Source organism: Apium graveolens, chromosome 8 (genome assembly GCF_009905375.1).
Source record: "Apium graveolens cultivar Ventura chromosome 8, ASM990537v1, whole genome shotgun sequence".
Classification (NCBI taxonomy): domain Eukaryota; kingdom Viridiplantae; phylum Streptophyta; class Magnoliopsida; order Apiales; family Apiaceae; genus Apium; species Apium graveolens.
The window spans coordinates 129,864,073-129,936,161 of record NC_133654.1 but is presented as its reverse complement, the minus strand read 5'-3'; the positions used below and the strand labels follow the sequence as shown (position 1 = coordinate 129,936,161).

Genomic DNA, 72,089 nt, shown 5'->3' with positions numbered 1-72,089 from the left:
GACAATCTGAATGAACTAGAATGACAATCAGAATGAACTAGCAAGACAATCATCCTCCTAGAGTGACTTTCGGTGAGACAATTGATAATGGCCTAGCATGACAATCGGTATGACAATCCTGATTGTCATGCTAGTTCATTTTCAATTGTCTTGCTGATTTAATGCTTAAATTTAATCCAATTAAACTTCTGAAAATTCCTAGAATTAATTCAGAATTAATCCAATTAAACTTCTGAAAATTCCTAGAATTAATTCAGAATTAATTAATCAATTAATTCAATTAATAAATAAATTATTCTTCGCAGATATAATTTATTTTCTTAATTAAATTAGATGACTTAATTAATTAATAGAGAATTAATTCTAGTCTTGAGCAGCAACCATTCTTCTGCAAATCTTCTGAAAATCACTGAAAATTATGAATCAATTCCACCACTTCAACGTTGACACTCGATGTACTGTCTGGTTCATGAGTGACTAACTTCCGTGACGTTTCTTCATGTCTTGACTCTGACACTTTGATTTTCTTCAGATTAAAACCTTGTAATTAATGATACTCTGACGAGATCTCTGTCACTTGATTAAATCCACGATCTTGATTTATATCACTGAGGCATGATCAACTTCTTGAACTTCTTCCAGTGAATTAACTCCTCAAGTCTGTAGATGAACCTTGTCTCTGAATCCTTTGACAGATATTACTTTGCGAGATCTCTCTGACGGTCGATCCACTATTTACTTATTACATTCTTATTTGAGTTGAGTTGAATCCTCGAATATACAAATAGGCTATGACATATGACTTACAATCTCCCCCTATTTGTTTGTTAGACAATAACACACAAATACCTAGAGGATAACTCAACTAACAAATAAGAAAAAGATATAAACATACATGCAAAGTAAATAGCAGAAAAGTTCTGGATGAGATTTAACATTTTCCAGATTCCAAGTAGATGTTCCTCTAGACTGAACATATCTTCAAGTAGTTCCATCTTCATTTGTACAACCACATTTCCTGTTGAGAAGCCCATATCTCTTGCTTCTCCCCCTATGAGAATCAACTGATTAAAGAAGATCACCTTCGTTTTACCACCTCTCCCGTACAATAGGATCCGCAGATAAAAACCAATGGTACTCCCCTAACAGCTTCTTCCCTTACTAGGAAATCACCTTGTGTTTCCCACCTCTCCCGTACAATAGGATCCGTAGTTACAAACAACAATGGTCTGGTGTAGTGTACATGTAGGATCTTTTTCTTCCTCCCTGCTATTTCTCCCCCTTAGTTGAGGAATCCTCCAAACTATTACTTAAGCTTTTATCTCCCCCTTAAAGAAGGAATGTATGCCGTCGTCTGAAGGAGTTCTCATATTTCACTTGGATGGAAAAGAAATAACAAGTAGTTTCTCTTTCTTCCTCACTGTGAGTGTGTGATTGTGTTTTAGTGTACCTCACATGTGTTTCACTCTTCTCTCCACTCGTGTTTACACTCAATCTCACAAGTGTATCACTCTTCTCTCATAGCTCCATAATCCAGCTGTATCTGCAAGGAAAATCACCTTAGCCATCCTTTAAGGAGGTCACAGGTGGTGCAATGGGAGTTCACAAATCCCCATCCTTGTTAAACTCGTCAGATAAATCTGAGTCATAATCTACAAGTTGCTAGTTTCCCTTTTAGGGTTCCAGATTTGAATTCTGGGAAGGTAAACAATGATCCAACGATTTTAGCATAAAGATCAAAGTTCCCTTCTAATGTCTGTGAAGACACTTCCTTGTGACTCATCAGGTAATATCTGAATCATTGTCAACAAGTTGCCGATCTGCACCTATGTCAGATCCACTATCCGCAGATGCATCCAGGGGATTTAAGCCTGGGGAGGTAGACACTGACCACTGACATATGGCTTTTGGATCAGTATCCTCTCCTAACACCTGTAAAGGCAATTGGTCCACTAACGAACCTTGAACAATCGAATCTGACCTTAAAATGGTCGAAACTCTTGTTTCCGTCAACTCATCCTTTGTGTGTGTAACCTCTCCTTGTGCATCAAGAATTGATTATGTTTGAAGTGGTGACACTACATCGGATACCTTGGCCGACAGGCAAAATTCAATAGACTCACCCTGTTGAGAGAATGAATCTAGTAACTGTTTTTGTGCCTTTTCAGCCATTACATCTTTTTGAGAAGATGTATGGGGGCTAGCAGTTGTCTCGGTTTAAATACTACTCATCTATGTATGAGACAGAGCTACTGGGTTGACTACAGAACCTTCCTTATGTGGTGCACTAGGCACTATCTCCCTCACGCTCATTCATACTACATTTAGTGGTAAGAGAGTGTTGGTTGGTTCTGTTTTTGTGTTTGTCTTTACAGTCTGGGATAGACGTTGTGGGTTTTCAACCTCATGACTGTCAATGAAAGAAAGTCATTGGAGACTGAACCTGTAACACAGAACATATGGTAATAGAGAGAAAATGATTTACATTAGTGATTTCAAAAGATTTTACATGACATAAGAAATCACTAATGTAGAAAGAAGTTTGATTTTGTTTTTCAATATGAATGAGTTTTTGATAAAACATTGATCACTTAGGGTAAAGTCTAAGTAATTCTCATTCATGTCAAAAGCTTACAAATATCTGCAACATAATGTTAACAACATATCATTGACCGATACTTGTCAAGTACTTTAGATACTAAATGTTATGTTGCATAATCAATATACCACTGCACATATAAAACAATATGATTGTGCTTAGTGATAAAATAGTTATAAATATGACGACTCTACTAGTTCATATAAAATTATAACTTCTGTTAGAGTGCCATACCATGTCCTTGACGATTGCTTGAGCAGTATACTAGTTCATACCATCCTGAAGTGAGATTGTGAAGAAGAAATTGCATAGTCCAATAGATCTGCAACTGCAAAGTCCATGAACTGTGGTGCACTGACTTCCTCTTTTGACTCACCAATCAGGAGTACACTTGTACACATCTTACTAGAGTACAATTCCAAGTGTAATGTGCAGCAGGTGCTTGATATGTCGTAATATTCTCAAGTCTCGTCACTGGTGCTATATGTTAGATACTGCTTCCTGATAATAACCTAGCACAATATACAAAATTACAATGATAAATTTCCCAGCTTGCAAACAGCCATATCCCTCAGATACACCTTTGCTGTTATCTCCAAAGGCAACCAGGGGGCCAGCTTTCTCAATCCACATTTGATAGCAGGGCTCTATCTCCGGTCATATGTCTTGATGATCCACTTGTCAAGAATCCACACTACCGGTTACACCTGTTTAATGCCCTGCACTACAAATGGATTAGACCTTCTTCGGAACCCAAACTTGGTTGGGCCCGGCATACTTGTAGAACTGACCTTTGTCAGACAAAACAACATTTTTAATTTTAATGGTCTCAACATTCTCAATGACTGAACATTTGACCTTGTAAACAGCCTTAACAAATTTCTGTTTAAGCTTAGGCACAAATGTCTCCTTTCTAGCCTTAGAAGGACTAGCAGTCTTAGACCTATCATGCTTCTTGTTATTCACATGCTGACGAGGAGTAGTCTTATCAGTAGACACATGCTTACCATTAAAATAAGCATACATCATATTAAAAGCACAAGACATACAATTAGCAACACCACATGCTTTATGAGAGTGATTAATAGCAGGCAATTTATGCATGGTAGACATGGCATTATTGTTATCCAACTCATGTGTGTCTGAGTTAGTCTCAGTTGCTTTCACAACTTTGACTGGAACTTTCGACTCACTTGACTTGGAAACAATCTTCTCATTAGCATGATCCTCAGCACGAATTTCTTCTTGAATAACAGAAGAGGTCGCATCAAATGGTTCAGCAATTGATGCTTTATAGAGGGGTTCATCAACACCCTTAAGCACATGTGGTACTTCCCTCCCTTTAGCACAGACATGAGGAGGGGAGTTTATGCCTAATTCTCCAATAGCAGCATTGTAATCATAACCTATTCCAGATGTTTGATTAACAGCTTGCTTACTGTAGAACTCTTTAGCCTTCGAACAAGAATTGAAGTAGGCTCTAACCTTAGTCTCAAGACCGGTGATCTTGTCTTTGAGAATAGTTTCGAGTTTTCTATAACAGTCAACTCTATTCTCTAGAAAAGATACCTGTTCTTTTAATTTGTCTTGATTAATGTGCACAAGTCTTAATTCATTGACCTCTTTCTCAAGGTCTGTGATCTGTAAACTTAACAGTTCATTATCACGACGTGCACAATCTAAGTTACCTCTTAGATGATAAACCATTTCAGCATCAGAAAGTTTTACCTCTATTCTTGACGATGAAGCTTTTCCATCAATAGCCATAAGAGCAAGATTTCCTTCATCTTCATCTTCACTGTCAGTATCATCCCAGCTTCTTCCCTTTGCCAGATAAGCCCTTTCAAAGTTCTTTCTTACTTGCTTTGGCTTCCTACATTCTGTGGCAAAGTGTCCCAACTCATTGCAGTTATAGCATCTAATGGTGCTTCGATCAACCATCCCTGTTTTGTACCCACCACTGCTGGTGTTAGAGGATGAAGATCCACCTTTCTGGAATTTGTTGTAGTTGGACTTATACTTAAGCTTGGGATTCCTCCTGAATCTGACATGGGAGAATCTCTTGACAATTTGGGCCATTGATTCATCTTCCAATTGCTCCAGCTCTTCCAAGGAATAAAAATCATCACTTGATTGATTTGTAGTAGGAGGATCATATTCTGCTACTAACTCATTTTCCTCACCCTTGGAAAACTGTACCATTCTTTCTAACTGTTGAGATTGTTGTTGTTGTTGACCTTCAGCTACAAGTGCAGTAGATGTGCTGACCATTCTATCCTTCCCGTAGACTTCCTTCTGTTAAATCTGCTCCAACTCATAGGTTTTTAACACTCCATAGAGCCTGTCCAAAGAAATCTCACTCAGATCTCTAGCTTCTCTAATGGCAGTGATTCTATGTTCAAGATGAGCTGGCAGTGTTAAAAGGAACTTTTTGTTGACCTCCCTGATTGAATAATACTTTCCATTGATGTTCAGGTTGTTGATCAACGCATTGTACCTCTCAAACACTTCAGTAATTCCTTCTCCTGGATTTGATTTGAAATGTTCATATTCAGAGGTTAGGATTTCCAACTTGTTCTCCCTAACTTCCTCTGTGCCTTCATTAATCACCTCAATAGTTTCCCACATGTGTTTGGAATTTTTACAGTTCATCACATGTCTGTTCATCAAGGGATCAAGGGAATCAATTAATATTAATTGAAGGCTGGCATCCAAGGAGGCTTCTTCCTTCTCAGCAGGAGTAAAATCTTCAGGCTCTTTTGGATAGGTTCTAGCTTCAGTAGTCACCACACCATCTATTATTACCTCCGGTTCAATAACCATCGGAGTATTTATACCCTTCTTTAACAAGTTTGAATATTTGGGATTTGCAACTTGTAAAAATAATAGCATCTTCTTCTTCCACATGATATAATTCTCTTTATCAAATTGTGGAATTTTAACGGTTCCAACTTTATGTGAAGTCATTATGAATTTTTGAATAAATAAAAATTCAAGGAGTTGAAAAATCACAAAAGTCTAGGATCTTGATTTGTTCGTTAATCAGAAGGCTCTGATACCAATTGTTGGGTCCCAATGATGTTTGTAGAAGGGGGGGTTGAATACAAACGTTACCAAATAATCGAATAAAATGCGGAATAAAAAATGTGAAACAAAATTCAAGTTAAATAAAAATATTATTAAACTTGAAATGTGTTACAACAACTGTATCGATTACAAGGTATTAATCTCAAATCAATTATCACAAATCTAGAATAAATTCGACATGAACTTTTTCTATTTTTGCAATAATTAGAATCAAATGCTAAAAGCGATTTGAGATTAAGTTCTAGGGATTTTAATCCGCTAGATTGATACACAAGAACAAGATAAATAATTCTAGTGGTTTGGATTTAACATTAACAAACTAGAAATTGATCTTGAAATAAGCAGATGAAAAATGAAATATTTCAAGGCGGCTGCTGTGTTCTTCTTCTTTGACTTGTGTGTTCTTGATAATTAAGTTGCTGCTTCTCTGCTTCTTTTTAAATCAACAAACGAATAGAATTGACTTGGCATGACAATCCTATAGCTGGCAAGACTTTCGGTGAGACAATTGAATGAACTAGCAAGACAATCTGAATGAACTAGAATGACAATCAGAATGAACTAGCAAGACAATCATCCTCCTAGAGTGACTTTCGGTGAGACAATTGATAATGGCCTAGCATGACAATCGGTATGACAATCCTGATTGTCATGCTAGTTCATTTTCAATTGTCTTGCTGATTTAATGCTTAAATTTAATCCAATTAAACTTCTGAAAATTCCTAGAATTAATTCAGAATTAATCCAATTAAACTTCTGAAAATTCCTAGAATTAATTCAGAATTAATTAATCAATTAATTCAATTAATAAATAAATTATTCTTCGCAGATATAATTTATTTTCTTAATTAAATTAGATGACTTAATTAATTAATAGAGAATTAATTCTAGTCTTGAGCAGCAACCATTCTTCTGCAAATCTTCTGAAAATCACTGAAAATTATGAATCAATTCCACCACTTCAACGTTGACACTCGATGTACTGTCTGGTTCATGAGTGACTAACTTCCGTGACGTTTCTTCATGTCTTGACTCTGACACTTTGATTTTCTTCAGATTAAAACCTTGTAATTAATGATACTCTGACGAGATCTCTGTCACTTGATTAAATCCACGATCTTGATTTATATCACTGAGGCATGATCAACTTCTTGAACTTCTTCCAGTGAATTAACTCCTCAAGTCTGTAGATGAACCTTGTCTCTGAATCCTTTGACAGATATTACTTTGCGAGATCTCTCTGACGGTCGATCCACTATTTACTTATTACATTCTTATTTGAGTTGAGTTGAATCCTCGAATATACAAATAGGCTATGACATATGACTTACACCATAGTTCAAGGTATTCCATTCACCCGGGAAGCACCAAGATGTATAGGGATTTGAAGGAATATTACTGGTGGCCCAACATGAAGAGGGATGTAGCAGAATGGGTAAGCAAATGTTTGACTTGCCAAAGAGTAAAGGCAGAGCACCAGAGACCCAGTGGACTTTTACGACCCCTGGAGATTCCCGAATGGAAATGGGAAGGCTTGCCAAGGACGAAAGCCAACCATGACGCCATATGGGTAATTATAGACCGACTGACAAAGTCAGCTCATTTCATTCCTATCAATGAGAGATACACAGTCGATAGACTGGTGGACATTTACCTTAAGGAAATAGTGACGTGACATGGAGTCCCAGCGTCCATTGTCTCAGACCGAGACCCCAGATTCAACTCCAGGTTTTGGAGGAGCTTTCAAGAATGTGCGGAGACCCAGTTAAATATGAGTACCGCGTACCATCCCCAGACGGATGGGCAGAGTGAAAGGACCATCCAGACACTAGAGGATATGTTGAGAGTCTGTGCAATAGACTTTAAAGGAAGTTGGGATGATCACTTGCCGTTGATCGAGTTTTCTTATAACAATAGCTTTCATACTAGCATCGGAATGCCGCCTTATGAGGCCCTGTACGAAAGAAGGTGTCGATCTCCCTTATACTGGGATGAAGTAGGGGGGCGGAAGATGCTCGGACCCGAAGTGGTCCAAAGGACCAAAGACATAGTGGATCTTATCAGAGGGCGGCTTGTAGCAGCCCAAGACAGGCAGAAGAAATATGCAGACCTAGCCCGAAAGGAAAAGGAATATGAAGTAGGGGACTTAGTACTGCTGAAGGTATCCCCTTGGAAGGGGTTAATGAGATTTGGAAAGAAAGGAAATTAAGCCCAAGATACATTGGACCTTTTGAGATATTAAGACGGATTGGAAAGTTAGCTTACGAGCTAGCCTTACCCCCTAACTTGCAACAAGTTCATAATGTGTTCCATGTGTCAATGCTAAGGAAGTATCATCGGGATGCCAGGCACATAGTGGAGTACGAGCAGGTGGATATGCAACCAGATCTGACGTACGTGGAGAAGCCAGTAAGGATTATAGATAAGAAGGAGCAGGTGCTTCGGAACAAAGTGATCAAGCTAGTCAGAGTGCTATGGCAGAATCATAATATGGAAGAATCAACTTGGGAACTAGAGAGCGCAATGCTAGAAAAGTACCCCCATTTGTTTTCTATTTGATTCCGGGATGGAATCCTTTTAAGGAGGGGAGACTGTAATAACCCCCAAAATTTTGAACTTTTTGTAACCCTTGTGAATAGTGTTTTTGCTGAATGAGAAAACTTTTCATGCCACACTATGTAGGGGTTCTATTATGGATATTCTGAGATTTTATTAGTACTCTATATGGTATATAAGTGTATGTAAAGATCGTCAGAATCCAATTCCGAACACTTTGATTTTTCCAGGAATTCCACTAGATACGGAAAGAATTAAGTATAAGGTAACAGGATAAAAAGGATTTAAATTAAAGGATTATAAGAGAGGATCATAAAAGTAATATAATATATTGAGAAAGGTTAAGGGAACCTAAGTAATAAGATCCCGGGTATGATCCCTCAAACGATAAACGAAAATGAAAGTTAAGCGAACCGTATAACAGATCAGCGGTCATTAGGCAAACAATTAGGAAGTTAATCAAAGGGATTAGAGAGGATGATGTCACCCAACCAATGAGAACAGGACAAAGAGGAGAGGATGACATCATGAGCATGACATGAGCATGATATAAGGGAAGGAGATGTGGTTGAATTAAAACCACACAAAGTTCAAGGTTAATAAGGTAATTAACTAAAACAAAAACAAAACTACATCCACCAAGCCAAACAAATCATTTCATCAAAACAAAAGAAAATTCTATTTCTCTTCACCAAGGGTTTGCTCTCGTCTTTTCCTAGTTTTCAAAGAGAAGAATTTCAAAAAACCAAGATCCAAGCTTCCTAAATTGGTAAGATAATTCTCTAGTATTCCTTATGCATAGTTATGGCTATCTTATGAGTTTAAGCCTCTAATTCATTCTCAATCTTCTCCAAGAAATTAATGAAGAAAACAATGAATAGTGATTTCAAGGTTTTTAACTTGATTTTTCTTATTTTTCCTTTAAGATCCAAGCATCCCTAAGACTCCTCAAGGATTCTTAAGGCTTCCTAGCTACTCGCACCACTTCAAGGAAGGTATATCATCTCCAAACCCTAGCTTTACTTGGTATATTAGGATTATTTTGGTTGTTATGATAATAGAGTAGCTAAATGATGGTTGGTTTAGAGTTGGGTTGGAATGGTGGTGAATGAGATGTTGAAATCTTATGGTTTGGTTAAAGGATTTAGTATAGTTTAAATTCAAGTTTTAGGAACAAGTATAAGTGTTAATAATGAGTTGATTGGGGCTGTTGTAATTTGATATGGATGGACTTTGATTGTATGAATGGATTGCGGTTGTTTGATGATTGAATTGGAATGGTATAAAATTGGGAAATCGCGTAAACATAGCCGTTGTAATGTCCGATTTACTTTAGACTGCTTTTGTACATAACATTAGGATCCGAGAACTCCCTGCTAGGTTTTGACCATTGCCATGTTTAGATAGTTCGTGTTACGAGCTTCATTTTGATATGTGGTTCGTTTGATTCCGATGTACAGTTTAGGAGAAACGGCCGTTTTAAGTAACGACGTTTCACGAACGAACCATTACCCCTCGCCTTACTTTGAAACATATGTTAAAGACCTTAAAGGGTTAATTAATGTATGAAACAATTATGTTAAGTGTGTTAGGCAGTTGGTAAGACACTCGCGAAGGAATCGCCTTAAAACCCATAATGGTTAAATTTTTCAAAATGGTGGAGCCGAGGGTACTCGAGTGTCTTAAGAGAATCAGTAAGCGCAAAGCGACCGTTAGAGTCTAATTTGGTTAAAGTATAGATTTGCAAGTGACTTTGGTTTAATTCCAACTCACATGTTGTTTATATGTTACCAGACTCGTCCCAAGCCATTAATCACCCTCATTCGCTCAGGCAAGTTTTCTATCCGTTATACTGTTGTTGTGATGTATACACTTGTATATGCATGATCTTGTGATAGATGCATGATGGTTAAATTAGCAAATTCTTGCGATATATTGTAGCATGTGATATGGTACATATGCATGCCTATTTCGTATTCTTGCCATTTATATCTATTGGTTCAGTTGATAATACCTATGCTAGAGAATAACGGTAATTTGCATATACCCTTAGTATAGGGACCCAAAGGTGAAAACATTTTCTAAAACCGGGAGTCGAGGATCCCGAGTAGATTTTATATATGTATATATTTATATATATATGGTTATAGTTTTCAAAACTATTAATCGAATAAGGTTTATTCGATAACTTTATATTATTTAATGAATATTATTTCGAATATTCATTCGAGGGCTTATGACTCAGCTTATTTTATTTATTGAATATTATTTGAATATTCATTTGAGGATCTATGACTCCGATTATTTGCTGAGATATATTCTTTATTTTAATAAAGAATAAGGTGTCGATAATCCAACTTACTTTTGATTATTCAAATAAAGATAGTACTTTCGTATAAGTATATCTTTGGTTATTTAATATTCATTTCAAGTATAAGTTTTAAAACTTCTACTTCAATTATTTTTATAAAGATTATTCTTTGTGGGAATATTATTTAAATAATAATATTCAGATATTTTCTAATATATTGGGACTGATTTATTTTGTTAAATCAGCATCACTCCGAACATTCTCAAAAATGTTTTGTGAGTCTTCAAAATGATTTTTAAAAGTTAGAGCGGATCCCAAAACTCATTTTTATATTTAAGATCCTCCTTTCGAAGGGGATTTAAATACTCGCTCAAAACCTGAGGGATCCGGCTCTGTGGTGTGTTTTATATTCGCAACAAGGTTGCTGTCTTGATAAATGAATTTTGATTACTTACCCAACACTCGGGAAGTAAAATTCTTGGAACAAGTTAATCCATTAACAGGCATCGCCTGGGAAATATCGGTGAGTTTTCCTTTCCAACTAGATACGACTTCTTGGTGGAGCCATATCAACAAGTTTCTACTTGGGGAAAGGGGGGCGAGCTTTACGTTTCAGAGTCATGGATTTCATCTGAACTAGGAGTGGCGTAAGTGGTCGAGTGGCGTCGACCCAGCCTTATTATATTGGCCCAAAATGGCCTGGAAGTTCCGCTAAGACGGTCCATTCCTTAGGAGTCCAGTATTCGGTTGACAAGTACATCCGACAGGTTCTCCTCTACATGTAGAAAATGGTGGGGTTGTACTACTACGACTGATCATCGTAAGTGGTCTTCCTGGCGCGGCAAACTCTCGTAATGAGTTCATCATCCAGTTGGATAATTCTGCAACACTACCCGTAGCATTTCGATCGAAAGGCTACGAATGGGTGGTTGCCGAAGCATTGACAGGGTCAAACAGTTTTATTGGTGTTTCCATTGAATGAAGTATCTCGTAACTTCATTTCTTTTAAAAATATTTCAAAGATTGAATATATTCAAGTTTTAATTTATGGTCTCATCTATGGGATGACCTCTTGAATCTTATTATACTTTGAGCAGTAGTAGTTCAAGTAGATTTCTAAAAATGGTATAAGTATAGTGAAGTAATTGGTAACTTCATCTTCTTTCAAACTTATATCCAGTAAGTAATTACCTTACATATGATAAAGGATTCTAGTAAGTATCCATTCAGATGCTTGTATTATTGTTACCACTATATATTATCTCGCGAGCTGTAATGCTCACTCTTGCTTCATTTCTTCATCACACAACAACAGTTAGGAAAGATGGCCAGGCTCAAGCAGACCCAGCGCAAGAGCGTGGGAAGCACCCTGTGCCTTCCCGTTGAGATCGTAGCTGCTATAGCTGCAGAGGTAGATCTACCTTTAGATCAGACATTCTACTTTTGGGAACCAAATATTGTATAACTATAACTTGTGGCAGATAATGGCAATTAACTGTAAATTTATCAAGTAATCATTTTGGGTTGTAATAACTTTTAATTGTGGATTCAAGGACTTGTACTTATTTCAATTTCATCTCTGAGACTATGACGTGTGGTGGTGTGTGTTAGTGTGGGGTCACAGCTTGAGGTTGTTTATTATTAATTAAGTTAAGTGATAATTGTGGAAAGAAAGACCGTGATGACCCGGATCCCTGACCCCGGATCTGGGGGTGTTACAAAAGGTTTCAAGAAGGGTTACGACCATGGATTCGTGGCCAAGTTGCAGTTTTCGAATTGACAACGTATACCGCCGTAGTTCAGAAAGCTCTGATTATAGAAGGGGAAAGTGAAAGATTTCAGCAAGACAAAGGACAGGGAAGTTTCCAAGATCGCTCCAGCAGAAAGCCGGGATTCCAAGTCCGGGCAAATTTGAACTTTAAAAGGATAGGACAAGGTCCACATAAAGCAGGTAATCGTTTCCAAACCTCCAGTCACCAGGGAATGGTCAGAGTTCCAGTGTCGTACTGCAAGACATGTAATCGGAAGCATACTTGTGTATGTATAAAAAGGGATGTAACGTGTTATCGGTGTAAACAGAGAGGGCATTATTCTAACGAATGTCCAACAGGTAGAACAGCAGAAATGACTTGTTTCCAGTGTGGAAAGAAAGGACACATCGCCAGAAATTGCAAAGGACCAGCTATGGCAGCCAGTATTCCAAGAGTGTTGGTATTACCTCCGCCGCCGCCTAATCAACCCAAAGCAAGGACTTTTAACATGACAATGAAAGAAGTGGTGCAGAGTCCAAGTGTGATTGCAGGTACGCTTTTGGTGAACTCCGTAAGTTCAAAAGTATTAATTGATTCCGGAGCTACTCGTTCATTTATTTCTGAAGAATTTCTTGATAAGTTACATTATGGAATCGAATGGTTGGGCGAGACGTTAATTATAAATTTAGCGAATGACGACCAAGTTCCGGTGGATCGAGTATGTCCTCCATGTGATATAGAAATAGCCGGACATCATTTTTCGGTAGATTTAATTCCTTTTAAGTTAGGAGAATTTGATGTTATTTTGGGAATGGATTGGTTAGCTTGTCATAATGCTCAGATAGATTGCGCGAATAAGAAAGTCAAATTGTGAACTGCGGAAAATGCAACGGTAATATTCAAAGGCAAAAAATAGCGGAAGAAATTTCTCACTGTGATGCAGACTAAATGATTGCTTCGACATGGATGTGAGGCGTACATAACTTACATATTAGATACTGAAAAAGGAAGTCCTAGAATAGAAGACATTCCAGTGGTATGCGAGTTTCCAGACGTCTTTCAAGACGAGCTTCCAGAGTTACCGCCAGATCGAGAAATTGAGTTCGCGATTGATCTAGCACCAGGCACAGAACCAGTTTCAAAAGCTCCATATCGAATGGCTCCAGTCGAAATGAAGGAATTATCAACGCAACTACAATATCTTCTAGACCGAGGCATCATACGACCTAGTATATCCCCATGGGGTGCACCAGTATTATTCGTAAAGAAGAAGGATGGCAGCATGCGATTGTGCATCGACTATCGGGAATTGAATAAACTCACTATTAAGAACAAGTATCCTTTACCGAGAATCGACGATTTGTTCGATCAGCTAAAGGGAACAGCATAGTTTTCTAAGATAGATTTGCGATCAGGCTATCATCAATTGAAGATTAAAGCTGAAGATATTCCCAAGACTGCGTTTCGCACGCGATATGGACATTATGAGTTGTTGGTAATGGCATTCGGTTTGACAAATGCGCCAGCAGCATTCATTGATCTAATGAATAGAGTATTCAAGAGATACTTGGACAAATTCGTGATTGTATTCATTGATGACTTCTTGATTTACTCAAGGACAGAGAAGAGCATGCGGAACACTTGAGGATAGCTTTGGAAATTCTAAGGAAAGAACAACTATACGCGAAATTTTTGAAATGTGAATTATGGTTAAGAGAAGTAAAATTTCTAGGGCATATCATCAGTAGAGAAGGCATCCAAGTTGATCCCGCAAAGATTGAAGCTGTGTTAAATTGGGAAAGACCAAAGACGCCGACAGAAGTTCGAAGTTTCTTGGGATTGGCAGGATACTATCGAAGGTTTGTCAAAGATTTTGTGAAAATAGCAACGCCACTGACCAAGTTAACTCGAAAAAGTGAAAAGTTTGAATGGAATGATAAATATGAGGAAAGTTTTCAAGAGCTGAAGAATCGGTTAGTAACCACACCGGTACTTGTATTACCAGACGAATATGGAAATTTCATTATTTACAGCGACGCTTCGTCTTGCGGGCTAGGATGTGTATTGATGCAACATGGTAACGTTATCGCATATGCTTCGAGACAACTTAAACCTCATGAATAGAAATATCCTACTCATGACCTAGAATTGGCAGCGATCATATTTTCGTTGAAGCTTTGGAGATATTATCTCTACGGTGAAAAATGTGAAATCTACACAGATCATAAAAGTCTGAAGTATATCTTTACGCAAAAGGAGCTGAACATGCGACAACGTCGATGGCTGGAATTGATAAAGGATTACGATGTCACGATCAATTATCATCCAGGGAAAGCAAATGTTGTAGTAGATGTGCTGAGTAGGAAAGAAAGATTGAATCGGTTAACTTCATGTGAATAATTAACCAAGGAATTCGACAAATTAGAAATCGAGATTCGTATTCCCAATGAATCTGCAGAAGCTATCTACGCTATGACTTTCCAACCAGAGTTGCTCGAGAAGATTCGCTGCTGTCAGGAAGAAGTAATGAGTCAAGACGATGACCTAACGGGAGAAGAGATCACCACTCAGAAAGATAACGAAGGAATTTTACGCTTTGCGTCGAGAATCTGTGTAATAACTCGAATTTTTGAGACCCTGTAAAACGTTTAATGAATAGTAACCCTGACAGACGGGAAAAACTTTTGAGCCCACACTATATAGTGCATAAGAAAATGAGTTTCGAAATCGATATTACGACAATGCGCACCAAATGAGTGTATGTAAACGCTATTAGTTTTCGAAGAAAAAGAACTTTGAAAAATGACCGTAATTACGACTTATCAAGGACTACGAGAATCACAATATAATTACGAGATTAAAATCCTACGGATTTATATCCAATTAGGATAAATAAAAATATAAGGAATAGAAACGAAAAGAATTACATTGCAAACCATTTACGAATAAGTATTGCGGAGAACGTTTAAGTAACCGAGCGAACGCGTAAACGATTAATTAAACGTAACGCACTAACTAAACCATGGTAAGGAAGTAACCATGGTTACTTCATCAAATAGTGAGCTAACCCTAGGATGACCAAGCTAGCTAGCAAATAGTATGCTAAGGAGCTAACCTTGTAGTTTAGCTTGTAAGCTAGCAAGCTACAAAGATTTGTCCATGGATTTGGAGACAAGGAATAAACCTAAGCTATCCTAGGAAGAATAAAGATCAACTCGCAAAGATATCAAGTCACCTTCCAAGAAGCAACCTAGAAATCATCCAAGAGAAGCAACCAAGTGCTACAAATACCCCCCCCCCCACAAAGCTCCCATTCGGCTATTTTGAAGAAAAAAGGGGAATTGCAATTCAAAACTCCAAGCTCTAGTTCTTGTCAAATCACACAATTATTTCCCAAGCCTCCTAGCAACTAAACTAAGGTAAGAAAAATCTTTCATCTCTTTTTATCAAGGTTTGATGGGTGGAATAAATTCAAGAAACTCACTAGTGAATAGTGTGAATAGTAACATCTCTTTGGTTTCTTGATTTTAATGGTGGTTTTAGGTTCCAAATATCATACCAAGCACTTCCAAGCCTCCACCATCCTCAATAACACATCTCAAGCTTTCAAGAAAGGTAAAAATATTTGGCCTAACTTTATTTAAGGTTCATGTTTAAGATCCATTTAGTGGGTGTTAGTAAACCTAGCTTACTAAGTGTTGTTGATGAAATCTTGATGATTAAGTTAAGTAGATTTAAGGTTGGTTGTTTTTGCCTCAATAACATGATCTTATTGAGAGGAGTTTGTGTGTTGATGATGATATGATGATTGTTGGTGGTTGTGTTGATAGTTAAGGCGTAAACGAAACCCCGATCGTAAACGTAACTTCGTTAAAACAAACAAACCGTAACTTTAAGTTTCTGCAGAAAGTCTCGAAGTTGTAAACTGTAGATTCTTGAGAAATAACCTTTGTTTAAGATATAAAATGATATAAGGATCGTTTAGGCGCTTGAATCGCTTAATTCCGATTTACGGATCAAAAGTTATGATCGTTTTAGTAAAAGTGTTTTATGTGACAAAAACTGCTACGAATCACGAATTTTGAAAATATAAAGGATAGACTTAAAAGTATTCATAAATCATGAAATTTTTACAGAGAGTAACATGTGGAGTTTCCTAACTGTCATAAAATTTCAAGTGAAAATGATGATTTCTCAATTTTATAAAAATGTCGGAGCCGAGACCGCGCGAGTAGAAACCGTAAGAATCCTTAAGCGGAGCCGACAACGATAATGAGAATGAACTCAAGATACTTAGGAAAATGAAGTGACCATAAAGTGTTTATGACTTAAAAGAAATGTTAAGGGAGTATGAGTTGAGAGGGTGTATAATGAGTAGCGCATGAGTGCGAGTTACCGTGAATTAGGACGGAACCTAACGAAATGAAATGTGTTTATGGTTATAGATTTCCGAGCAGAACCTAGAGCATCCTCCACCTCGAGATACCCAGGCAAGTTTACAAACCCAACTTCATTTTACTGTTGTGTTGTGAAAGGATTGTTTTACTATCATCGCATAATACCATGTTTGCCATGATACGTAGTTGTTGAATTTTCGCATAATATAGCGATGTTGTACGATAAGTATATATCGTGAAATGATTATTTCGCTTTAAGCGTGACGTATTATATAAGACCGAGGGTCGGTCGGGGATTAAGATAAAACCCGGGAATCGTTCCGGAGATATTATAGGACGGTTATACGTCCATACCGGTACGTTTTAAAGGGACTCATCGTCCACTTACGAAACATTAAAACACCTCGAACTTTTAAAATGATTTCCCAATGAGCATATTCCCTCAACTATATTTTATTGATTCGAATATTAAATATTATATACGTATTCCTTTATTATAGGAGTAGTATACTTCAACGTTATTGATTTCAAACCCGATTAATCATTATAGATTATTAATTATGTAAACACAAACTAGTTGAGGAATACTATTTAAATAAATCTTTTAAAGAATAACTCATTCGAGGTATGATTAATATTGATTGTCATTTAAATTATTTATAGACTACTATTTAAGTAATGATTATTTATTAAGGATTGTTATTGGTTGAAAGATCATAGATCCTGATATACCTTCTGATTTAGAAGTATTATTCGAATAATTTCAGATCGTCGGTGGATATTATTCCGACTTATTGTTATATTAAATATAGTTTCAAGAAGAAACTTTTCCCCTTATTAATTATCTGTTGACAACGGTCAACTCACATCCCTAGTACTTCCTCCGAAATTCTTGGAAGTACGTATATACATATATGTACACTTATATTTAAAAAGATAAACTATCTCTATCAACAAGCAAAACGCTTGGGGAACTTCGATGTGGTTCAAGTTCCCGAGATTGATAGAATTCTGTTGACGGACAATGGAGGGGTAGACTCTGGTACTACGTGTGCTGGATGGGCTACCAAAGGTACCGCAGGCGAAGGTACTTTGTGTACTCAGGAACTTGTGAAGTATGTGTATACCCGAAAATGGGACACGTAGCTCGAATGCGGTCAGGGTGATACCCGAGAGATGACGGTATTCGTCCTTTTACTAGTAAAGAAGGTTACTTTTCGTAGGACGACTGAGCATCGTATACGGCGGCTCCTGTGAGATGTCCAAAATCTTCTAATTGGAATTGATATGCAATACCGTAACCTAAGCCTAGGTGCTGGGATTACTATTAAGGTATTCGCTGGTTATAAAACCCCCTTAAAAGAATTGTTTTCATAAGAAGGTGTGGGACACCAAGAAATCTACTCTTAAATAAAACATATATATAATATATGATGTTATTATACAGTCATTTTCATACTGTACATTATTATGCTGAGCATCTTAGCTCACATTTGTTTTCTTAAATTGACACAACACAACAGTGAATCAAGATGCCTGCCATGAGAACCACAACCAGGAAACGGGTAGGAAATGGCCAGCTGTTCCGTAGATTGTTTGGTGCAGTACCTCAGGTAGTCGGAAGAAGCTGGATTAGTTTTCAGTTGTTTATAGTTCAGCTTATTTATAAGTATGGGTTATGTAAAATAAGAAATAAGAAACGTATATTCGGCCGGCGGATTAACCTTACTTAAAGGTCACTCCCGGTAAGACTAATTACATTTGGGTTGTAATAAAATTTCTCTAGTAATGATGGTTCGTTTCCAAGACAATAACATGTAGTGTGTGTGTGTGTTAAGGGTGGGGTCGTGAAGCGTGAGTATTTACATATTGTAGTGTGAGTTGTATGAGTTTAGATAGCGTGACTTCCGAGACACCTGACCCCGGGTTTTGGGGCGCCACAATCTGGATCCCTAATGTGGCAGAATTAAAAGAAGAAATAATGCAAGATGCGCACAATTCAAAGTATTCCATTCATCCAGGAAGCACAAAAATGTATCGCGGTCTGAAGGAAAACTTCTGATGGCCAAACATGAAGAAGGAAATAGCAGAATGGGTAAGTAAATGCTACACATGCCAGCGAGTTAAAGCGGAACATCAACATCCGAGTGGATTATTACAACCGTTAGACATTCCAGAATGGAAATGGGAACATCTAGCAATGGATTTTGTAGTAGGACTACCGAGGACTAGGGCAAATCATGATGTGATATGGGTAATCATTGACAGACTCACAAAGTCAGCACATATATCTCAAGGAAGTTGTGATGCGACATGGAGTTCCAATATCTATCGTGTCTGATCGAGATCCTCGTTTTAACTCAAGATTTTGGAGACAATTTCAAGAATGTCTTGGAACTAAATTGAACATGAGTACCGCTTATCATCCGCAAACCGATGGGCAAAGTGAAAGAACTATCCAAACGATTGAAGACATGTTACGAGTTTGTGCGATCGATTTTGAAGGAAATTGGGATGAACATCTGCCTCTAGTAGAATTTTCTTATAATAACAGCTATCACGCCAGCATTGGAATGCCACCGTATGAAGCACTATACGGGAGAAAATGCAGATCACCAGTACATTGGGATGAAGTTGAAGAACGTAAAATTTTGGGTCCAGAATTAATTCAACAGACGAAAGAAAAGATTGAACTCATTCGAAAACGACTCAATGCAGCACAAGACATGCAGCGCAAATATGCAGATCAAGCCAGGAAAGATATGGACTATCAGGAAGGAGAAAATGTACTACTCAAAATATCGCCATGGAAAGGATTGACCAGATTTGGCAATAAGGGTAAATTGAAACCACGATACGTCGGACCATTTGAAATTTTGAAGAAAGTGGGAAAAGTTGCGTACGAATTAGCTTTACCGCCTCATATGAAACATATTCATAAGGTGTTTCACGTGTCAATGCTTAAGCGATATAATCCTGATTTTAGGCATGTAATAGAGTATGAGCCGATAGAAATCCAACCTGATTTGTTCTTTGTAGAGCAGCCGGTAAGAATTTTAGATCGGCGAGAGAAAGTGTTGAGAAATAAGTCTGTATATTTAGTGCGAGTGTTGTGGAGAAATCCTATGGTTTTCATAAGAAGATTCTTGAGAGCGAGATGTTAGAAAAATACCCTCATTTGTTTTAATAAGAAGATTCTGAGGACAGAATGCTATTAAGGGGGAAAGGATGTAACGACTGGGAAATTTACGTTTATATTATATCAGAATCATAATAAATAAGGTGTGTTAATGTATCATTTATGTGTGATTATCTGTTAAACCCTGTTTGTTATGTGTTACGTGCAATTCGTGTCATTTCTGTATTTTTAAGGTATTTTTCAGATATTTTATTATGCATTCATCATTTTCATTTCAAACGTTTTACGACCCAAACAATGATTTTAAAGCCAGTATTTCAAATAAAATAATGGGCCTTATTTTTCATCAAATGGCTTTTACAATCGCATTATTCTGAACATCTAGATATTTTATAAATTTTCTCGTTTTACGAAAAATAACTTTTCCGGCCCCATTGGGTGTTAAAAACCCCCATAAAAATCACATTTTTATTTTTATAAAATTATAGGACTTTCTTCATATTATTTCTTTGCATTTTTGCATTATTAACAATTTTTGGGAAATTTTGGCATATATATTGTATATATAAAATATTTATAAATTATATTTTAATACTCAAAAATTATAAAATTAGGGGCCTATTAATTTTAAAAAGTGTAACATTAGGGCCTTAATTTTAATTAGGAGTATTATTTTACTACTATAAATAGCCTAATTTTTATTTAATTAATTATAATTAATCATTAAAATCTGCAAAATTAACAAAATTCTCTGAAATCGGGTCGGGAAGAACCAAGTCGGGTCGAAGAATCAAACCGTGATTTCCAGCTGATTTCTGCATCAAATCGTGTGATTCGAGTATCCAAATTGAAGGTTTTGATATGTTCTTTCTGTTTTTAGCATCAATTTCATGTTTTAATGCATCATTTTTTATTTTCGATTTCTAGGGTTTATGCTCGAATTAGGACTTTTTGATTCTGGGGTTATTATGATGTTTTGATAATTGATATAGCTTTGTTAGATGATTTACAGTCGATTCATGGTATTTAATTGATCAGACGATACTCAGATAGAAAAGTACGATTTCTAGGGTTTATACCGAAGTTTCAAAACACAACTCGATGATTTATGTGAATCTTTGGTTCCTGAAAGTTTAGGGCTTTGATTGTATGTATTCATAGCTTTAATTTGCACTATTGAACGTTAAGTTTCATGTACAAATGAATGATTTCATATTTTGGCCGGAGTTAAGTCGGTTTTGACCGGAGATGGTGATTCCGTGATGTTTGTGGTTTGTTTAGGCCTGAGTCAGATTGGGGAAGTTGTTTTGAGTTGAAACCCTGTAAAAACCAGTACAAACGGTACTGATTTTGGCCTGAATCGTGGTTGCCCGAGTCCGGGGAATCCACCGGAATCTGGAAAATTTCCGGTGTGTTCATCCCGACCCGGATTGTTCTTGGCAACCCTATTTCTGACCCAATTTCAACCCGCCTTTGATCCGTTTCTAACAGATTATGGTTTCTGACAAATGTTTCTGTAATTTATTTTATTTTTTTATATTTTAATTATAAAATCAGTTTTATTTATTTTATAAATAATTCTGAATTATTTTCTAAAAAACAGATTAAATTATTTTCTTAGTTATTTATTATTTATTTATTAATTATTTAAAAATGATTAATTATTTTGATAATTAATCAAATAATTTTCAATAAATCATAATAAATTCATTTTAATTCCAAAAATTATGGAAAAATCATTTTAAATTCTGATCTTTCTTAAATAATTATTTAAAAATTATTTTTGAGTTTTAAAAATTAGTAATAATTATTTATAGTGAATAATAAATGGAATTATCAGTGTTTAATTGATAATAATTCAACCGTTAGTCCGATTCGAGTGAAACGAAAGCTTGTTGACTAAGAAGAATGAATTCTCTTCATTAAAAATATTATCAAAGCTTAATTTCTTCTAAAAATTAGTTGATTTTGTGACTTGTTTGATTATCAGTCGTAATGCGTGCCGAGACGAGTCTGAAAAATTCCGAAAAAATGAGAAATGAGTCAGATAACGATCAGTTGGGCGATCAACGAGTCGATGTTGGTTCCAAAAATTATTTTAACTATAAAAATGATTATGTGCCTATGTGCTTATGTGTATTACGTGGTTAATTGAGTCTTAATTGCTAGTAATATATGAGTCAGTCATAAGCGCATGGGTAGATGTTAGGAATGGTGTGAAGTCGATTCAAGATACAAATGAAGTACGACGTGACTTAACCAGTCTGTTTTGCCAACAGAAGCTAAGCCAGCCAGGCAAGTTGAGTCGATATTAGTCCAAGCTGATAGACGAAAGTGATCTAATTGGAGTGAGTCGCGCAGAAGGCAAGTTTTTCCCCAATTCTACTTTCAGAATATTGATATTGATTCAAATGCTTATCAGATTTGTACTCTTTTGATTATTGTTCTTAATCACTGATACACACTTGCTATTCCTTTGTTTATATTTCATTTCGATTCTTGATTTCACCGTTTCTTTGGATACTTGGTTCATATTCCATTGATGATACATTGGGATTGATATATTTTGGTGAATAGAATATGTCAAAGCATACCGATTGATCCGGTTGCTAAGCGATGGACTGGATAATGATATTTTGGGATTGAGTGTGTCTTAATCCTGAGGACCGGGATGACTGGTGCCTCGACGTGGGCCGTAGTGCCTGGGTACCCGACTGGATCTATATATTGAGATATGGATCTGCATTATATTCTGACTGATCTGCAGAATATAGATGCGAACTTGTATCCAGTTTAGTTCATTTGTACTCGCCAGTAATGGCCTTCTTTCTATTCTCGTGGGGTTATATCTTTGCAGATATACCTGGGATGACGGATTCATTTAAAATGCTTTAACACTGTTTATATTTTGTCGACTTGTTGAGCAAATTTTTGGCTCACCCCTTTTTGTTGTTATTCACCTTATTGTTTTCAGTTAAGAAGGAATATGAAACCCATCAGGACTTGAGTGGTAAAGAAGTGGGTCAAGCCTCGGGATCCTCTCATACCCAAGGTGTTGATCCCAATCCAGGAAGAAAGCTTTGAGTTGTCCGAGCAGGTGGAGTGTTGATAGATAGTATGTGTGTTTGAATAAAAGTTGAACTTAGTTTAAAATGAATTAGACAATGGTTTGTAATAAAGAGAGTTTGTGAGATTTTCAATGTTAGTTTCTAATAAAAGTAATTAGTGGTTCTTGTTTTCATACTTCAACCTAAAAAGATCCTTGTTAGTGTTAAAGGGGTTTAATTTCATTTCATTATTAATTGTTAATCAGATTGTACAGGTTTGGTGATTAGCTAGTAACCCCCAGACTTATACCCCGGGTCTGGAGGGCGTTACAGTAAATATGTGGAAGGGAAGACCCAAGTGCATTGCTGGTATTAAGTTATATTCATTAGAAAAGCAAATAAATTTTTCTTGGTGACTTTTCACATTCTCTGATTACTGGAGAAATACTCTGATAATAGCATAAATTCTGATAGGAGTTGTGACTCACTTACACTGAGAAGCCACTGTGAAAAAGAATGTTAAAAGATGCATAAACTGAGCACAAACAATTGAGGTGAACTCTTCCACAAATTTATCCTAAGGTAGACTTCAAAATTAAAGAGAGATTTTAAGCATTTTTCTTAGTTATGCCTTATTTCTAAGATGTACTGAAGTTTATCAGACTTTAATCTTTATCTGATATTCTGCTAATGCACACACTCTCACTCCATATGAATAATGAAAATTACTGTGCTGATTAAGTTGTTTTTGACAAAAAGTATAGTGTCATTTGCATAAATTTTGAGGACAAGTTCTGATGGAAGTTCTGATGATTAAACTCTGAAGAAACAAGTCAGTATTTGTATGAAGAATCACAAAAACAGACATTAACTTTTTCAGTAAAGAAGCCATATTCTGATGACTGTTAAAATCTGATAAAAGTCAAGTTCTGATATTAAATCCTGATGGAAACTCTGATGCTTACGTGGCATTATTTATTTACTTGACTTATTTGTTGAAAATACTGAAATGGTCATATTTTATCAGGATATAATTAGGTGAGATAAAAACAGTCATAATCATTTGGATTAGTGGTAAACGTGTTTGTCTTGAAAAACTGCATGTGCACAATAATTATTATTTATTTTCCGTGCCCACTAACTCCTGCTTTAACTATTGACTGTTCACATATTGCCAGGTGTAAACTATCTGCCATACTTCACGTGGGTTGTATAAATAAGAATGTTAAAAGATTTTACAATCTTTTACCTACTTCTCTAATTCTCTTATCTCTCTTATTTTCTCTCACCCACTAATATTCTCTGAAGCTCTTTTTCATACAGGCATTTTATCAAACACCTTGCAAACACTCTTTTTCTCACTTGATTTTTAACAGAAATGGCACCAAAAGATATTATTTTCAATGGAGCTAAGTTTGTTCCTAACAACTACTCAGCTATTCTCTCTAAGGATGAAGCTCCATCAGAACTTCACTTCATCCAAGACTTTTTGTCTCGAAGTGAAATAGCCAATGCACTGACCCAACCAGACTCATTCTCAGGAACTCAAGTGCTGGAGTTCTGGAGGTCAGGAGTGTATGATGATGGTGGTGCCAATGGGTTTCGAAGTATTGTATTTACAATAGGGGAGGATGCCCATGTGGTGACTTTGGCCACAGTTCGACAAGCACTTCATCTGCTAGACAATTGCATTTTTTCAATAGTTGAGGAGCCAGCTCTTCAATAGCTAATGGCCAATATGGGCTATGAGCAAACTTTGGCAAAGCTTGGACAACTAAAGAGACCCCACATCAGGAGGGAGTGGAGTTTCTTCTTTGATTGCATCACAAGAACCTTTGCAAACAAGTGTTCAAACTTTGATGCAATTCCTATCCTCAGTCAGCAAATTGGGTATGCTCTGATTACTCAATCTCATTTTGATTTTGCTATTGTTGTACTAGGATTCATAGGGGATAGGATGACAGAAGATAGAAATACTGTATATTTTGCTAGATTCTGTCAACTTATTTACAGCTTTTGAAACCCTGATGCACCCCAATTAGCAAGTGAGTTGCTTTCCCCATTTAAACTTTCTAAGAGAGCCTTTAATGACTTATTATCTGCTGATAATAAGAAAACTGTTTTGAGACCCCTCCAAATTCCTACATCTGTAAAATAGTTTTTAGTAAACTCTGACCCAGCCACATACACTGCTCTATATCCTGATATCCAACCATCTCATCCTCAACTATCAGTATTTATCATCACTACACAATCACCTCAAACTTCTCAACCACAACCACAACCTACCATCAGAACATACTTCAAGCCAACACAACCCTCACAACAATAACCATCAGCACCTACCATCAGACCTTCACCTTCCAGGCCCAAAAGGGCAAAGTCTGTTCCTCCACCTCCACAAAAGAGAAGGAATATCATTCTCAGGGATGAATTTGATAGTAAAGAGGAAGCACAGGTTAAAGCATCAGAACCTGTGACTTATAAAGTTGAAAATTTAGTTTTTTAGAAAGATACAGAAGCTGAAGGGTCAACCCATTAGGTAAATACTGAAGCTCAAAGTTCTGATACTTTGAAAAGGAAAAGAACTTTAAGTTCTGATGATAAGGAAACTCCTTCACTATCAAGGAGATAAAAGAAAATGAGAGCTAAAAGGCACATGGTTAAGCCTACATCAGAAGATACTATTGAAGAAGCTGAGGAAGGGGATCAGGAATCTCTGATCTGAAATCCAATTGTGATTGAATCTCTGCCACCTCCAGCTAAAGCCAAAGACACTGCTAATGATACAGTGGTTACACCTCCTGTCTCTCCTCTTTATGAAGATGTTACAGTTGAAGATTCAGGCTTAAGTCCTGAAATTGACATCAATAGGCTGCACATTCCTACTATTCTTTATTTGGAAGCTCCTACAGCAGCTCAGCCATCTACTGATAATTCTCCAATCTTAAATGTTGATAATGAGATACCATCTACACCAATTCTGGATCAAGAACCTGAAGATCATAATTTAGATGAAGTTGAATCAGAAACTCTTATAGATTCACACACTGTTGTGTTATCAGAGGATAATGAGTCTTCTTCAAGCGCTGGAGACAGTGTTTCTATACATACTCCAGCTCCTGTACTTGGAAAGGAAGCATTGGTCAAGAAATTTGTTGAGCAGGATGCTCCTGTACCTTGGGATGAAACTCATAGAGGAATAGAGTGGACCAAGAAGTGGAATGATTCTGATTTCATTCCAAGCTCTAAAGTTATGACAAAGCACATTGCTAAAGCTGATGAGCTTGTGATAAATTCTGATATAAAGACACAACTCAAGATCACTGCTTTATCTACCAAGAACCTTCAAGGTCTTCACTCTCAAACTCAAGTAAAGGCTGATACACTACAAGAATCATTTAACAAGCTAGATATGCAAATCAAGCTTGACAAGACAAGGATTATCAGACCAACACTTGAGAAAGTAGAAGCAATTGAGAAAGCTCAAGAGAAGCAACAGGCCCAAATCTCTAAGGTCATGGCTAATCAAGCTTCTCAACAGGCTCAATTGGATGAGATCCAATCTTCAGTGGAACTTCTTCTCTCACTCCTACTATCAGATGATGCCAAAAAAGGGGAGAAGATAGTTAAGTCCAAATGCTCTAATGATCAAATACTGAAGAAGAAAGATGATGAAGCTAATGACCAGGGAAACCGTAACAAGGGTAGAGGTCAAGTTCAAAGTAAAGGGGTTTCTTCAAGGAAACTAATTACTGATGCAAGTAGATCTTCTATTCATAAGAAGACAAGTTCTGAAGCTGCTCAAACTCAAAATCTGATAGCAAGTACTGATACTCAAAATCTGATACCAAGTTCTGATGAGCAAAGTCTGATGACAAAGCCTGATGTTCTGATACAAGGTGGAAATCAAGACTCTCAAAATTTTATGCAAACTCTGAAGCTAAATATAACGACTCGTGTATTTTTAATTATTTAAATATGTGATTATGGAAATTATTAGATAAATAAAATATGTGTATTGGTTTTGACCGCTATGTGTTGATTGATTAGTAGCTATATGCGATTTATGGTGTACCGGGTTGTCCGCGTGATTAATTTTGGAGTCGTATGGAATTGTTTTTAATCTCAAAAGTAGATTTAATGCAAATTTATTTGTATAAATATTTGGAATGTCTCTAAAATTGTTTTTATGATTTTATAATTACATTAATTATTTTTAGGATTTTATAAAATTGAGAAATCAATATTTTATTAATTATTTATCTTTAAATGATTTTCTGATTGCTTTTATTTGTAAAATCCATATTTAATTCTAAAATTATTCAAAAATTATGAAACTCATATTTATATAAGTTTGGAATATTTCGAGAATTTTTAAAATTATTTTGGAAATTTTTGGGATTAATTTCACCCACGCGTTGATTCGTTTAATTGATAAAAGCGGGTATAAATTGCGTTTCAGAATTTATTTAAAAATTAGGAAATTTATGCTTTAATTAACTTTTGGATACAAGGCTGGTCGCAAAAGGATATTCTCAACAGGGGGGAATTGATTATGATGAAACATTTGCACCAGTTGCTAGATTGGAAGCCATAAGGATATTTTTGGCTTATACTGCTCACAAAAAGTTTACAGTCTTTCAAATAGATGTAAAAAGTGCTTTTCTTAATGGAGAATTGGAAGAAGAAGTATATGTTGAACAACCTTCAGGTTTTGTAGATTCAAAGTTTCCTCGTCATGTCTACAGACTTGATAGAGCACTTTATGGCCTTAAGCAAGCTCCAAGAGCATGGTATGAGACATTAGCTCAGTTTCTTCTGGAAAGTGGATTTAACAGAGGGACAATTGACAAAAATTTATTATATCTCAACCATGGAAAGGACTTACTTTTGGTGCAGATATATGTCGATGATATCATTTTTGGTTCTACGAATGACAGACTTTGTAAAAGGTTTGCCAAGCTAATGTAGTCAAGATATCAAATGACTATGATGGGAGAACTTAGCTATTTTCTGGGCCTTCAAGTCAAGCAGAATGAAGAAGGAACTTTTATTTGTCAATCTAAGTATACCAGAAATTTGTTGAAGAAATTTGGAATGCAAGACTGTTCAAGTGCATCCACTCTTATGGCCACTGCAACAAAATTGGATAAGGATACTGGTACATCAGTAGATATTACTGATTACAGAGGTATGATTGGCTCACTACTCTATCTAACTGCAAGTAGACCTGATATTATGTATGCTACCTGTCTTTGTGCAAGATTTCAAGCAGATCCAAGAGAGCCTCACTTAATAGATGTGAAAAGAATTTTCAAGTACCGTAAGGGTACAGCTGATCCAGGATTGTGGTATTCTAGGGAATCAGACTTTAACCTAATAGGTTACTCAGATGCAGATTTTGCAGGGTGCAAAATTGACAGGAAAAGCACAAGTGGAAGCTGCCAAATTCTTGGAGGCAGATTAGTTTCTTAGTTTAGCAAGAAACAAAAGTCAATTTCCACATTAAATTGCAGAGGAAGAGTACATTGCTGCAGGAAGCTGTTGTGCACAGATTCTTTGGATGAAGAATCAGTTACTGGATTATGGGTTAGAATTTTCTAAAATTCCTATTTACTGTGATAATCAAAGTGCTATTGCTATGACAGATAATGCAGTTCAACACTCAATGACAAAGCACATCAGCATTAGGTACCACTTCATAAGGGAATATGTGATGGAAGGTACAGTGGAATTGCATTTTGTTCCAACAGATCAACAACTAGCAGATATCTTCATAAAACCACTATGTGAAGCTACTTTTACAAGATTGGTAAATGAACTTGGAATCGTTTGAGGTTCTTTCTCTAAATCTACTTAGTTTATATTCTGATACATCAGACTTTATGATCAGTATTTATAGATATTACTATCTTTATGTAATATGTGCTTAAATTGAAATTTACTTAAGTTCTGGTTGTTGTCTGATGTGAATTTCTAAGCTCTGATAGTGATATGAATGTTTCTGTGACTATTCAATCCAATGAGGATAATTGTGCTAGATGATGACCTAGTAGTCTATAATATACTAAAGATCCCATGTTTGAAGTAATTGTTTATGTGGAAATCTTTAAACACAAGCAAATTCTGATATTGAGCTTGGTTAGGTTTACTTTGTGTATCTTATTACTAAGTCTCAAACTAGAATAGTACTTCTTATCTGTTAAGTTCTGATGTTGGTAAATCTTATGGATGTGTTAAGTGCTGATAAGCCTCACTTATCAAAAGAAAAGGTAAAGGTAAAGGAAAGAAATAAATATCAAGTACTCCTTTGAGATCTAGAGAAAAATATATGTGAAAGGGAAGACCCAAGTGCGTTGCTGGTATTAAATAATATGCATTAGAAAAGCAAAATAAAATTTTCTTGGCGACTTTTCACATTCTTTGATTACTGGAGAAATACTCTGATAACAGCATAATTTCTGATAAGTAGTCGTGACTCACTTACACTGAGAAGCCACTGTAAAAAAGAAATTTCAAAAGATGCATAAAATGAGCACAAAACAGTTAAGATAGACTCATGCATGACTTCAGACTAATGACAGATTTTGAGCAAAGTTCTTAGTTATGCCTTATTTCTAAGATGTACTGAAGTGATTCAGACTTTACTCTTTGTCTGATATTTAGCTTAATGCACACACTTACACTCCATATGAATGATAAAAATTACTGTAGTGATCAATGTTGTTTTAGATGAACAGTTTAAGTGTCAGTTGCATAAATTCTGAGGACAAGTTCTGATGGAAGTTCTGATGATTAAGTTTTGTTGAAACCATATCAGTATTTGTGTGAAGAATTATAGAAATAAACATTCACTTTTTGAGTAAAGGAGCCATATTCTGATGACTTTTAAATTTTGATAATAATCAAGTCCTAGTGCTGACGTGGCAGTATTTATTTCCTTGATTTATTTTTAGGTCAATACTTTAATGGTTATATTTTATCAGGATATTGGTTTAAGTGAGATAAAGACAGTAATAATCATTTGTTTAGTGGGAACAGTTTTTTTTTTTGGAAAACTGCATGTGCATAGTAATCATTACTTATTTCCCGTGCCCATTAACTTTTGTCTTAACTACTGCATGGGTGACAGGTGTAACGTCTGTTCCACTTCTCAATAACTGCTGTCAAGTGGAGTGTATAAGTCAAAGAGATAAAAGATTTTAAAATCTTTTATTTACATTTCTTTCTATCCTCTCTCTCTTTTCTCTTAATCTCTCTCTGACGGTTTTCTATACAGACATTTTATCAAACACCTTTCAGGCACTCTTTTTTCTCACTTATTTCTCAATGACACCCAAGGATATAATCTTTAATGGAGCAAAGTTCTTCCCCAACAACTATGCTACAATTCTCACTAAGAGTGAAGCTCCTTCTAAACTTCATTTTATTCAAGATTTTGTATCTCATAGTGAAATTGGGTTCGCTTTGACACAGCCATCCTATTTGTCTGGAACTCAAGTTCTGACGTTCTAGCGAATGGGACTTTATGATGATGGTGGTAAGGATGGGACTCCAAGCATTGTGTTTACAGTAAAGGAGGTTGAGTATGTTGTTACTCCGGCAACAGTTTGAAAAGCTCTACACCTACCTGAAATCTGTCAATTCAGTTCTGCTGTGGAGGAGCCATTGCTACAGCAAATGATGGCTAATCTTGGGTATGAACAGAGTTTGGCTAAGTTGGGTCAACTCAAACGCCCATATATTCGAAAGGAATGGAGCTTCTTCTTCGATTGCATCACGAAGACGTTTGCCAACAAATGCTCAAATTTTGATGCCATTCCTATTCTGACACAACAAATTGGGTATGGACTCTTAAACAAGTGTCATTTTGATTATGCAAATATTGTGTTATGTTTTATAGGAGATAGAATGAAAGAGGACAGGAATGTAGTTTACTTTGCTAGGTTCTGTCAGTTAATTTATAATTACTGTACATCAGATGAACCACAATTAGCAAGTGAATAGATAGAACCATTTAGATTAGCTAAGAGGGCTTTTACTGATCTTTTCACTGCTGATAACAAGAAGGGAGTTTTGAAACCCCTTAGAATTCCTTTGTCAGTAAAGCAAGCCCTTGTAAATGCTGATTATGAAACCTATTCATTTCTATATCTTGATGTCCAACCCACCAACACACAACAACCATTTGAACCAACCATCACCCAAACACAGCAACCACATACACCAGCACATACCAATCAACCATCAGCACCTACAATGAAGCCTTCTTCTTCTAGAGCAAAGAGGACAAAGATTGTACCTCAGACACAAAAAAAGAGAAGGAAGATGATTCTGAGAGATGAATCTGATGATGAGGCACAGGTTCAACCATCAGAACCTGTTGCTGAAGCAGCTGAGGAAGTGTCTCCTCAGAAAACAAATGAAACTGGGAGTTCTAGGCCCCTCAAAAGGCTTAGAAAGATAAATTATGATGACAAAGCTCCCAAAGTCTCTCCACCCTTGAAGAGATTGAAGAAACAAAGAGCTAATAGGGACATAGCTGAGTCAGATTCAGAGGATGTGGAAGCAGCAGCTAAGGAAGGGGATCAGGAATTTCTGATCCCAAAGGAGCCAATTATGATTGAATCCCTTCCATCTACACAACCAGAATTTGTTGAAGCCACTGAATCTACACCTCCACTGTCGCCAATTCAAGCTGAAGAAATTGCTCAAGACAGAGTGCCTACACCTTCTGTGTCTCCTATTCACTCTCCAGTACATGCAGATAATCCAGGTACAAGTGCTGAAATAGATATTCACAACTTGAATGTGCCTGAGGTTCTGTACTTCGAAGCTCCAACCATTCCTCAACAAACTCCACCAGCAACTCATCTGCTAGATGATGATGTCAATGCAGATGAATCTTCTATTGCTTCACATACAATTATTCTATCACAAGATACTGATACTGAAGATTCTGCAAGTTCTGTTGAAATAAATGCTGACAATACTGGTGAAGCTGCTACAAATATAAATGTTGATGCAGCTGGTCCTTCAGGACATGCACCTCTACAAACAGTTGATAAAGCTGAATTGATTAAAAAGTTTGTGAGAGAGGATGCACCAGTACCTTGGAGTGAAACTAACAGAGGAAGGAAATGGATCAAGGAGTGGAACAAACTTGATTTTGTTCCTACTACAAATATTCTTGTTGAGCACCTGGCTAAAGCTGATGAGATGCTGGTGAATGATGACTTCAAAGCACAACTCAGAGTTACTGCATTGAGTACAAGGAACCTTCAAGGTCAACACTCAATAACTCAAGCCAAGGTGAACAAAATTCAAGAAACACTTATTCAGCAAGACATGAACTTTAAACTGGATAAGAACAGATTTTTCAAGCCTGCCTTTAACAGAGTTGAGGCTATTGAGAAAGCTCAGGATAAATAGCAAGCTCAGATTGCTGAAGTACTAAAGAATCAAGCTTCTCAACAAGTTCAACTAAATAAAATCCAATCTTCATTGCAACTACTTCTCTCTCTCTCCTACTACCTGGATGATGCCAAAAAGGGGGAGAAGGTGGTTAAGTCCAAATGCTCTACTGATTTAGCACTGAAGAAAAAGGATGATGAAAATGATAACCTGGGAAACTCTGAAAAGGGTAGAGGTCATGGTCAAGGCAAAGGCTCTTCATCTGGCAAAGCAAGAAATTCTACACAGAGATCAAGCTCTGATGCTGATAGAAGAATAAGTTCTGATAAGCAAGTTCTGACTAAGCCTGATGTTCTGATAAAGGGTGAAAGTCAAGAATCACAGAAGTTTATGCAGACACTGAAGCTCAAAGAGAAGGAAACAACAGTCTACTATCAAGACCCCAAGATACAGAAGCTGGATGAAGAAATTTCAAAAAGACTATTTCTCAAAGACAATCCAGGAATGGACTTTGAAAGTCTGAAGGAAGAAGAAGAAAGCAGAAAATGTCAAATCCAAGTCTAAAGCTTCTATTAATGCAAAGAAACCTCCAAAGCCTAAGGGCATTGTGATTAAAGAGAAGACAAACTCTGAGGCAACTAAATTTGAATCCAAAGCCAAATCACAAGTAGAGGTAGATCCAAGGTTTAAGGGCAAAGCTAAAGTTGATGATTCCGTAAAAATCTATCTGCCAATCATGGATCTGGAAGTAAAATCTGATGAAGATACTAGTCTAATTTTGAAGAAGAAGAAGAATATTCAAACAACCTCTAACAGAGCTCATATTGTTCAAGATCAAGACAGAGTAAGTTCTGATATGACAATGAAGCAAGCAACCTCTGACAGAGCTCAAGTTGTCTTGATATCAGAAGATAAAGGAAAGAAAACCTCTGACATTGCTCATGTTAAACCTTCAAAAATTCTACTACCTGGGTTTACTAAAGCTCAACAGTTTGCTCAACCAATGAAGACTTCAACAAATGGTTTTAAGGGTAGATTGCTTTAAGGGAAGGAAGCTAGAGATAAAATAGGACTGGGTAATGCTGATGAGAGAAGAGTAAACAATTCTACCTTAGATCCTACATCTCTTTCTGAACCAGGAGTAGGGACAACTCCAGAAAGATTAAATCAATTGGAGTCTGTACAAATTGTCTACCACTCTGTGTTAAAAGAAGATATCATGCTATACTTCATGACAGATGGGAGGGTATTCCAGATAAGAAAGGATGATAATCGTTTGAAGTACTTTGAAGAATTGCAACATGTTTTATTTCTACTTCAAGTGAAGAACAGGTCAACAGATGGTTCTGCCAGTTACTTAAAATCTAATATTCAAAGGCAGAAGAAATTATACTCAATAAAGTCCGACAGACCATACTATCCAAAGTACAGAGCTCACAATGGTGAATTAGTTGAGATGAAGCCTAATACTGCCAAGATCACTACATTTTTGGGTATTAAGGGATTGGAATTTAATCTGGAGTTTGACAAAGCTTATCTGATCAGATTGGATAAGGAAATAAGGAAAGCAAAGATTAATGATCTCAGGGCTGCTATCTTTCAGACAGAAGAAGATACAGCTGAACTTAAATATGCAAAAAGGAGGATGCAGAATGAACTTGAATATGTTGAGAGGAGTTTGTTAAAGAACTATCTCAGAACAACTCCTGATATTCGAGAGATCACACACTGAAGCCAAGTCAATGACTACAACTATTAAATTTTGAAGGATATACAGGCTAAAGCTGATATCAGACTTTAAGGATGGTAAAAGCTACAAGGACTGTGAGTTGTAGTTATCTAGTCAAATTCTTATATGCATTTGTACTTAATGTTTTTGACATCATCAAATATCTATTGAACTTGTATATTATGCTAATTTACAAGTTGGGGAAGATTGTTAGATATATTTGTGATGTCATGTCTAATAGTGATTTTTGTTTAGTTTTCAGATCTTGACAAACAGGACAAATCAGGACTTAACTGGAAATCAGTACTTATACTGAAGTCAGAACTTAAGTTATCAGAACTTAAGATATCAGAAGATATTTATCAGAAGATAATATCAGGACTTAAGAAGACATTCAGATAAGGAAGGCGGCTGATTGAAAGGAAAGAAGATCAAGACTAAAACAAGAAGAGATATGCATGGAGAAGAATTCTATGAAGAATAGAAGACTTGGAAGAAAAGATAACTAATTGATATATTTTAGAATGCAGACTTATATTCGATATCAATTAGAAGATTATCTTGTAATTGTGTAGTATATAAACACAGACATAGGGTTTACACTATATGTGTTATCTTAATCGAGAATATTATTCATTGTAATCCTAGAAGCTCTCGTGATATTTGTTCATCACTGAGAGAGGACGGTTCCATTATAATATTGTTTTATTAATAAGATTATTATGTATTTCATACTTGTGTTCTTAATCCGATTTGATTGTAGTATACACTATATTCAACCCCCTTCTACAGTGTGCGTGACCTAACATCTTCATCAACAGAGTAAGGGTGATGATTCTGGAGGACACTCTCCTGCTTAATGAGCTCAAAAAGGGCCAGAGAGATTCATTTCCTGAAGCCTACCTACAGCAAAGCAATGGAGTGGCCTACATCTGTCCAAACACCAAGAAATGCAAACATTTTCAAATTCCAAATCAATGTGTCATGGGAAACAAGAAGATGATAATGATCATGGAAATCGACAAAATTAGTCAAATAAGATCAAGACTTTTGAGGATGTGGAAACGATTAAAATTATAGCCAAATACTTGAAAAATGTTGAAGCCATTCGACCTAGAAATAAAATAAATATAAAAGATGATTTGGATGATGATGAGTAGAATAAAGATGAGCATAAATCTTTTGGTGCAAATCCAAGTCACTCTGGAAAAACTAGTAGTAGCAAGGTGGATGATAAAAATAAAAAAGGGAAGTGAAGAAGGGGGGGGGGTGAAGGGAAAAGGAAGAAGTATAACGACTCGTATATTTTTAAATGTGCAATTATTGAATAAGTAAATATTTAAAATATGTGTATGGGTGCTGTCAGTTGGATATTATTTTGTTGATAATTATGTGTGATTATTGGTGTTCGAGGATGATTTGTATAATTAGTTGTGAAGCTGGGTTGTTTTACTTTTGTATTTTAAGCTGATTCTATTCAAGGTTTATTTTCATAAATATGGGGATTATCTCTAAAATAAGTCTTATGGCTTCATAATTTTACTAATTATTTTAGGAGTTTTTAAAATTGAGAAATCAATATTTCATCAATTATTTAGCCATATATAATTTTCTTATTGCAATTATTTGTTAAATCCGTATTTAATTCCAAAATTCTTCAAAAATTATGAAACTCGTGTTTATTTAAGTTTGGAATATTCTGAGAATTTTAAAATTATTTTGGAAATTTTTGAGATTAATTTCACTCACTCGTCGATTCGTTTAATTTATAAAAGCGAGTATAAAGTGCATTTTAGAAATTGTTTTAAAATTTCTAAAGTTACATTTTTATTTACTTCGGGATATTTATAACATTTCAAGACTATTTTTGTGATTTTCTGAATTTGTTTTAAGTGCAATTTGGTTCGTTAATTGTGAAATGCGGGTAAAAGTCGCGTTCCAAAATTTATTCAAAAATTATGAAATTTATGTTTTATTAGTTTCATGATATTTATAAAATTTTAAAAGTAATTTGGTTAATTTTTAGGTTTTATTCACCCATGCGTTATTCTTTAAATTTGTAAAAGTCGGATTAAAACCAGGCTCGTAACCAGGAACGGGACACATGTTTAGCTATCGTAATGCATCTGATACGTGGCAGCTTCACAAATAAAAAAGAAAGAAAGAAACAACAAAACGAAACAAAAACATCCATGTGAACCCCCTCTTCATCCCTCCTCTCGCCTGAGTCTCTCTCTCTCGATCGGGTTATTCCCCGGAGCCCCACTTCTTTCTTCCCCTTTCTTGTTCCGGCTGCCTTCTTATTCCCTTTTTATTTTTCGGTTCATCCCGTTTATTCTGGTAAGTCGGGGGCCGCCTGTTTTTTTTTCGATCGCCGCCGTCCCTCGCTTTCCGGCGAGGTGGCTGTGGTGGCGTGTGTTATACTCGTGTACGTGTGTGTGTGTGTGTTATGCTGTGTGAGTATTACGTGTGTGTGGTGTTGGGCGTTGCTGTGTGTTGTCGCCCTGTTTCTTCTTTCCGTCGATTACCGCCGCTCCATTTGCCTGTTCCCTGTTCTTTTCCGGTGTACTTGTGTGCTTATGTTTGCTGGTATCGTGACGGTTGGAGATGTGTGATTGTGGAAGCAGTTGTATGCTATTGTCCCTGTGATTATACGAATTAATTGACTAAATAGTTGATTATTAATCCATATGATTTTCTGTGATTTATCTAATTGTGCGAATGATTTAAATATTTGGATTTAAATATTTAGGTGAAATTTTGATAGGAAACCCGAAAGGGTACCGTCGAAATTATGCCGCCATCGGCAATGAACTCGTTGAGTCGACGGATTATTGGCAATGATGATTTTTGAGCCAAATAGCAATTTATAAATTTATTTTGTAATTTTTGAAATAAAAAGGTAGTAGTTCAATAATAATTTTCGTGGTTAGTTGGAGTGTGAAGTTGAATTGATTTCTGGTTGGGTATGACGTCGGATAGTTTTGACGGGTAGTCCGATAAACAAAAGAGGCGCTACCCGATTTCCGGGAAATCGAACTACGGAAATACGGGAGCGTAGCTGGCAATTATTGGGACGTCGAATGAATATGTATAAATATATATAAATATTTTATGCGGAACCTGATTGTATGTTGTGATGAAATATTTTTCCTAAACCAATAACCCTAATTTCGTACAATGACCAGTATACATATTTTTTGAAAACGTTCACCGAACCAAATTTCGAGAACGTGAACCCTAATTGATACGTGTATTATTATATGAAGTATGTTACGAGTCGGGTTTTGTTAACGTTCGGGTAGATTGTTAGCGAGGATATGTCAAGCATAATCGAAGGTCTAAGTTAGGGTGTTTCGACTTTGTAGGTGCTAGTCAGAAGGCCCGAGAGTTGGCATTGGATAGCCTAGTGGACAGTTGACGAGCTCCGTAAGGTTCCAATCGAAGGATTTGAGTGTTGAAGTCGAATCCAAGGTAATCTAGTGGTTAGACGTTAAAGCCTGAGCATCCGTGTCGGCTCAAGGTCAATCGATAATATTTGTAAAGCTCTGCAAGGCAAGTACCCCCGACCATATCTTTATGGTTCAGTAATATATGAATAATTGTTGATTTAAATTTTCATACTGGAACAGAACGTTTTAAGTTGTGTATCCCCTGGGTTCAAATTGTTTCCTTAAATTGTGTTTTGGGGAAAAGTAACTTCTGAAAATACCTATCTCTAAATTTTGAATAAAATGAAAATGTTTTGGAAGTGTGCTGGGATATAATTGTTTTGACAAGAGATAGGTAAGTGATTTGGAAAACTGGATAAAAATGATCAGATAATTAGATGAGTGTGCGCAGGAGGCCCATAACAGCCTGGAAGTTAGCGTAAGAGGCAAAGTGGTTGCGCACCCTATTATAACCACCAGCCTAGCGTGGCAGGGACCTAACTAGTCTCTGAGTTCCAGAACAAGGTTTCATAGGATAGCCAAGATAGAGTTATCCTATGGAGATAGCCTGATCAGTTGTCTCACCAGGGATCATCGAATACTTTTATATCTGAGCAAGTGATTTTGAGGTTCCCGGTGAGGAACAAGTTTTATGGGTCCTGTGATGGGACAAGTTTTATGGGTCCTGTGATGGGACAAGTTTTATGGTTCCCGTAATGGAACATATGATTTTGGGTCCCCGTAACGGGACAAATGGTTTATGGGTCCTGTGATGGGACGAAAGATTTGAAAAATGAAAGTAGCATGCTAAAATTGAACTCTGGTATTTATGCACAGCACACAACTGATGATTTGGTTTTACAGAGCATGCTAGTTTTGATATCCAGTTCACACATGTATTACTTGTTTTCTAGCAAGTTATAATTTCTGTTCCTATAACTGTTTACCATAAACTTTTTTATTATTATTATTCATATAGTGGTACTGTTGAGCAATTGAATGCTCACCCTTGCAAAATGTTTTATATATGTATTACAGATGCCTAGGGGATTCTCCCATGACAGTCAGGGCAGAGTTCTAGTTCCTTCTGTGTCAGGCTCCTATGAGGTAGTTGTGTTGGACCCAAGCAGGTATGTTGAGTTGCTGAGCAAAGATAGTATTGTTTGGATTGTCTTTAGTAAGTTGTTTTTGTGATGGTTGTAACCTAAGTCATACTTAAACCTGGAAAAGATCTTGGAAAAAGGGTTTATGTTTATATAATAATATTGAGTTAGATTATGTTATGTTACTAATATTGTTATTGATGACATCAACTCCTGACCCCGGGGTTGAGGCCGTCACAGTTGGTATCAGAGCTACAGGTTTGAGTCCCTGATTTAGGTTAGGAATAGAGTCAAAATTGTGCAGGAAGGTTTATATATATATATATATGTGAGTCAGCAACTCAATCAGAGGAGCGAGTCTATGAGTTCAGTCAAGGGTTTCGGAGGTGTAACCCTGATGTCTATTGAGGATTGGCTGGAACTGCCCTAGTTTGTTGTAAGTCTCCCTTATATATAGGTATCATTGGCAATGTCTGGTAGAGGGTTCAAGTTTTCTTTCTCGAGAAAGCGAGTCTGGCTGTGAAAGTTCAGATGGAATGGTAATAGTCAGTGGCTGCCATGACAGCCGAGTCTTATAGTGAATATGAATCAGTACTGAGGTTTATATCTTACCCTTATATTTCTTTCCTCGGAGGTTCTATCGGTTGATTAGGGCAAACAATACATATGATTTGACTATTTGTATGTGTGGCAAAGGGGTCTGGTGGGATGCCACCGAAATATGTGTTATAAATTGTATGGTACTAATACTGGCCATCTTACGTACTTGTATGGTTGCTCCCAGTCATATCCGCATCTTCTTCACTTTTCTTTTAAGATGGATTATCTTGATTTCGAAATTTTATTTGGCATTGTATGGCAATGAATTTCTTTCAGTAACCACTGTGGTCAGACTATCCTAGTTATGAAAAGTAAACGAAGAATTGACCGTCAGGAGAAATAAAAGTTCTATATCCGGTTGCTATTTTGGAATGATGGTAGCAGAAAGGATTTGTGATCCATTGGAAAAGGTTATTGTCTTAGAAAAGTTAATTCAGTGGTTGTCGAGTCTATGGAAAATGATAGGGAACCGCCTTTAGAAGAATGGTTGGCTGAAACTTGGACTAGTATACCTAGCAAAGGTCCTTAAGTTGACCTAGTCTGCAAGGTTGCTCGTTGGTAGTTGTGGCTGAAATAGCCAACCCCATTTTATTATGTTGGTTAGTGATACATATGGTTATTAACATGTCATGTGTCACAGTATTGTGAACCATGGAGTTGAGTGGTGAAAGATGGTTAGTATACTTGTTGGTGGTTTGGTTGATGTTGATGGATTGATATGGTTGTTGGTTGATTGTTGGTGTCGGCTCGAGTCCGACTAGTAGTCAGTAATATAGAGATAATGTTGCCCAAATTTTGGAAAATACCATACTTTTAAAGATATAACGTATACTATGGTGTGTTATTGGCATTTCGATTGATATTCCAATTGGTTAAATAAAAGCAAGAATTGGTTAATTTTACCAGCTAATGGTTAGCTATATAGAAGTTGGTTCCAATTAGGTTAAGTTAGATTCTGATGTGATTTCAGATCTGAAAACAAAGAATGTTCAATGTTTTAAATATGGTCATAAGGGTCATTATGCGTTGGAATGTAATCCAAAAAATTCAGGAGTTATTCATTACCATTGTAGGAAGGTTGGGCATATTGCAAGGAGTTGTGAAATGGTTACTCAAGATACTACATTCCAAGGGCCAACATCCAGCACAGTTAGAGGCAGAACTTCCAGAGTGACCAAAAGATCGAGCGGTTAGAATTCGGACGTAGTGCAGCTGATCTGACACCCTTAAAGCTAGAGGAGTTTGATATGATTTTAGTAACGAATTGGTTGTCCTGTCATAAGGCAAAGATTAATTCGGGAAAAGCGAATAGTAAGTGTATGGAAGTCACTAGTGGGGTGAGTTTCTAAAGGAAGGAGCAAGATAAGAAGCTCTTCCAATCATGCAAAGAAAGAAGTTAATAAGCTAAGGGTATCAAGTAGATCCACCATGTGTAAAGATACGAAGAAGAAAATGCTTAAGCTGAAAAAAGTTGAGTAATATATGAATGCCCTGGAGTTTCTTTGAAGATTAGTGGGACGAAATAATTAGCTCGATAATTGTAAAAGATATTAGTAAGGAAGGTGAGCATACCAGATATAGTCCCTTGGGTTGTGCCAGAAATGTTGCTGAAAAGAAGGATGAAATGATAAGAATGTGTAATGATTATCGAGAATTTAATAAAATGGCGAACAAGAATCAGTAACCCTTTCAAGAATTGATTATTTATGTAACGTAATTCAAGGAATGTGTTGTTTCTCGGAGATTGACTTAAGGTTCATCCTGAGGACGTATCGAAGACTGCAGTTAAAATGAAATATGGGCATCATAATTTTTGGTAATGTTATTTGGAGTAACAAGTGTATCAGTAGTGAACATGGTGTATAAGGAATGCTTGGATAAGCATGATTATATTTATTGATAACATCCTCAGCTATTCGAAGACTAAGGATGTCTATGTGGAACGCCCAAGGATTTCCCTACGAAGATTAGAAGGAAAGCAACTATATATTAAGTTTCAAGTATGAATTTTGGCTGAGAGTAACAAATGATTCTGATTATTCCATTAACGAACATTTAAGCAAGGCCGGTGTAGTAACAGATGCCCTGTATAGAAGAAAAGGATTGAATGTGATTAAAATCGCTAAGGAGTTAATAAAGGAATACGGAAAAAGTGGAATGTGAAGTTCAAATATCTGAAGGTGAGAAGAAGTGAAGATATGAGATTACTTTCCAGTCTTAAATGATGGAGAGAAGGAAGAGGTGTTCGAATGTTTGGAAACTAAATTGAAATTGAGCACCGCCTATCATCCGTAGACGAAGGGTCAAAATGAAAAGACGATTCAGGCAATATAAGATATGTTGAGAGTATATAGTTTGTATCTAAAAGGAAACTGTGGTAATCACCTATCATTGATTGAGTATTCTATGTTAATAATTATCATGTTAGTAGGGAATGCTACCTTGGAAGCCCTGTGTGAGCATAAGTGTGAGTTCCCCTCTATTGAGAGAAAGTGGGAGTAGAAATACTATTAGATCCTGAGTAAATTCAGCGCACCAAGGACGTAGTGGTGTTGATTCGAAAAGGAGTTGAAGCAGCTCGGGATGGATAAAGTTGCTCATGAGTTAGTATTGCTGCAGTAGTTGCAGCATTATGGTGTATTTTACATGACAATGTAAAGCGGTATGTCCCTAAATCAAACCAAGTCATTGATTAGAAGCCAATGAGCTCTCATCCAAATTGTTCTGTGAGGGATGATTTATTCAAATTCTAGATCGTTAAGAACGAGTCCTTAGGATCGAGTTCATGTCTATAGTGGGCATGCTTTGAATGAATCCTCAAGTAGAAAAGTCTACTTGGAAGTTACAGTCCGATATGCTTGACAAATATCCCCACTTGTTTAGTTAAATCAGATTCTGAGGACAGAATATTTTTAAGGGGGGAAGGATATAATGACTCATATATTTTTAAATGTGCAATTATTGAATAAGTAAATATTTAAAATATGTGTATGGGTGCTGTCAGTTGGATATTATTTTGTTGATAATTATGTGTGATTATTGGTGTTCGGGGATGATTTGTGTAATTAGTTGTGAAGCTGGGTTGTTTTACTTTTGTATTTTAAGGTGATTCTATTCAAGGTTTATTTTCATAAATATGGGGATTATCTCTAAAATCATTCTTATGGCTTCATAATTTTACTAATTATTTTAGGAGTTTTTAAAACTGAGAAATCAATATTTCATCAATTATTTAGCCATGTATGATTTTCTGATTGCAATTATTTGTTAAATCCGTATTTAGTTCCAAAATTCTTCAAAAATTATGAAACTCGTATTTATTTAAGTTTGAAATATTCCGAGAATTTTAAAATTATTTTGGGAACTTTTTAGATTAATTTCACTCGCTCGTCGATTCGTTTAATTTATAAAAGCGGGTATAAAGTGTATTTTAGAAATTATTTTAAAATTTCTAAAGTTACGTTTTTATTTACTTCGGGATATTTATAACATTTCAAGACTATTTTTGTGATTTTCTGAATTTATTTTAAGTGCAGTTTGGTTCGTTAATTGTGAAATGCGGGTATAAGTCGCGTTCCAAAATTTATTCAAAAATTACGAAATTTATGTTTTATTAGTTTCGTGATATTTATAAAATTTTAAAAGTAATTTGGTTAATTTTCGGGTTTTATTCACCCATGCGATATTCTTTAAATTTGTAAAAGTCAGATTAAAACCAGGCTCGTAACCAGGAACGGGACACATGTTTAACTATTGTAATGCATCTGATACGTGGCAGCTTCATAAATAAAAAAGAAAGAAAGAAAGAAACTGTAACACCCCACTTAAACAAGTAAAGGCTACACAAGTTAAGCCTTATTTATTAATGGAAGTAAAAACAAGCTAAACATAATTTATTAAACTAACAAAAGTTCAAAAGATCCAAAATAAAATTCTCTAACAAGATCCAAAATAATATGGAAATAAAACATGTCCTTGACTTTATTATCAACTAGATAAATAAGCTAAAATCTGGGCAACACTCTTCACACCCCCGCTTTACCCTTGACTACCCGTGGAAAGAAATAAATACGAGTGAGCCAAATGCCCAGTACGAATATATCATTAAAAGGTAAAGCAAAAGAATATATTTGATTTTAACAATTAGCCAAGAAGATGAGTAATATGACAGTAATTATTTAGAATCAAGGAACAAACTAATCCAAACAAAATCAAAGAAATGGCTGAGAACAAGGTGGGTACTAATAAGGGCATCTTATAAAACCTCTGCTCGCTAGTAAACACCAAGCAAAGCACAGTACAAACAGTTCATTCTCTGGTTATCCACAAGAAGGATAAAATGAAATGTATAAAACATTTCCCAAACAAACAAAATGATCATGATCTTAATCATGCCTCATACCCCAGGGACATGCTCGTATACTCACAGCACTGATACGAGTTAGTGCCGAGAGCACCAAAGACTGCAAAAACTCCATGTGCCTCGTCTGTGATTTACCCACACATATAAGTTTAAGAGCCCATAACAAATGGTATACTGATAGGCAACATAGATCAAAAGTGGTTAAGCAACAATATGGATCAAAGATGGCTGAGCAAAAATTAACAAGTGTACATATACACTTAACAAAATAAAATTTGATAAGATTAAATATGATGGGACAATAAGTACAGGGAAAGAAAATATATTTTAAATGAAGAGAGAATGGAGGATACTCGTTCCTGGAATGAGTCTAAAATATTAATCACTACCTAGCTCCAAATCAACCTCCAAACCGATCTATAATATCAATACAAATATAACTTATAAACGTCAAACTCTAAAACCCGCTAAAAAGTAAGCTAACAAAATTATAATATTTTATACAGCTACCACAACTAATACAGATTATCACTATCTCATACTAGAGTAGTATAAACATATAACTAACAAATAATCTGAATAATATACAAGCTGGTTCACAAAATATAAAAGATATTTTATTAATTTATAGAAGTAATGTAAAAAAGTTTAAATATATGACTTTATAAAAGTAGACAAACTTAAATTATACATTAATTTAACACATTAAATTGTAACAACAATTTAAGAAAATGATAAAAATAAATATAGCATGCTCTCTGTCTATCAACACATACAGACAAGATTTATCAAATCCACCTCTCACACATTAGTACTACAACAGTACTTACAAAATTTAAATTATTAATTAATAACATAATGGTTAAAAAAAAGTAACAAATATGTTATGAGGAAAATATAATAAGATTAACAAATGTAAACAATTTAAAATTTTAGATAAACAAACAACCAATTTTTAATTACTTAACTTATTTAACAAAATATTTTGACTACATATCTCCTGTAAAATAAAATACTATGCATATCATTAGTCCTACAAATACATATTTTGTCAATTTTAATAAATCTCAATAAACTAAATCTTGTGAAAATAGATTTTATCTTACAAATACTTTTACATATCAACAAACTAGCACAATATAACATAATAATTATTGTAAACAACTCACACACATAACTAGTAATTAATAATTAACAAAACTAGCCAGATATTGATAATATTAAAATGTATCATATCATCCGGTTAATAAAATGTAAAAACCTGAGAATCATATAATTTATTAAACCAACCTAATGACATACAGATTATAAACAAAAACAACAGGGAACATGACTAATTAGATTACTACTAATTAAACATCTTGTAGCCAGTACAAATAACAATTAATTAATCAATTAAACATGCATTAAACAGTAACCTAACACAATATATAAATACATAAACAAATAATATAATAATTTGATAACACTTACCTGAATTTAGAGCCTGATATAAGTATGTAAAAAATGTGTACAAATAGTTATAAACCTGAAAATAAAATGACTAATATTAGTATACAATATAAATAATAATCATCTTAAATTACAATGATGATTAAATTTTAAATAAACCTCCTCAAGATGTACATTTCTCTGAAAGTTTTGGCAGACCTTAACCTACCTTCCTTGTAATTATCTTTCTCCTCCTCTTGATCTTTAATAAACCAAAAATCTAGTTCTCCTTCTCTTAATCTTTAATAACCCAATATTAACAGTGACACTCCAGTTAGCTGGTCTGACACCTTCTTGCACATGTAAATCCAAAGCTTCCTTTCTTATACACCAACTTTTCTATCTCACTCATAAATTATATAATACTACTCGTTTTCCATTTTGTTATATGTCGCTCTAAGATGAGTTTTTATGTGAAAACACTAACAGGGTTACTCTGTTTATAAGTAGCTCAACAAACTATGAAACTCTTATCACCTGGTTTGACTCATATTCAAATTTTAAACAACTAAAAGATAGCTTACAAAATTCAAATTTTTAACAGCCAATTATCTACATAAAACATTATCCATAATTTTTAATTTTAAAATCAATTAATAAAATATTTACTAAATTATTGTACCAACAATGTAACAAATAAATATGGGGTATTATAGAAACAACAAAACGAAACAAAAACACCCCTGTGAACCCCTCCTCATCCCTCCTCTCGCCTGAGTATCTCTCTCTCGATCGGGTTATTCCCCGGAGCCCCACTTCTTTCTTCCCCTTTCTTATTCCGGCTACCTTCTTATTCCCCTTTTATTTTCCGGTTCATCCCGTTTATTCTGGTAAGTCAGGGGCCGCCTGTTTTTTTCCGATCGCCGTTGTCCCTCGCTTTCCGGCGAGGTGGCTGTGGTGATGTGTGTTATACTCGTGTACGTGTGTGTGTGTTATGCATGTGTGAGTATTACGTGTGTGTGGTGTTGGGCGCTGCTGTGTGTTGTCGCCCTGTTTCTTCTTTCCGATGATTACCGCCGCTCCATTTGCATGTTCCCTGTCCTTTCCGGTGTACTTGTGTGCCTGTATTTGCTGGTATCGTGACTGTTGGAGATGTGTGATTGTGGAAGCAGTTGTATGCTATTGTCCCTGTGATTATACGAATTAATTGACTGAATAGTTGATTATTAATCCATATGATTTTCTGTGATTTATCTAATTGTGTGAATGATTTAAATATTTGGATTTAAATATTTAGATGAAATTTCGATAGGAAACCCGAAAGGGTACCGTCGAAATTATGTCGCCGTCGGCAATGAACTCGTTGAGTCGACGGATTTTGGCAATGATGATTTTTTAGCCAAATAGCAATTTATAAATTTATTTGGTAATTTTCGAAATAAAAAGGTAGTAGTTCAATAATATGTTTCGGGATTAGTTGGATTGTAAAGTTGAATTGATTTCTGATTGGGTTTGACGTCGGACGGTTTCGACGGGTAGTCCGATAAACAAAGGAGGCGCTTCCCGATTTCCGGGAAATCGAACTACGGAAATACGGGAGCGTAGCTGGCAATTATCGGGACGTCGAACGAATATGTATAAATATACATAAATATTTTATGCGAAACCTGATTGTATGTTGTGATAAAATGTTTTGCCAAAACCATTAACCCTAATTTCGTACAATGACGAGTATACATATTTTTTGAAAATGATCATCGAACCGAATTTTGAGAACGTGAACCCTAATTGATACGTGTATTATTATATGAAGTATATTACGAGTCAGGTTTTGTTAACGTTCAGATAGATTGTTAGCGAGGATATGTCAAGCATAATCGAAGGTCTAAGTTAGGGTGTTTCGACTTTGTAGGTGCTAGTCAGAAGGCCCAAGAGTTGGCGTTGGATAGCCTAGTGGACAGTCGACGAGCTCAGTAAGGTTCCAATCGAAGGACCTGAGTGTTGAAGTTGAATCCAGGGTAATCTAGTGGTTAGACGTTAAAGCCTGAGCGTCCGTGTCGGCTCAAGGTCAATCGATAATATTTGTAAAGCTCTGCAAGGCAAGTACCCCCGATCATATCTTTATGGTTCAGTAATATATGAATAATTGTTGATTTAAATTTACGTACTGGAACAGAACGTTTTAAGTTGTGTATCCCATGGGTTCAAATTGTTTCCTTAAATTATGTTTTGGGGGAAACGTAACTTCTGAAAATACCTATCTCTAAATTTTGAATAAAATGAAAATGTTTTGGAAGTGTGCTGTGATATAATTGTTTTTACAAGAGATAGGTAAGTGATTTGGAAAACTGGATAAAAATGATCAGATAATTGTATGAGTGTGCACAGGAGGCCCGTAACGGCCTGGAAGTTAGCATAAGAGGCGAAGTGGTTGCGCACCCTATTATAACCATCAGCCCAGCATGACAGGGACCTAGCTAGTCTCTGAGTTTCGGAACAAGTTTTCATAGGATAGCCAAGATAGAGTTAACTTATGGAGATAGCCTGATCAGCTGTCTCACCAGGGATCATCCAATACTTTTATATCTGAGCAAGTTATTTTGAGGTTCCTGAAGATGAACAAGTTTTATAGGTCCTGTGATGGGACAAGTTTTATGGGTCCTGTGATGGGACAAGTTTTATGGTTCCCGTAACAGAACATATGATTTTGGGTCCCCGTAACGGGACAAATGGTTTTATGGGTCCTATGATGGGATGAAAGATTTGAAAAATGAATGTAGCATGCTAAAATTGAACTCTGGTATTTATGCACAGCACACAACTGATGATTTGGTTTTACAGAGCATGCTAGTTTTGATATCCAGTTCACACATGTTTTACTTGTTTTCTAGCAAGTTATGATTTCTGTTCCTATAACTGTTTATCATAAACTGTTTTTTGATTATTATTCATATAGTGGTACTGTTGAGCAATTGAATGCTCATCCTTGCAAAATGTTTTATATATGTATTGCAGATGCCTAGGGGATTCTCCCGTGATAGTCAGGGCAGAGTTCCAGTTCCTTCTGTGTCAGGCTCCTCTGAGGTAGTTGTGTTGGACCCAAGTGGGTCTGTTGAGTTGTTGAGCAAAGATAGTATTGTCAGGATTGTCTTTAGTAAGTTGGTTTTGTGATGGTTGTAACTTAAGTCATACTTAAACTTGGAAAATATCTTGGAAAAAGGGGTTGTGTTTATATAATAATGTTGAGTTGGATTATGTTATGTTGTTAATATTGTTATTGATGACGTCAACTCCTGACCTCGGGGTTGAGGCCATCACAAGAAGGATGGGGAAAACAAGAAGAAGACTCAGAAAACTTCAGAAATCCAAACATTAAAAGCTCTGCCAATCCAAACACAAAAGCCTAGCCAAACACAATTCCCATAAGCCCAAGTACCTATACAAGCCAAATGATTATTCTCTACTCAAAATTCATTTTACTGCTAGCCAAACCTCACTAAAGAAAATATCTAAACCACTTTCATTCAAACCTCCAACTAGAACTCACTTCAAGACTGTAAGAAGAACATCAAGAAAAATTCAAGCTGAAGCTGGTGCCATCTGGAATTGCTTCAATCAAGATGACTTACAACCAATTTCTGAGATCATGTTAGATGATGATTATCACAAACAGTTAGCTGAGGAGATAGTCAATATCTATGTTGTTACTTTAGGAGAAGCCAAGATCTACTATAAAGATGACACCTTCATTTTGCTAAATAATGAAGTTATTGAAACATTTTCAGCTGCAGGATTGGAGAGAGTTATTAGTTTGATGAATGCAATGGATTCTTGTACAAGAATGAGGAAGGCAGTGTTGGCTGAGAGGTTAAGAGAAAGGAATATAAGGCATGCAAGGGAAAAGGCTGAAAGGGAGGAAAGAGAAAGAAAATATGCTAAGAAGATTGAAATATTTGAACAAAGATCAAATGAACTAAGGGCAAGGGGGTTGCGCAGGGTATCTAAAGATGGATATTTTCTGAATATTATGACAAATAAATTTGCAAGATATAGGATTCATCTTCTCAACAGTTACTCATTAGTTGAATGGTTAAAATTAGTGGAAGCTTTAAGAGAGACTGAGATTATTGAAGAACTTGAAGTACTAGTCAAACTCAAGGACCTAACTAGAAAGGCACATGGTTAAGAGAAATTTAAATAATCTTTGTAACTAAACATTTGATGTAACTGGAAGATGTATAAAATATACTTTGTAAATTTGTCAGTTTTACTGTATACCCGAGGCATAAAAGAAGCATTTTCTACGGGATCCCGAATTTGAGTTTAGCTTGGGGTTAGTCTTGTTATCATGCATGAATTTATGACAAGCAATCTTCTCACAAATTTGGGGAGATTGTTACGCATCTTTTGACGAACTTAGTTATGTGTTACATGACTTTCGTCTTTGCGTGCTATGTGAATTGTGTGTCCACGTGTCTCTTTAAATTTTTATAATAAAATATGATTCCTTATTTATTTTCATCGGGTGGGTAGACGATAAGGATAGACGCATAGATTAGATAATTATATATGGTCGATTGATTTAAATAGTGTTTTTTATGATATATAGACATAGTTCGAGGCGTTCAATTCCAGACTGAGAGAGTAAGAGTAAAGCTTGTTCATATGTAAAATCGGAGATGAGTAGACTCAGAGATGAGATTATCTAACTAGAACATAATGAATGATGAGTAAAGATCAGATAACCTGTTATTTAGGACACGGATAGACCAAAGCCGATCCAAAAAAGATTTATATTATAGATGGTTAAAACTCAAATGCATGATCAATTAATGCAAGTATTTCTCCTCTATTCTAAATTCATAATAGTTAAATATTTTATATTTCACTGCAATAAATCTCGCTTATGCAAGTATTCCTTATTTTTGTTCTTTCATTATTAATTACTAATCAATTGAGCAAATACCTATTGTTTTGAGTTATTTGTGAACCCTGAATTATAATATTTTAATCAAAATAGTTTATCATCAAATACTCTATGGACTTGATGATTACGGAAAGGGTCGGGGATGGACTGGACCCTATGATTTATTAGGCCAAAATATGCATGGGTACCCGATATGATGGTGGGTTTATACGGATGGGCATAGATCCGTACTGTATTCTGACTAATCAGCGAAGTATATTACATATATTGGTTCTAGTATTCGGTCTTAATTATTGTTGATCATCATTAACGGCATTCTTTCTTTGAAGGTTTCATGATTACAAAACTGAACAAGTAATTGATTCAGGAGATGAATCAGTGAATTATTCGTTGTTGTTTTTTAGAAAATATGATCTATTATTGGAGGCTGATAAGGGCCGATGTTATATTCACTCATTTATTTAAATGAATAAATATGTTTATAAAATTATTCAAAAATTATTTCCAGTTGTTTCTTTTTGAAGTTGATACCTGGAAAATAAATTATAGTACTTGTTGAGCATTCCTAACTCACTCTTACTTTGTTATTTTTCTTATTATTTCAGTATTACCTGAGGATAACTGTAGATAACTCACAGTAGGCAGCACAATGGAGAGATCTCATCTTCAGGAAGGTGGATATCTCAGAATGAATGAGATGAGAAAGTTGATAAAGAGGTAATGAAGTTTGAGTTAGTTGTTACAAAAGTTTAGATGTTCTGATTCTTGTTTCATACCATAACCTGTAATCGATCCAGAGTTTGAGGGGTCATCTTGTATATTTATGTTAATATGTATGTTTATATTTTTTAATTTTGTTTAGTGACAGTCAATCCTAACCCCGTATTTGGGGCTGTTACATTAACTAATTTAAATAATTATCTCAAATAAATCATATTTTCATCTTCATAATATAATTCACTTCATGGATTAAGATGAAAAACTGAATTATATCATTAACTCCCAATAGTCAACAATCAATTAATATGCCTTGCTTCACATGATTCATAAGTTGGACTCTCAATCCTACCATTGAATGAGTAGTTAGAAATTTTAAAATATGAATCCTCAGAAATTATTTTGAGTTCATGACTTTGATTCTTAATGAAGAAACAATCACAAATTCAGCTAGATTTCACTTCTAGATTATGAGCTATTACATAAGTGAAATCTAGACCGCTACCAAAAAAATTCTGAAAAGATATTTTAAGTTAAAATGAAGAGATGAGTAACAGTTCCTTAATCTGTGAAAGGGGTCTTCATTTATACCTTAACTAATCAGAAACCTTATCACACCATGGAACCCAATATACGACTATCTACTATTATTTATTGGTTCCAAATAAACATTGATATGTCAACAATCAATTTTATCAATATTTATCAATTTTAGAATAACTAATAAATTTTGATACATGATTGTTGCTGCATATACAAATGTCACATCTGTCTTTCAGAGCACAGAGTTTCGTGAGGGCTCAGCATTCTTAAAGTGATGATTTTTAGTCAACTTATAGCCGTTGATGAATAATTATATGTCGATGGCAAAAATTAGTAGTTTACACATAATATGTTCATCAACTGCTAGAGTGTACATGTAGACTCCAAGAATTTATTATGACTATCGATGGCTAAAAATATCCATTAAAATAATTAAAGTTAATTTCATTCAGACTTTTAACGATCTTTATCCTGAAAAAAATCATATAGGAATCATAGTTAAGCTCTTGGCTACCAAATACAAGTGAGACAATATATCCATTGTTGCAAATATAAATCAACAAATATTAATGAACATAATTGTCTACACGATAAACATCTAGATTGGATATTATGATTATCAATTGTCTAAAGAGCAATTGATGGGGTCATCTTGATAAGTCAAAAATGCCAATTTGTGGGAAAATGGATTTTCATCAATTTATAACATTTGATCTGACTATCAAAAACACAGAGCTGATAGAGATTAAACTGAATTTTAACATACCTAGCTCACTTACCAACCTTGTCAAAGTGGTTTTTTAAGTGTCTTGGTAGAGATATCTGCTTGTATCAATGTGCTTGATATTTGAATGTTGAACTGAATTTTCAGTTATTGCAAAAGCTCTAGTGTTGTCACAGTAGATTGGAGTTCTTTCCAACTGTAAGCCATAATCAACATGTTAAATTTTTGTCCATAAAAGTTGTGTACAACATCTTCCAGCTACAGTGTCTTCATCCTCGGCAAGAGAGATTGACATAATGTTAAGCTCTTTGCAAACTCAAGATTTATGTTTATCTTCTAGACTGTGACATATTCATGTAGGTCCTTTCCTATCATCTTTGTCAATTGAACAATCTGCATTTATATAACCAGTTAGATCAAACTCAGAGTCTCTAGGATACCAGTTTCCAGGAATTGGTTAGCCCTTGAGATATCTGGATAACTTCTCTAAGGCTTCTAAGTAAGAATCAACTGGAAATGTACTGAGATACAAGAAAAAGAACTTGTGATAAATATAATCTTTAGTATAATAATAGTTAAATATAAAGGAGAACCAACTTAGCTCCTGTATCATTAAATGTCCACACTTGTATCCATTTCATGCATGAAAAGGGATGGCATGAGTGATTTTTCAGATATACAGTCAGTTAAGTCAAATTTATAAATAAACAAGCATAACCAGTGTTTGACTTAAGAAGATTTCATCACTCACTTGATTTACTTGGGTCTGAAGAAAATAAGTGAGTTCACTCATCAAATTCATTTAAAATTTATTAAGCATTATATGTGACAAACCGTTTTGAGATTTATCAGTTGTAGTGCTAAGGATGATATTATCCACATGAAAAATGTACAATTATACTAGAATAATCTATATTTCTAACAAAAGTGAGTTTAGACTTTTGTACCTCTGAAGAAATAATCTTAAGATAAAAACTGATAAAAATATCATACCAGGGCTCTAAAAAATTACATCAATCCAGAAAGTGTTTTCAGAAGCCATTCCTCAAACCCTATAAGTCTTAAATCATCAAGATCATGAGATTGAAGTTCACAAGCTCCTTCTTTAAGTTTTTCAGTTAGAAGCGCAGTTTCTTCTTCAATTTGATAGATTTCGAAACTGACATAAATTTAGTAGATTAGAAAGATTCTTATTGCTTCAACTATGGTTAGTAGTGAGAATGATTTATAATTGTCAATCTTCACTTCCTGTAGATAGTCTTTAGTTGTACTAGGTTTATTTCTTAATCATGTCATTTCCATCTATCTACCTTGATTCTGAGTTCCCAATTGGTTTCATTGCCCCAACTGTCTTTTGGTCTAAGCACTAGCTTCTTGACATTGTTTGCTTCAAATTGGTTTAACACTTGTTACTTGGCTATAAACTAATTTGATTCCTGAAGAATTTATTCCACTTTCTTGGGTTCTTCCTTGAATAGGAAGATGTACAAGCATTCCTCTTAAATGACTCTTCTAGCTTCCATTTTGGCAGATGTGTCTTCAAAAGATAAGTTGATTAGATGACTCCTTTATCCATTTTCCTAGATAGGGCAAGCTTAGGGTTGATAATGAAACATTTATGAGCTGTAGAGAATTAGAACCAAAGACCCCCCCTGAGTGAGGGACCTCAACTACATTAGCAGTTGATGTTATTTCAGTTTTTCTATCGACTGATAGCTCATCATTGGCTGGCTCAGTTTGATCATTGGCTGTTTTGTTGAATTGATCAATGGTTATTCCACTTTGTTGTTCAACTGTTATTTCCACATATGTTGGATTAGTAATTAACATGATGATTTCTCTGAAAGCATCATCATCAACAACTTGCCAGTCATTCTTCATATCACTTGATTTGAGACCATCTTCAAGGATCTGATCCACCAGTTTTTGAGTCTTCTTTTCATCTGGATAAATTATGGATTGATTCCATAATAATTATTTTAAATCTCAGATTGTTAGGTCCCGAATTATCGTAGAAGGGGGGGTTGAATACAATAATCACTAAATTAAAAATTCTTTCGAATCTTTAGTGGATAAATTATTTAGTGCTCGGTTAGTGGTTCGTGTTCTTGAGAGGAATAGTGTTTGGAATGATAAAAATGAGGAACACAAAATATTCGGGGAAATATATGTTCGTATATAAATCCTCGAGGGTGTTGCTACACTCCGGTAAATAAATTAACCGGCTACAATCTAAGAACAACAAGGTTCCTAGCTACTACAAAGATTTACAAATTAAATCCTATACAATAATCTAGCTTTTGTTTGTACTAGGATTTAATTACCGGGTAACGATTATAATGCCCCTAAGAATATACAAGAATTAAATCGGGCATTATAACGTTACTTCGGTGAGAAGTTAAACGGATATTCAAGTAGCTTGAACTCCTCTGTAAATCTCCGCTGCCATTTTCATTACTCTCTTGGGAGAGAAGATGAACAGAAAATATTTCAGAATTAATGGCTCAATATCTTCTGCTTTAAAGTTTAGACTTTATCCAATAATTGTGTGGCTGAGAATTCTTTGGCGACCAGCTACTCTGTGGCGACAAGGAGTGCAGGAGGTTATTTGTTTTGCTCTGTGGCGATAGGAGGTACAGGAGGAGAGGAGGGAGGCTGATTATTTTTCTAACTCCCCTGTGGCGACCACAGGGGGAAGCCGTGTGGCGACCAAGTACTTAAAACAAGTACATGTACATGTACTCAATCAACAAGAGTTATGTACACGTTTTTTATTTGAATGTTTTATTTTTTCTTTTTATTTTTTTCTTTTTGCTTTTTTTTTTGTTTTCTTTCTTTTCTTTTATTTTTCCTTTTTCTTTTTCCTTTTGTTTTTGTTTTCTTTTTTTTTTTGTTTTCTTTTCTTTTTCTTTTCTTTTTTTTGTTTCTTTTCTTATTTTCTTTTTCTCTTTTTCTTTTTAAGTCTAAATTGTAATTAAACTAATTTATAAAATAAACTTAAATATAACTTATATAAATAAACTAATTTAGATTTATAAAATAAACTTATTTAAAGTTTATAAGATAAATCATTTTAAGTTTATTAAATAAATTATATTAAAGTCCATTAAATAATTTATTTAATTTAACAATTAAACTTAGAGCTTCGCCAGTCCCCTGAGCTGTTGAGCTGTATACCCCGCGCACCTCTTCTCGTACTTTAACAGATAAACGTTCAATCCAAGTACGTTTCTCAACTTAACAATTCTTCTATAAATAATATCCAGATTCCTTCCACGAGCTGTTGACACCTAATGCAACTGGTCTGGTTCACAGACGGCTAACCCCGATTCAGGTCTTTGTATTATAGCCTTGATTACATTGTTAAGCTTGCCTCAACTTTATTGCTTCGAATACTGACTGTCAATAAACAATTGTACTTTCACTAGAATCCTTTCTGGTACTCTAGACAACGTCATCATTAACCTCTGTCTATACCCTGTCTTCAATTCTTCAGATTTCTATGCTTCGAACACTGTCTATCTTCAATCAATGCCAATACAATGAAATCTTCCGGTAGCACTCAAATACTGAATCTTCAATATTTCTGAAACCCTGAAAGTCTTTAACCTTTGTTCTTCACTGAGGCATGATCATATTAACGAACTTCTTTCAAAGACCTGTAGACAGACTTCAGGTTTTCTTCTAATCTTCTGATTCTTCGTATTTGCCTTGTCTTCATTCTTTCTGATTTCTTGTGTAGACGTAGTATTATTAACCTGTCATGTTCTAGTGTTGTTATCGTCTTGAGTTATCACGTAACTGTTCATACAGCTACGTAGTCTCACCAACACAGATTATAGATCATGTGGGTTCTACATACTGAGTATACAACAAGGATTCTTCCAACTGCTTTAGCATCAAGTTTGACAATGATATTTTCTTGTTTTGAACTAAAGCATCTGCAACCAAAGTCTTGGAGAAATTCCCATTTTTTTTCTTTTCAGATACTTTATTGATCTAGGAAGCATTCTAAATAGAGCCTATATTATTCATGGCTTCATTCCAGAAGTTTGTGCATATCTTTGATTCTCCAAGTATTGCGCTTCCTGCCTCACTGAATATTCTACTGTTCTTTTCAGATGTCCATTCTGCAGTGGAGTTCTTGATGCAGAAAACTCATGAGTTAATCATTCCCTTACATAGAATTTTTTAATGTGACTGATGATGATCTCAATAGCTTCAATTTTTTAAATCCAGAAGAATATTCAAGTATATTGGAGATATCACCCATGATCATTGAATAGAATTTCTTCATATGGAAGACACAATTTGATCGAACTGGATCTTCATGTAGGAATAGCAGTTGAATGTCAAATGATTACCATGTCTTCTTCTTGAATAAGATCATTGAATAGGATTTATTCAGATGCAAGATACAGTTTGATCGAACTGCATATTCAAGTTGGAATAGCAGGTGACTGTCAAATGATGACTTTGTCTTCTTCTTGAATAAGAACATTTTCTTCTTAAGATAAGTATCATGGAGACCATCCTTGGAAAATTCCAACTCTGGTATTTCTTCTACTGAATTCTTCTTGATCAAATTGCTCATTTTTGAAAGATTCAAGTGAGATAGCTCCTTGTGTTATAGCCATTTTTATCCTTATTTTTCTTGCTAAGCAGACAAACCATTGATTCAACATCAGTTGAGGTGAACTCAGCTACATACATATTTATGTTTCTCTTTCCAGATAAAAGGTCCTTGTTGTCACTTTTTTTAATGACAATGCATGCTTCATTATCAAAAATGACTTTAGAGCCATTTTCACATAGTTGGATGACACTTAGCAAGTTGTGCTTGAGTCCCTCAACCAGTGCTACACCATCTATGATGACATTTCTAACTAAAATCAAGCCAGTATCACCTTTGTTGTCATCTCCACGGGTAATAATACTTGGGCCAGATTTCTCTTCAAACTTAGTGAGTATGGATGAATCATCAGTCATGTTACATGAACAACCATTGTCTACATACCAGACATTCCACCCTTTTTCCTGCAAATAATAAAACCATTTCAAACTGATTTAGGTACCCAGGTTTTCTTGGGTCATGTCATATTGACCGCCTTCTTTCTATTTTGACCATCTACTTCCTGGAATTAAGAGGATTTAAGTCCACCTTTTCTCTAGGTGTTGGTCTTTGATCAAATGTGTAAGTGTTAGAGTCGGATGTGAAAATTTGAGAGTGTATCTTATGAGATGAAGATGTAGACATGATGTTCATTCCTTGCTTATTCCATGGCACATTAAATGTAGAATAATACAGGGTGAGAATTGATTTGCATGTTTCTAAGGTTCTAACTAAATACATTAGGCATGTTTAGCATGGCATTCATAGGTAGAGGAGAAACAAACATGACAGGGATGGAAGTAATGTACACTTAGAAGATAGATGATTAACACTACAACAATTGAAACAAGTTTTCCTTGGAGCATATTTGTCAGGAGTGTAGTTGATATGCTTCTTAATCCATATTTTTTGTTCCTGTTGTTCTTCTTCTTGATCCCCATTCCGGTTTCCCACTTATCCTTCAGTTTGTTGTTGGACAAGTATCCTATGTTGCTCTTCTCAAACCTTTTGGTTTTGTTTCCTTCTTTCTTGAAAGAGTTATTACTCACTGGTTCATCATCTTCATTTAACATATCCAGTTTGCAAGTATTGATACTTTCTTTCAACAAATAATTTTATCCTTTGATTTCCCTTCCTTCAATGGATAATTATTATTTGTTGAGGCACAATTATCAGTAGAATTCTCTTGTGTAATTTCTTTTTCTCCCTTTTCCAAGTATCTTCACAGAACGATTCAACACTTTCAAGATCTATGAATTACTTGCTATATCCCTAGATTCCTTCCATTTAGCAATTACCTCTTATTTAAAATTAGTTTCTTTCTTAGAATTTTTTCTCTTTTTAATATCCTCGGAAAATCATCTTTTTCAGCTAGGAAGCCTTTCTTGGAATTCTCATAATCAAGCAACTGAGTCTCTAGTAATATATATTTTCTCTCAAGTAATAAGGAGTTAACATTTTTAATTCTAGCATTTTCCTTTCTAAGAGAATTCAGGGAGATATGTAAATTGTGTACATCACAAGACATATCATGGATAGATTCTTGACATTCAATCTTACTTAACTGAGAGAGATCAGTTGTAATTACCTGAATGCTTCTTGAGGTTGTCTCTGAATCATCATTTTTGGCCATGAGAGACAGATTGAGAAATTGTTTGTTCAAGTATGGAATTCGGGCTTCTACCTCCTTTTTAACCGTGATTGATTGGATCAGCTTCAGGATCTTTAGACCTTTTGTTTGTTAAAGACGTCCTCTGATATCAATTGTTATCCACTAACAATCAACTTAGGTTAATTTGTAGAGGAGGGTTGAATACAAATTAAAATTGTAAAAACCCAAATTTTTAACATCGGTAAAAGATCTTATGAATAGTAATCTTGCGAGTTAATAAAAACTTTGGAGACCACACTATATAAGAGTATTAAATTTAAGTTTCCGAGTTGATGTTATTTCGTAATAAATGAGTGTATGTAAAATTCGTTAATTTCGAAGAAAAAACAATATTTTAAATGAACTGATTTTACGAGCTACCGGGGAATACCAGGATTACACTATGACGGGGAAGAATTATAATAAATGAAATCTCATAAATACAACCAAGTCCAAGTACTAGAAATGATAAGGATTTATGATGAAAGGATTTGTTCAACGAAATGTTAAAGGGAATTAATCGAACTAACGAAAGGAGATTAAGTATTAAACACTATTTTGCTAACCAAAGTGAGAGAGCCATGAAAGCCATACATTCCATTCTAACAAATCAGTTTAGAGCTAACCAAAAAAGCTAGGAACCAAAGTAGAAATGCAAGGACTAGTTAGGAACCTAGTTCCTTAATACATGGAGTGTTGTCTTTAATCATGAAAAAGTTTGATAATTCATGTACTTGGGTGTGGAAAATTGATACACCTTGCTTTATAAATTTTACATACAAAAAATACTTATCAATTATCAACCAATAGTTTCAAGAAAGCAAGAAAAAAGCTCTCACACTTTTCATTTCCAGCAATTCGGATTTTCATGCCAAGGGAGAAAGAAAAATTCATAACTTAAGATCTAGGGCTCAATAAATCATAAAAATTTGGTTCCAAACTCCTTCGCTATATACTAAAGGTACGTGCAAAGTTTCATATCCATTAATTAAATATTTCATTGCTAAATCTTGTCCAAGGTTGGGCATGTATTTGATGGTTAAAAATTAAGTTGTGTTCTTGATATCCTCTTGTAAGTTTAAGGTATATAAGGCTAGACCAAAGCTTCTGCAAGACATCCAAGATTTTTTTAGTATGGTTAAATCATAAATGAATGTATAAACACTCTCTACCCTTTGTATTTCTTTGATTTTTAAGATTAATTACAAGATATGTTCACGTGTGGCATGATTTTTGGATAATGGACTTTGGATTGTTGAATCTTAATGATGGATTGTTGTTGTTAATTATTGTTGGGTAAATATTGAAGTTTAAAGGCTGATAATTTTATAAATAGTTTGAGTTGTTGATTTTATTGATGGATAATGATTTAACGTGGTAAAATTGAGAATCGTTACGGTTATAGCCGTCGTAATGTTTATTTACATTTAGAACTGTTTTAAAACATATTATCGAACTGTAAAATTAATATTTTTGAATACCTCTTTCCATGAATGTAAAGATATTGTTTTTTAGTTTGTAACAATATAAATATCGTGACGATAAATTTTACGGTTTAGGAGAAAATCTGTTTTAGCGAATGTAGTCGGGAAATCTAAACTGTCACGTATTACCGACTTTGATGGTATAAACGAGACCCTGAAACATAATTTAAAATTATGAAATTTATTTCATAGCTGAATTATGCAGTGAGTAAGACCACTTTAAGGTTTGATCTTAAGATATGAATATTTCAATTTTATAAAAATTTTGGAGCCAAAGTCACGTAAAGTGAAAATACTGAAACTGCCTATTGCATAAAATATGTTGCTTCGGGATTTTCAACCCCTTCCCAGAAAACTAATTTCAAATTATTTGGTCTAAATATTCTCTAGATCGTGCATGTGAAGATGGTGTGTCGACTGAGTTAACGGTTTGCGAGAAATTAACGTTTTAGTGAATGAGGTGCAAATAGTAAAATTTTGTAGTTGACCGGACTTTTAAAATATTTTCTACCTGTTTCCATTTGTGTTTTGAAACTGAAAATTTTATAATAAATATTAAAAATCCTCATAAATATTCATGAGGTGGTTTTGTATTAAAATATTAATTTTTCAAATTATTAAATATGTTAGAGTGCGAGTCGCGTAATAGAAACTTTCGGAAAAGTCAACCTAGGAGAACGCTTTGGTCGTCCATTACGACTAAAAATTGATAGTTATTTCGACGCGGTCAAATTACGATAGTTTTATAATATTACACTTATTAGTAAAATAAGTCGTTGATGGATTAGGAATACTGATTAAGATTATGATATTTGTTGATTAGAAAACCCGGAACGAGTGGAAGTCGGAGAACGTATCTTGTACTACAGGCAAGTTTTTAAATCCTACCTTTTCAGAACTGTTATGTTGTGATTGTTTTTAAAAACTGCAATATATGCATGATGAAAGTTTTATAATGTTTTACTGGTTGATATATATTGAATCATAAGATATGATGATTTTGGTATAAAATAATACTGGATTTGAAATGATAACGCTAAGAAAATAACGGGTTATGATATATTTGAGACCCGTAGTCGGTCGGTAAAGTTATTAAAACCCCAAAAATATTTCGGAAACGATTATATATTGGATATATTTATTTTAAATAATTTTACAAATATATTTATGAGTTCGGATATATTACTCGATTTGTTGATGATTGGTATAAGTATTATACCAGTATAAAATGACGCTAGCAAGTAGCGTACTATGAGATATTTAAACCGAGAGACGGTTAGTAAATGTTATTCAAAAACCCGAAAGTATTTCAGAGATATTATATAAACTTATTTAAATAATAATACAAATATTTCCAAGGACGGGACATTCTTTTACAATATAACAAATACCAGAAGTATGTATATATCTCGGTATGTAACTATCAACAAGCATTATGCTTGGGGAACTAAATAAGTTCCAAATATATGATAGGACTCTTAAAAGAACAAGGAAAGGTAGACTCCAGTAATTTGTGTACTGGGGGAGACTACTAATTATTACCACATGAGAAGGTAACATGAATACCGATGGACATGCAAAGTATGTAAAATATACCCGGGAGAGGAGGGAAGCATCGAATGCCCGAATGCGGCCAGGATGACAACCGGAAGTAAGGAAGTCGTCCTTCTACTAGTAGAAAATAATAACAATATTTTACTAAATAACTGATCATCGTATAGTAGGGGCTCCGGTGATGTCCTAATAAGTTTTTCAAGTGGAATTGATATGCAATATTGTAACTCAAGCCTAGGTGTTGGGTTCACTAAAAGTATTCGCAGAATAATTGAGTTAATAAAAGATGTTGTTTCAAATGAGGTGTATATCATCAAGAAAACTATTCTTCTGAGTATATAATACTGTCGAGATTATTGATAATATATTTTAATATACATAAATATCTGAATTGATTTAAAGAGAAATAGGTGTATTGTTAGGAGGAAACACACACTCATATTCGAGATTCAATTCTACCAATACATAGTACGCACACAAACACGCAACAATATATTTGACGTGGAAAACCCATGTCCCAACTTGTATTATTAATCAAAATAATTATCAATAATACATCAATACATAACATCTCAATGGTGTCCCAAACTGATATTTGAGACAACCAATGCTCAAACATCTCTCGCACAATACCTAAGACGACTACATCTCTTAAGCATACATCAAAATAATAACATGACTATGTATATATGTCCATCACAAACTTAGCCAACAAGAATACCTAATCTGATTACAATAATAATTGTCTACCCATACAATTATTACCCATTCCCATTATAATAATAATTGTCAACATATACAATTATTACTCAATCCCATTATGATAATAATTATCAACAAATACAATTATTACTCAATCCAATTATGTCTTGTATCACCAAGCTCATATCACATATTGGGTTTAACCCCAACAATCCTCCCCTTCAAACCAATACTCTAGATCAGGTTGAATGGTAACCATCAAAACATCAACGTCCGTTCGCCGATGCCTCCCCTCGAACAAGAATCCATTCGTCTCGTTATTCCAACTTTTGAGAATCACTAAGACCCGTATAATGACCTCCAATAACTCCAAACTACCGTTCTTCATCCTAACGGCATATCCATCCATAAAATCACGTGCATCAATCACGAGTGCCTCCTTTCAGCATTGAGTCACCGGATCCTTGCTTTCACAATCCTTCGACTTCTTTTGAAGAACATCACGAGTATCATCCAAAATGTTTCACCTGGTCGATCAACCATCAAACCATGAAACTATTTTAATGATCCTGTCCATCTTCCATCTCGAGTCCGAACGAATTGATCTATGGTGCAAGTCAACTGTCATACCGCACATAACTTTGTCAGCAAATCCATCAGCGTACTCCACCATACTAATTGAACCTCGAACGTTCCTCCAACCCAATTTATCACGAACCTCGAACCTCAGCTCTGATACCACTTGTTAGGAGGAAACACACACACACACACACATATTCGAGATTCAGTTCTACCAATACAGAGTACGCACACAAACACACAATAATATATATGACGTGAAAAACCCACATCCCAACTTGTATTATTAATCAAAACAATTATCAATAATACATCAATACATAACACCTCAATGGTGTCCCACTACATCTCTTAAGCATACATCAAAACAATAACATGACTATGTATATATGGTCATCACAAACTTAGCCAACAAGACATACCTAATCTGATTACAATAATAATTGTCTACCCATACAATTATTACTCATTCCCATTATAATAATAATTGTCAACGCATACAATTATTACTCAATCTCACTATGATAATAATTATCAACAAATATAATTATTACCCAATCCAATTATGTCTTGTATCACCAAGCCCATATCACATATTGGGTTTAACCCCAACATGTATACCACCGAGATTTCAAACTTCTTATTATACGATAAAGTATGGATGTATTATTTTACTTTAACAATCATTTTCAACTGTTTTATATTATGGTTGAGCACTATTGCTCACTCTTTCTTTCTTTAAATGTCATAACACAACAGATAACCGGTATGTCGGTGAGGGAGTTTATCACTTACAATCGTGGGGATAACACATAGGCTTTCCGTAAAGTGCTTGTAACTTTGCCTCAGGTAGGCCAGACAATATAGATAGGTTTCAGATATTTGTTGGATTATTATAACTTTATGTAGAGGTTACCAATAATAGATTGAGATCCTGTAAACTACAATTGAGTTATACTAAAAGAAGTTATATTGTGTACATCGTTTCTAAGACTATAACTTGTGTGTGTGAGATTGGGGGTCTGTAATGTGAATTGTTGGATTATAAAAGTAATATAGGTTTCAGATGATTGTGTGACGACCCAGATTTCTGAACCTGGATTTGGGGGATTTACAAAAAGTTTCACATCAATTTGTACTTGGGAGATAAAACTTGAACACAGATATTCAAAATTTTCAGGTGATTTATTTTTCAGCTAGCCGCCTAAGATTTTTATTGAGAAAATTATATGTTACGATTACAAAGTAATCTCACAGCTACGATTTACAGTGTTCACTCAGAGGAAGATCTCTCTCTTTCTCTCTCCTTTGCTCTCTGAAAATATAAAATCTATTTCTTATATGAAACATTTGCTTCTACTTAGTTTATAAGTCACCAAGTTACAATGCTTTCTAGACAATACATGGCACAGTCTTCGAGGTTCAGCAATATTGCTTCTTTTTTCTCTTTCCCGTGAGTCTTGAAAAAATGAGGCTAGACTGTATATTAATATATTCCTTTGAATATCCCTCAAATTTATCATGCATGAAAATAAAATGTTTCTTCTTCTTGAAAACTCAAGATCACATGCAAAGTTTATCTTGGATTCCATCTTTTTTACTAAAATTCTCATCAGCCCATGTTATGTGTCAAACACAAGACTTGACCAATGTCAAATGGCTATCACCAGCTATGTGAGTTCCCTTAGTTGTGGACAATCACTTGATTAACCGTTGGTGGGTTGATATAGTTAAATATTGATGTTGTAGCTTTACGTAGCAGTTGATTGTTCACTTTCACTTAATCAGAATTACATGGCATCGAGTATTTACAATAAGCCACCATAATCTTGATAATCCATTAAATCAACTTGACTTCTGAATGTATAACAACATTAATATCTGTTATGGATAAAAAACTAGGGTTATTATTTGTTGTATTTATTACTAAGATTCGGGAGCTCAAGGCCTTTAATGGCTGCTCTCGTGCTTCGTAGCTTAACTCTGCCTTTACGAGATGCCTACGTATCTCTGTGAATTAGAGAATCAAGCCAAAAAAATGTAGTTCTGATTTGTGGGGTGAGGCCCCTTATATAGATGGGGGAGTCCTTGAATTAGACTTGGTATAGGAGACTTGGTGGTCAAGTCTCTGAATTAGGATAGACTTACGAGTCCTAGGAAGTAGGAAACTGATTCCTTATCCCATGAGGTTCCTTGGAGGCCAATCTACAAGGATTTATATTCCCACTAAGACTTATCTTAATAGCTGTTTTCCTCCCTTATTTATTAATTACGAAATTAATAAATAATCAGGGCTTTTGGGCCTTCTTTGTTCCATTAGGCCTGATCTGGTCCATCAGGCCTGATCAATGTGTTGACCTTTTTGGTCTGAATGTCATACATCTTCTTATTAGGCCTAGCAGCCCAAATCATGTATAATTACTGTAATATTTAATTAGATAATCAGGATTTATTTATCCCTATCATTTGCCCCCCAACTTTTGGGAAACCGTATAAGATTTCGCAAAAGTTAAGTTCGTTCATTCCCTTTCAAGGTACCGTTTTTGCGTAAAGTGTGGAGCGACCTACACATTTACAACGATTTATTTTTATTCCTTTTATTCCGGAATTTTCGGGAATTTTTCCCTAATTTCTGGATTTTTCCCTTAATTTCTGGGATTTATCCTTAATTTTCTGGATTTGTCCCTTAATTTCTGGGATTTATCCTTAATTTTCTGGATTTTTCCCTTAATTTCTGGGATTTATCCTTAATTTTTTCAAGAATTTTTAACAAAAATAATTTTTGGAAATTATTTTTTAATTTTCCAGATTTTCTGGTACTTTTTTTTTGCTTATTTTCCCTATTTATTGGGAATTTTTTAGTAATTTTCCCTATTTTAACTCATTTTTCTAATTAATCAAATAATCAGAAAAATAGAACTTTTGCTGTTTAATACATCCTAGGCGTTGTCGATCCACGCCTAGGAGACAGTTTCCTAACAACGTCTAGGAAACTTGCGTCATGGGCGTTGTTGGAGGCTGATGCTTCCTGGGCGTTGTTGATCCACGCCTAGGAGACAGTTTCCTAACAACGTCTAGGAAACTTGCGTCCTGGGCGTTGTTGGAGGCTGATGCTTCCTGGGCGTTGTTGATCCACGCCTAGGAGCCACACTTCTAACAACGGCTAGGAACAATGCACCCTGGGCGTTGTTGAAGGCTGATGCTTCCTGGGCGTTGTTGATCCACGCCTAGGAGCCACACTTCTAACAACGGCTAGGAACAATGCACCCTGGGCGCTGTTGAAGGCTGATGCTTCCTGGGCGTTGTTGATCCACACCTAGGAGCCACACTTCTAACAACGGCTAGGAACAATACACCCTGGGCGCTGTTGAAGGCTGATGCTTCCTGGGCATTGTTGATCCATGCCTAGGAGCCACACTTTTAACAACGGCTGGGAACAATACACCCTGGGCGTTGTTGAAGGCTGATGCTTCATGGGCGTTGTTGATCCACGCCTGGGAGCTATACTTCTAACAACGGCTAGGAACAATGCACCCTGGGCGTTGTTGAAGGCTGATGCTTCCTGGGCATTGTTGATCCACGCCTAGGAGCCACACCTCTAACAACGGCTAGGAACAATGCACCCTGGGCGTTGTTGAAGGCCGATTTGTTCATAGATCCTAGGCGTTGTGCACCCACGCCTAGGAGACAGGTTTGGTACCACGCCTAGGAATCATGCACTCTGGGCGTGGTTGAGGCTTTTCGAGCCTTGATTCTTTCAATGAACTTTGATTTTTGATTATAAATCTTTTCAAAATTCAAATTTTATGGGCTTCCCGCCTTTTTTAGGCCCTTTTCTTTAGGCCCAGACACGTTTGCGCATCCTTAAGCTCTTCTATATAAGGGGTGGAGTGTGAGTTCATTTCTCACACTTTACTTTCACAAAATTTCTTCACTTCTACTCTGCAATTATTCTCTCAAGAATCGCCACCTCAAAGCGATTTCCGGCTTTCTACACCACCGCTTTCTGGGCTTATTTTGAAGATTCCGTTTGAATCTTCATCTTCTTCATTTACCTTCAAGAGTTTCCTGGGTTTCTGTCTTCATCCATGGCGGATTATGATTCATCTCACTCCCATGTTCCCCAAGCTGTTGCCCGTCCATCTAGGGCCAACCGAGGTAAAAAATCTCTTGAACATTCCTCAGGTATTTCTCTTAGGGATCTTCTTTGCCTTTACGAGATGCCTACATATCTCTGTGAATTAGAGAATCAAGTCAAAAAAATGTAGTTCTGATTTGTGGGGTGAGGCCCCTTATATAGATGGGGGAGTCCTTGAATTGGACTTGGTATAGGAGACTTGGTGGTCAAGTCTCTGAATTAGGATAGACTTAGGAGTCCTAGGAAGTAGGAAGCTGATTTCTTATCCCATGAGGTTCCTTGGAGGCCAATCTACAAGGATTTATATTCCCACTAGGACTTATCTTAATAGCTGTTTTCCTCCCTTATTTATTAATTACGAAATTAATAAATAATCAGGGCTTTTGGGCCTTCTTTGTTCCATCAGGCCTGATCTGGTCCATCAGGCCTGATCAATGTGTTGTCCTTTTTTGTCTGAATGTCATACATCTTCTTATTGGGCCTAGCAGCCCAAATCATGTATAATTACTGTAATATTTAATTACATAATCAGAATTTATCTATCCCTATCAATATCTATAACAGAGAATCTCATAGAGAAGTGCTACAATGTATCATCGGTTAATAGCAACTCCTTCAACAACTATCGCTTAAGATGGCGAGCCGTTGAAGGCTACAATTTGACTTACATAATTATGAAATGTGATTTGTTTATCATCAGGATGTAGGCTTGATTCCTAACAAATAATTTATTATTTTGCGTTTTATCGCTTAACGATGTCCAACGTTTTGCTGTTTAAAACCTTAAAAAATAAAAATGATCAAAACGCTGAGAGATATAACTTAATGGCTCAATACAGACCGAAGTACCGTAATGAAATATCATATTGGACCATTATTTTGATAAGTGATATTTTGAACCATTTCACTCAACTGATATTTAGGACCAATACACTTTTTTGCCTAGGTGAATTGTTTATACTATTTTATTTTTCAATAAGGCCATCATACGGTTTATTTCTATTGGTATATATTTATAATGATATTTAGTTTACTTTATTTTAACTCATTTTAACTCGGATCGATATAATAATTATATAATTTTCTGGTTAGAAGATTAGAAAACATAGAGCAGGAGGTTTAGAGAGGTTTAGAGCGGTTTAGAGGTGCCATATCCGTTGTTGAGATTCAAATATAGGCTCTATTTGGAATTGATTTAAAATTTACAATGTTAGAAAAAATACTGGTAAAAAAATACTATTGAAAAAGTCAGATAACTATTTGGTAATATTTTTAATACATATATATTTTAATGTAAAAGATTATGAAAAATAATATTTTTGATGAATTTTGATAGTAAAATCAGCATTTACTTCCCGCAAAAGTTAAAAACAGTTTTTTTAACAGCTTTTACGCCAAAAGTAATTTTCAGAAAAACAGATTTTAAATTTTACCAAACAGTTTTTTAACTGTTTTACGGCAAAAAGCTTTGTTACTGACAACAATAGCAATGCAAAACTCAGCTTTAGATTTTGTGACTGCAGAAGTCCTTCATTCAGCTGTCGTGTGATTTTGCGCAAAAAGAAATAAAAGAAAAGATATATTAAACGGTTTTTCAGCCAATAATTCTAAGATATACAAGGCAGAGTTTTCACTTGCAAGGCTGAGATTTTTAAATGATATATGTGGTTCTCACGTGCCATACACACATATAAGCCTCGGATGTCAAATGCGTTCTTCCGGGGGTTGCTTGCCCGGTGACCCTCGTGGAAGAAATTTGCCCTAGTAATCTCTTTTTTCAATTGACAATCTTCGGTCCGTGCTGTATTTTGGTGGATTCTTCTTGGCAACATCAACTACAATCATCCAACCATTAATGATCTGTATGCAACAAAGAGAAACACAATAAGGTCTTTAAATTCTGTGATTTACTTATCTGTCTAATATCTGTCAGGGAAAAATGTAAGGGTAGTCCTAATGCAAATACCTTGCCATTCATTTCTCTCAGGGCTGCGCTCGCTGCTGCCTCAGTAGTATACTCTACGAATGCATATCCTTTAGACCTCTTGGAGATCTTGTCCATTATGATTTTTACTAAAAAATAATGATAACGGTAAATTAACATAGCATTTGAATGTACCCTGATGAAGACTTCCTGGTAGATACAAAAACTACAAACAGAATATTTTAATTCAGATAGGGGAGAAGTGCAAAAGTACCTTCAACAAGCTCACCAAACCCTTCAAATGCTGCACGCAAAGTTTTTTCAGATGTATAAAAAGATAGACCTGTAAAGAATGAGGAAAGTTTTGTGGTCTCAGTTACTGAACAGGGAGTTAATTAATTGAGAAAAATTATAGGAGTAATCTGTTTTTGAAATAATAATACACTTAAAAAATTTAGTTATTAACATTTTTAGCAGAATATCATGAACAAGGCTGATCAGTAGATAATTTGTTTCTAAGTTTATTTTGAAAATAATATGCCTTTATTTAAGATCTAGGACTTCATGCTGTTTAAATCTTTATTTCAGAGAAATAAGTTCTGTTTGGGAACAGACACACCAAGAAACTGCTTTTCTGAAAAAGAGGAGCAGTCCTCAATAGAGAAATATAGTAGTGGAATAGAGAACAAGGCAGTTGTCAAATTTTCAGTTCCAACCAGAAACAGAAGTAACATGAAAAAGCATACCAGTAACAAACAGCTTTTTTGTTCCTATGCTGATCGTTTGGGCAGCCGCTGACAAATCAGCAGAATCACTAGACTGTAAGATATACTGAGCTGGATGATTCATCACATCAAAAGAGTATATTATTATAGCATCATTTAATAATAATACATATAGAAATCACAGACGGATTGAATTAATACTACATATAAGATTTTGGTTATACTGGAATCAATTATCCAAGTCCAAAAACTCCCAGCTAAAATTGTGGAGTACTGTCAAATCATCAACAAATTAAATAAACAAACATGATGATACAGTTATACACTTCTCTACTTGTGACCACTTATGGCACATTATGTTAACAAATTTTAATTATTTCCTTAAAGATCGATAAAATAGTTAGGACTTAGGACATTGTAAATGTAACCGTTTATCCTCCGCTTGTTGACACTAATCATGTTCAAATACTGCTACACGGAAAAAATAATGTTTTCTGAATCATTGATATAATTCTAAGAGAGTATTAGAAAGCAGCGAATAACAGGAAAGAAAGATAAATGAGGTGCTTTTCCTATATAGCAGAACACCAGTAGACACTATGTAACATAGAAAAAAGGCAACCTCGGCAAGATTAGAGATAAGAATATGAATTAGAAAAAAAAAAATTAAGCACGTACAAATACACTTAACATTTAATATGCTATTACCTCCGGAATCATCAGACTCCCATTTTTCATCAGTCTGGACAGATAGAACTCCAGGAACTCCTGTGGCATGCATACCCATATAACCTCGCTCTGGCAATGTATACATGTGCAACTTAAGATTTTAAATAAGAACTGACCTGCTAACTCCTGTGCACACACATCATCCAGTACAGAACAGAAACCAAAGTTGGATTGCCAAAATACATCATACATACACATTTGGGCATCCTTTTCACTGTGCAAGAGTCCTAAACATAATATAAATGCTTCCTTTTTTAAAGGTTAAGAAAAATCTGTGGCAATTCAATATATAAAATGTGTGCACGAAACTCACTTCCCCAAAATTTTTAATAATATTTGAACATAGTAGTCAACCACTTGTGGTTTTTCCATGACTCCAACCAATGGTTTCTCCGTGCGAACTAGCCAGTGTTTTAAATTGTTTAAAGGCAACAGCCATGAACTTTCCTTGGAAGAGCTCGATGGAGAATTTGGTTGAACCTTGTAATAACCGGAGTCCTTTCTTACAATATGAAAATCTTGGTCTGGCCTTACTGAGAGCACCCCCGGTAAACCTATATAATACATAGAAGCTAAATAGTCTTTATTGATAAATTTTGATCTAAAAAGAAGTGACTTTAACATCCTTAAAGAAACACGAACAAACGTTAAAAAAATCAAGTTAGATGATATGAGCTGCTTGGAAAACAAATAAAAATAAAAGCTTCTGTACTTGTAAACATATCAATTCAGTGCCACATCTACTTTTAACTAAGAATACACAAGATAAAGAGTGCAAAAGGGAAGAAAGTAAACATACATGCTATATCCTGGGCCACTTGTTCATCAACATAGCAGCAGAAGCCAAAATGGGTTTCACAAGAAGCATCATATAAACACATTTCAGCATCTTTTTGACTACATAAAAAAAACAATAAAAAGGTTGGAAAAAAAAAGAGTCCAAAATTGGGATTGTTGATGGGATAATCTTAGAAGAATGGCAATTACAAAAAATAGGCCATAAAATCGAAAAAGAAGAAATGGTAGTAGATAGAAGATACACGCACCTGCCGAAAACAGAAAGTATAGTTTGGACATAATAATCAATAATATGGGGTCTAGAATTAAGAAATTTGGGAGGGGTATCCATGACAACTATCCAGTGGCGCTGATGGATGCTGGTGTATGTATTGTAATAAAGTGATGTTGAAACAGCATTAACTCTGTATCTGCTGCTGGTGTTATAAGAAAGTGTTTGGTTTTTAAGCAAAAAGGAAGAGCAGATGCTTTTGATGAATTTAGGTGAGGTTTTAGAAATGCTTATGAATGTGATGATGCTAGTTGGTGGGGATGACACACTTGTTGTTGTTACCAATACCATTGCCCTTATTTTCCAGGGCCCTGCCGGAATCTAACCTTCTACGGGACTCTTTTCCAACTTATCAAGGCCTTATCTCCGTAAATATTATTAACTCATGGAAAGAGTTGGTCGGCCTAATTTATTTTTTGTATTAATTTTAAAATGTTATTAAATTTTAATTTAATTTAAAATTTATTAGTTAAGATAATTATATTTAAAATTTATTTATTTTATTTTATTTTAAGTAAAAAATCCTCTAACTTATAAGTAAAATTATTCAATTACTTATATTATTTATAAATATTAATTAATTTATCACTTTTAAGTCATTTATTCATTTTAAATATTAAATTAATTATTTTAACAAAATTCGTACTACATAATTTCCATATTACTTATTACCTGCCTCTTAGTTATAGAATCTTAAATTAATTATTTTTCAACTTTTATTTCTTATTTTTAAAGAATATTTTAAATAATTTCACAATTCAAAATTATTTAAATATCATTTTTAAGAAGAAAAGCCTAATTGAAATAGTTTAGGCATTTGTTTGTTTGAAGTAGGGCTGTCAAACGGATAATTCGGATACGGATCTGCCTATATCCGTATCTGTATCCGAATCCGAATCCGAAAATTCATATCCGTATCTGAATCCGAAAAATATTTAAAGAATTATATCCGAATCCGGATCCGACGGATACTATCCGGATACGGATAATATCATTATCCGGATCCGAATCCGATTTTTAAGCAGATTTTTTATTTTATATTAAAAATGA

General features: G+C 35.1%; 2 protein-coding genes across 3 annotated transcripts; both read right to left on the bottom strand.

Moving 5' to 3' along the window:
• Positions 1-56,477: 56,477 nt before the first annotated feature.
• LOC141679996 (uncharacterized) lies at positions 56,478-58,117 on the bottom strand. The gene is made up of 2 exons (XM_074486338.1): positions 58,073-58,117; positions 56,478-56,909 (listed from the first exon to the last, which is right to left on the bottom strand). Exons 1-2 carry the CDS (start codon positions 58,115-58,117, stop codon positions 56,478-56,480), a joined length of 477 nt encoding a protein of 158 aa, XP_074342439.1.
• A 10,041-nt stretch (positions 58,118-68,158) lies between these two features.
• LOC141679052 (organelle RRM domain-containing protein 1, chloroplastic) lies at positions 68,159-71,405 on the bottom strand. 2 transcript variants are annotated; one of them, XM_074485535.1, is made up of 9 exons: positions 71,017-71,405; positions 70,770-70,867; positions 70,284-70,542; positions 70,087-70,184; positions 69,950-70,009; positions 69,263-69,352; positions 68,791-68,859; positions 68,559-68,665; positions 68,159-68,452 (listed from the first exon to the last, which is right to left on the bottom strand). In XM_074485535.1, exons 1-9 carry the CDS (start codon positions 71,328-71,330, stop codon positions 68,354-68,356), a joined length of 1,194 nt encoding a protein of 397 aa, XP_074341636.1. In that variant the 5' UTR covers positions 71,331-71,405; the 3' UTR covers positions 68,159-68,353. The 2 variants fall into 2 exon arrangements, with proteins under 2 accessions (XP_074341636.1, XP_074341637.1); XM_074485536.1 differs by having other exon boundaries at positions 70,284-70,524; positions 71,017-71,404.
• Positions 71,406-72,089: the final 684 nt, after the last annotated feature.

Bases quoted from the DNA above. Each gene is read 5' to 3' on its own strand.
- LOC141679996 (XM_074486338.1), bottom strand. From the start codon at position 58,117: ATGGCCAAAAATGATGATTCAGAGACAACCTCAAGAAGCATTCAG. The intron at 56,910-58,072 runs GTAATTACAACT...TATTATTTGCAG, and splicing joins CAACCTCAAGAAGCATTCAG to GAAAAAGGGTGGAATGTCTG.
- LOC141679052 (XM_074485535.1), bottom strand. From the start codon at position 71,330: ATGGTATTGGTAACAACAACAAGTGTGTCATCCCCACCAACTAGCATC. The intron at 69,353-69,949 runs GTAATAGCATAT...TGAATCATCCAG, and splicing joins GGAGTCTGATGATTCCGGAG to CTCAGTATATCTTACAGTCT. The intron at 68,666-68,790 runs GTACTTTTGCAC...ATTATTTTTTAG, and splicing joins GTTTGGTGAGCTTGTTGAAG to TAAAAATCATAATGGACAAG.